Consider the following 62,243-nt stretch of genomic DNA (forward strand, 5'->3'; position numbering starts at 1 on the left):
TAAAGGCAGACAGGGAAAGCCACTTTAAACCACGAAAGTACATACTAACTGGAATCCATACTTGCACAAAATTAATAAGAAATTGAACAGACATTCCAAAAACACCGCTATCTCTTTCTTACAACCAAAACATCTCTAAATAAGCTAATAGGCTATTTTACACCATGTAAAAAAAAATATAAAAATGCACGTATCTTATAGATTTTGTAAAAAATAAAAGAAAAACATCGATCATTATTCATAAAAGTGCAATATGGATTTTATAATTCAATTTAAAAAATCCTCTTTTTTAATCTGTTCTTCAAAAGTCGAAAACGCTATCCGCCATGTTGGGTACTGACGTGACGTCATACTTTTAGTAAACAAATATCGAATCGAAAACATATTGATGATGTCAGGCTCTGTTTATTTTGAAATTTTAAAATTTCTATCACGTTTTTGGGTTTTTACTCTTTAATAATTTAATAGAATCATGGAAGACGGTTTTGTGAAAGCAGACAATATAAATCTACCGAGGATTAATACGTTGATGGTGGCGAAATTTTTTGCGTCCAATCCCGATTTCTGTTCTGCTGAGTTAAGAAATGTTAAAACAGCGATGTAAGTATTTATTGTATTAAACATTCTCTTACAATACACAATTATAATAGGTAAATTATTACACAACCAATCTAACATAACCTATTTTGGATCTCTTCTTGCTAATTTCAACCAAGTGTTTCTCATTTTAATATCACTTGGCAGTGGAATCCACAATTTTTCTGGTGTTTTTATACTTGTATTCTTGCATTCAGGAACAAGACACCAACAATATGTATTGTAATTCATTATTACAAAAATCTTTTTACTTTAGTCTTACGTAGAGCCGTATTGTTTACTAAAAGTATGACGTCACGAGTCAAAACAGCATGGCGGATGGCGTTTTCGCGCGAAAATACAAAATCATAAATAATAAAACGTTTTTAGAGCACTTTTCGGCTTCAAAAAATTTTAATAAAAATTCTATAGGTATAACACAGTCTCAGGATTGATTTAAAACAGTTTTCAAAAAAGAGTGTAATAGCCTATTAGAAAAAGATGGAGCGTAAAAATTGTCAATTGGATCATTCTGAATTTTTGAATAAGGAGTTTGGCTCCGAGATTTTATGTACTTTCATGATTTTACAGTATGTTTTGATTGGTCCAACAACGCACATAGGATTCACGACAGTTTCCGAATCGCACAAAAACACAGTCTTCAGAACACCCTTATTTCACCACAGATTAAAAATACACATTTCCAAAATTTTTATCCTCCGTGCTAGTATTTTTTTTTGCGCTTCATGAATGTTCTACATAAATCTGAATAATTATTCAAATTTCTGTCTTCAGTACCCAATGATTCTGTTTTTTATTGATTAGAATAATTAAATACCAAATTCCTTATAGTCATTATAGATATACGTATATTTGTCCCGTATATAATTATAGATGGTTTGGTCATGTGAGAAGATAAATGAAAGCAGGTTGACAAAGCAAATATACAAGGAGTGTGAAATCTAGGTGAACGTACCTTGATCAAATTAAGGACGTTCTGGCAAAAGGTCAGGTCAAGAGTACCCGAAATCGCTTAACTTGCATGAAAAGGGTTATGAATGTGGACGAAGCGAAAGAAGTACCTATGCATAGATCGTGGCAATTGGAAAGATGTAGGTAAATGTGCCTACCCCTCCGGGTAAAAGTCGTGTATGTATATATGTATATTTTTATAGAAAATATGTTACAAATTAGGCATTGTACTAGCAAACTGCTCTATTATTTACTGTTACTGTTTGTCTCGCTCATAGTAAGTAAATTAATTAAGCAATTACCAACGTATATTTTTAACCTGTGGCACCTCGATTCCCACAAAAGATAAAAAGGGATAAACATTTTAAACATAACAGAGTTAGGCCTATTTAATTGTAACGTAGCAGTTTTGCAATGAAATTCAACGAAATTACTTATTTCTGTTCCACGTATTAGAATATTAAGACAAAAAGATTCAATATTCTTATTATGTTATTAAAATTTATGAAAAATATAAACGTTCACGGTGCTATACTATTTATAAATAATAGAGGTATAGCGTTACGTGTGCATTTAATATCTGTTTTATTTATAAATAAAATTTATGGAATCCAACATGGACTAATTTATATCTAATAATAAATTAAAGATATAGAATTTAAGGTCTTCCATGTTGTTCCTAACCTGCTAAGATTAAGTTATTTTGTTGAATTTCATATAATAATATTTGAAGTTTTAAATGGAAATGTCAGAAGAATGCAAATGTTACAAACGTCATGAACAAACAGAGTCATGTCAACCATGACTCTGTTTATTGCATTTTTAGAACTTTGCATTCTGACTTTAATAATTAACAATAATAATTTTAATAAGTTATACACACAGAAATTTGAATAATACTTACTTACTATTCAGATTTCCGTGGTTATATGATTTCTTTACTTATTGTTTTTAAAATTACAGTACGGACACTCCACACCAACAAAATGATTTCGATATCTTAGTGACTCAAATCATCATATTGATATATTTAATGCAAAAGATCCATTATGCACACAAACTTTCGCATTTAATCATATCAATTAAATTAAGAACAATATGAGTTTCACTTTTAAATCCTACAATAATGTGTAACTTTTTTACTCTTGGTGCCCTTTTTTTATTTTCTGAGTATGTGAGCGTCTGTTCTGTAGGTATTTCAGTAGGTACTATTCATAATTCTGTATATTATAAAATAAATGAAAACTTAACAGAAATATTAACATATATTATTAGAATATTATACAATAAACTGCTACTAAATAGACCTTAGACAAATACAACTGAATATAAAAAAACAGCCATAGATCACAGGGTAAGGATAAGAAATTACATTATCTTATTAATTTAATATTACACAAAGAAAATTAGGAAATATACAAATAAAACACAGATGCGTCATAACAGATAATAATTATTAAAACTTATGTCCTTAAAAACACTGGTAACTGAAGCTTAAACTATTAAAAATACTTTTTTTTTTTCAAAATAAAACTTTCTCTAAAAAAAAATTTTTTTTTTTTACTTTATATCCATAAGGTAATCGAAAATTGTTGAGAATTCTCCAAATTATTGCAACGCACCTGTGTCTTTTTAAAAAACTTTTATTTTTAAGACTTTACCAGATTGAAATACATTAAGACGTTAATTCGACTTTTAAATATTATAATTCCTCAATATAATTACCAAATTTATTTGAATATTACATCGCTTTATCTTCGCTCTAGAGACAGTGGCAATATTTTGGAAGAGATTTTTAACATCGAATTCGGTTTAACAACTACTAGGTATGAACGTACCCTAATTATTACCACCTTTAAGTTTCATGCATCCAATGCAATAAATATACACACACGCTAAGAGGTTTTCCGTTACACATGTCCACACAAAAATTTGAAAATTATTTTAATAAAAATAAAGAAATTTTTTGTTAATAAAAAATATAACAGATAAAAATATATATAATGAAAAATAATAATATATTTATTTTTTATAATATAATTATAACGAAATAGTGAACATTATAAATGTCTTTTTAATTAACAATTTTTTAAAAAAATATCTAATAGCAAATTAAACCAAATACCTACAACTCAAAACATTTTCAAATTTATGTGTGCAGTGTAATTTAAGCAGACCTCTTTTCTACACCGTCCCTTACAACTATAATGTAACGTAATAAATATCTAAATAACTACATAAATTCATCTATCTATAACATTTCAAACTATTGCATTCATAAGACGTCCATAACTATTTATACAACTATTCGATCTGGGGGGATCTACCGAATAAATACATCCGAATGGGATGTCACGAAGTTTCATTGTTTTTTATTCATTGCACGTTGGCAGAATTTAATTTTACATTTTTGTTTTTTCATAAATCGACATTAATTTTCGAATCCCGGCCGGGGCATGATGAGAAACGAACTGTCTGGGATTAGCCTGGGTCTTGGATGTTTATCTATATAAGTATTTATTATTAAATATATGTATGTAGCATCGTTTAGTTAGTGTCTCGTTACTAAAGTTTCGAACTTACTTCGAGGCTAACTCAAACTGTATAGGTACTTATTTATTTAATTGATTTACTTCTTTCAGAATTGAATGAATAACTGATGTCATCATACCTTGATGTGAGCATCAAATTTTGATTTTGTATTCAAGTTACAATTTTTTCTACTGCTTATAAAAAAAACTACAATGAAATATGTAAAAAATAGTGTTTTTATATTTTCAGGAATTTGTGTCGATTTATGAAAAAAATATATAATACGAGTAACATTAGCTCCTTATTGTTTGCCAAACATCAGATATTTCTGGCCACTATCAGAGCAACAACGTCTCCACATATCTCCTTGTTTTCACTAACATGGAGATTTTTAAATAATCACTTGAAAACCACCTCGAAGGCACTAGAGTCCTAGTGAATTTAAAGAAAACACCACAAAATTAGGGACATGTGACGTCACATCCTCAATAAAAAATGAGCATAATCAAAAATCCGTTCCATTAGAAATTGCCAAAAATGTAAACAATCATTTAAATTAAATCCTAAGGAAATATTAAAAATTTCCTTGAGCTTCGTAATAATAATAAAACCTTATTACAATATAGTCGTATATTTATTTTGAATGAATTAAGTCAAATTATTACATCAATTTACACGATATTCTTTTTTATTTAAAACTACTTGTAATTTATTCTATTTTCGGAATAAAGAATAAAATATTTTGGAACTAGTAAAAAAAAAGATTCTCAGATTTAATAACAGTTTATAAGTTATTAGTCCTTATTCTTATTTTAAAATAATTCGTTTCGTACACTATATGAGTCCAATTTTCGAAAATGGAAAATCATTAGATTAATTTCAAACCAGCGAATTTTTTTGACAGTGAACATGAAAGTTTATATTCTTTAAGCACAATGTTTTGGAATTACTTCTTTTTGGAAATAAAACTATCTGCCTAATGGGACTTTAAACCTAATATTGTTTACAATTTCAGCCCTAACTAAGGGAAAAGGTACACATTATAATTTTGTTCCTAACAATATTAGATTATCTGCCTACTATTGATATGATTCGAATAACTATTGCCTATGAAGTGAATCCATTACTGTCTTTCCTAAAATGCCTCTCAAAATAGCATTTGGGCACAATTAAATTGTCTATAAATTTCTCTTTGTGTACCTAAAACATAGTTTCTTTTTAAGGTCAGTGACATATTTTAGTTTTATTTTATTTTCCTAAACATTCTTATAAATATAAGAAATAGACATAATAGTTGTGCCCAAAGAAACTCTTCCACATTACCTCTTAATACTGTTCCACTTTACAATACTGGAAATGACACCTACTGAACATTTTCAGTTCTAACACAATCTTAATTATATCAGAAGGCGTGGACAAGTAGTATTTCTAATGGAATATTTTAAAAAATAATTACTCGAAAACTGTTAAAATAATATTGATTTATTCATATAATCACGTCCATATCCCTTGCGGGGTAGCAGAGCCAGCAAAAACTGACAGGCCACGTTCAGCTGTTAGGCTTAATAATAGAATTGAGATGGAAAAAGTGACAGGTTGCTAGCTCATCGCCTATAAAAATAATCCCAAATGTATAAGCCTATCCCTTGAAGCTTTTTACAACATCCATGGGAAAGAGATGGAGTGGTCCTAAACTTTTGAACTGTTGCCGGGAACCACACGGCACTGCCGGGAACCATAAACAATATTTTTAATAAAAATCAGTACCACCACAAAAACATTATCATTACAAAAAGAAAATATCAGACTGTCAAATTATATGATATCTTTTGTGAAATTTCTACACCTCAAAACGAAATACAACTCGTCCACGCTTAGAAATTTGATTGTCTTGAATCTAGTTTACTGCTCCGTGGGGCTCAAACAGGACCATGCTCTGGCAACGAAGACTCCTAAGAAGATTATGTAGGAACTAAAATTTCTATTTTAGAAATAGTCAGAAATATTTCCACATTTAAATAATTCTTACAATCATTTTTATAAGACCTTTTGCAGAAAAATTAAATAACAATCATAATATTCACAGCGGAAATATAATTTATATTTCCACCATTTCTAAAAATAGAATTTATACACGACCAAATCCCGGAGTCTATCTATCCAAATACAAATCTGATATAGTTAGGCAGTATCATGTTAGACTTACAAGACATTTACACAGATATCCTAATAATTGTTGTTTTGTCACTGTGTCCGTTTTCACTAGACGTAGCTCTCGGATGTGGATGGACCCTAGAAAGAAGCTTCCACTAAATATGTCCCATCCATTGCAACACCAGTTTGGTTCCCTTGAACCGTGCTCCCAGCAGGAATGTATTTACCGCATGCTTGCTGTAAAATAAATACATATAATAATATTAATGTTTTCATTAAAATTAATTATTGGTACATATTATTAATATTGGTAATGTAATGATGATGATTACTTTCCTAGCTTCAGATATTTTATGTTTATATTTTAAAAGAATTTTTTAACATATTCCTATACTGAACTATTATTTACAAACTTTTAAATTTATACATGTATTAAAATAAACATGATTTTATTAACCGGTTTGTAACAGAATTCGTTATGTTTGTTTAATGTAATAATAATTACATTATGATGCTAGCAAGATGTAAACAAACGTTAGGAAATTTCTTTCATCGTTTCATATTATAATCGCAACCTTTGTACTCAAATTTGTTTATACAACTGTCAGCTCACATTAACAGCTCGCTATCAATTCTGAATTCTATCTTCGCACTCATTTCACACACTCATATAGGTACGTATACTGTATATACGTACGTATACATGCACATTCATTCATTCCTTTTTTATTTTGCGTTCATTTAGTCTGGTTTGCGTCCTTCCTGGGGAACAGCTTGGGGTCCACCTATGACCACAATTCATATATATGTATATATGCAACAAATGGATATTTTTTTTCACTATAGATACAAAAAATATATATATGTATCATTTAATATATGTATCATTTTTCAAAAAATATTTAAGGCGTTTTTTGTTACTTTTTTCGTTTAGGCATAACTTCATTCCAATTTCTTTCAATAAATATGTTTATCATATGGTTATTCCTTTATTTATATATTTTATATTTTATTAAACACATTTATAGCCATGATAATATTTTGACTACCAACATAATAAAACTAAGTACACATCTTGATTTGCAGCTTTACACCAAGAAGCAACGTCCGTAATCTTATTTTAATAAAATTTCTAACGCAATTTTCATAAAATATAAGTTCTGTTTTTTATATATTTAGTAAAACATGTATTCTATTAAATAAAATTTATATTTATGAAATACTCAAAACCTTCGAAATTACATTAATAAAAACTACTAATTATGAAATAATAATCCAGTGATTAAAACACAACTTATACTTATGAAATTCGCTTAGATATTTCAAAAACACTTATACAATAGACACGTAGACATGAAAGGAGAGGTTTAATACTTATACAAAGTTTAACGAAATGTGATAGCGGGTAGCAGTGTAGTGTATTTGATACGTGTGCTCGCATGCCAATTTTCAAAACAAAAACGTAGACCCATAAGTGTGTCATGTCAGTGTTAAAACCAAATTATATGTAAAACGTAATTAATTATCATTTCGGATGTCAAAATAATTTTATATAATTTGTATAATTCATGTTTCCATGTTCACGCCAACTTCACCTATGCTTATTAAATAGAAGAATTTGAATTTGCGTTTTTAATTATGAAATGTGTGCAGTGTGTTGGCAGTTTGTTGGAACAGTAGTCGTGTGTATGTTCCAACAACAAAAAGCTAACGGCGACATCCTTAAAAACAAAACAACACTCTTGGATCTACTACATCGCTTTAAATTCCATTTTTTTTTTCAGAGAAGCAATAGAAATACTTAATACAAAAATGGTGGTGCTGTACCTACCTACTTAAAACAAAAAAGTGCCGTGTGGTTTCCGGCACCAGTACAAAAAAGAATAGGACCACTCCATCTCTTTCCCATGGATGTCGTAAAAGGCGACTAAGGGATATGCTTACAAACTTGGGATTCGTTTTTTAGGCGATGGCCTAGCAACCTGTCGCTATTTGAATCTCAATTCTATCATTAAGCCAAATAGCTGAGCGTGACCTAGCCTTTTCAAGACTGTTGGCTCTGTCAACCCCACAAGGGCTATAAACGAGAGCCTTATGTATGTATGTATGTAAAAATGGCGATTTACCTCACAGTGACTAAATACTTTTTTATATTACAATAGCCATAGCGCAAGCTTACAATATACAATTATACGACATTTATTTATACTTAGAGGAAATTATATTTTTCAAGCAGCACCGATACAATATGCAGCCAACACCCTGCAGACATTTAAAGCTATTATCGTGTTTTACCACACAGCATATGCTTCACCTATTTTATCCCCATAAAAAAAAAACTTATAGCCTACAAAAAAAAAATATAAAATAGCCTACAGTTAAATAATTAATAGCGTACTTAATATTATTTTTTTAAAGGAGACGTTCTAAAATTAATAAAACAAGAAATAAAATCGTTCATTGCTATGATTGATAATTCGAAATTATAGATTATGAGTATTCATTGATGTTTTCGTTCATTATAATTACCAGAAATTTCAAATTATTTTTTTCTAAAAATTACAATCGGTCTGTTAATGCGTGTAATTTGAAATGACAACGTTATATCTAATAGAGCTTCGTTGCAGTCATGGTGAATTATTTATCAACTAGTTAAATTACGTAGTTTTTACCTAGATACAATAAAATGCATAGATCCTTTTAGTATTTTATTATACACTCCTATTTAACCTTTTTCATAAAAAAAAGTAAAAATACCAATATTTTCTTAAAAAAGAAATAAGATTCAAAATAAGTATATTTTTAACAAGAATTCAATTATTAAAATCAAACAACAAAGATCCCCCAAAACTAAAGCTGCCTATTGACGCCAAGACATCGCTGCGTGGTAACACGTGTACACATACGGGCAACGGATCTTCGCTCGGGGCGGCGGACACGGAAGTATCAGAGGGCCGAGAAGTCGCGGTGTACCGGCGGGCGCCCTTCATCCGTCCCTTTCTACTCGAATCTAAAAGCAGGACCTGTCAGCCAATTGAAGACTCAGCTTGTGTCTCATGAATTATTCTTTTTTCAAAATTTCTAAATAGTTTTGGAATTCTCTAAACTTTTTGGTATTAGCTTAATTTGTGTGTGCAATTGCTTGGATTATGATTTTGTGTAATGTGCAAGCAATTGCATCTACATGTCTGTGTTGTGTTGATGTAAAAATGATTATAACTAGCTTAATATGATGGAGGTTACCATGTTTATGAACCAAGAAACAATTTGTTACGACAATACTTTTTTTTCTTGAAAGAAAATGGTTCATCTACGTGGACTTGTGAAAAACACTTACCAGATTTAACTAGAAAAAATGTTGTTATTATAAAACGGTCATCATTTGATAACATAATCTAGCTTTGTTTGCTATAAAAATAGAATTAAAAAAATTACAAATACGAAACTCTAATGTCATATTTAGATTTCAGTTTAATTATACACAGGATATTTTAATATTATATATATAAATGTATATATAATATGGCAGGACAAACAAGCTTATATGTTTGAAGTACGGGTTTAGCGACGTTTATAGCTTATATTTTTATTAGCTTAACAATTTGCAGTCAAGCAACAATAAATAACCCTCAATTTCCATGGCCGTAATAAATATAAATGTTGGGATTTAGTGAATAAATATGGTTTCATATTTTTAAAGACAAGCAATTACTGCTTTACTTTACTATTACTGAAAAAAATTCATGAAAATTTACTCAAGTAAAACAAAAAAAAACAATTTTGCAAATTTATTACAATATGTCAAACCACAGTTAACCTGCTGCTTTGCATTGCAATAATGTGAAAAACAATCACAAATTTCTTGTTAAATAATACGTTTACATATTATTATTAATAAGGAGTATCATAAAATAATCGTTTCTTATTTTCTGGCATACAACTAAAAATAAATGAGTAGTATAAATTATATAGATACTATTTTTATAATAATTTAAAATTAACAAATTTGGCCATGGAAATAAGTGTCGGGTTTACAGTGAGAGTGCTGAGACTGGTCTCAGAAGTACCTCGCGTCTCGGACACCCGGCCAGGGGACTGATACAGCGGACTGATCGACGCCGCTTCTGTCCCCAAAATATCATTTAAATTTCAGAGAAGAAAAGTTGTAAATTAATTTGAAAGATAAAATTTGGGTTTCATGAACAAGGGTATTTTTTATATAAATGGATCATCCTGGTAGATTACCTACACATGAAAAAGAACCATCTTATGATCATCAAAATGACTTTTTTGGGCTAAAACCTACAAAACATTGCCTATCCTTAAAACTAAATATTTAACTTCTTTTCGGCGAATAATCATAATTCTAAATATTGTAAGCATCTTTACCCATTTTTGATAGTTATGAAAATCGCCCAAAAAAGGAACATAACCCCCAATACTACACAGTAAGTCTTTATCGTAAAATATAAAATTAATTTTCACCTGATATTTTTGCGGGCAGCAGCCGCACCTTGCGCAGCACGCCAGCAGCGCGGGCGCACGTCCCGAGTGCGCGGGCGACGCGAGCGGGGAGGGAGACCCTGGCCTCTTGGCCGCCCCGTTGTACGGATTCTCCATCTCCACGAATTCACGATCCTGGAGAAGAAAAAGATGTTTGGAACTTAATTCTGTAAATTATTAAACATATTTCTGTGAAATATAAAACATATTTCTGTGAAATATAAAACATATTTCTTTGAAATATAAAACATATTTCTGTCATATTTAAAACAAACATATTTCTGTTAAATTTTAATTATACTTATTTCTGTTAAATTTGGAACTTTTCTGTTGCTAGAAAAATTTATTTAATATAGTGGCGAGATCTACATTTACATAAATATAATATCCCCGATCGCATTATGATAGCGTCGGTGGTCGAGTAGTTAAAGTGGCTATGTCACTCGAAACCATACACGGTTCAAGGCACCCAGGTTCTAATAGGCTTTGTTTTTATAATAGAAATGTTCCGAAATGGTTAGTTGCAAGTGTGTTTAATAATAAAATTCATAAATATCTACCTATAATTTTATCATAAACCTAAAATCATAAATTCTCAAAAGTCTGTAAAAATTGTAGAATTTTCCTACACAATTTTATTTAATTTTATTAGTATTTGTCAAAGGTAATCTTCCTTTTTTTAATGATTGTATTTTATTTACATAATTATATTATACATTTCTATTAATAAGAGAAGTATCAGTTGCTTTTTAAGAATCTAAAATACAAGGAAGAATATATTATTATAATTATTTCGAAACATTACTAAGAACTTGTCACAATACAATATAGGTTAGTAAGGTCTTGGAATTGTTTTAATAATGAATAATACTTGGGATACTTGGTACTTCAGCACAAAAACTAAGCAGTTTTGGGTTATTTGAGCAAATTTTTAGGCATTTCGCTAATCAACTTAGTAAAGATTTTTAACCACTTTCAAAATGTCAAAATGGACACACATTCATTTTGTGATTTTATTAATTATTAGATAAACTTATTAAAATGTAGATAAAAAGACAAAAACAAAATTGTTCTTTTGGAACTCACGTATATGTCAAATTGTTTAACGAACTGAGTCGATTAAAAATATATAATAAAAATCTTTACTTAGCGAATTAAAACAAACATCCAGAATAATTCATTAACTTACTATATCCACGACTGCTTCGCGTGGGGACATCGGAAACTAGAAAATTACATTTTTGTACTAAAGTATTATAAAATTATATCATCCGCCTAGCCAATTAAATATTTAATGTAATTTATTATTCCTTAAATAGTTCAATGAAATTGTGTTAGAAATAATTACACACGATAGGATTTTTTATTTATAGTTCTTTACAAATAATGCATGAAAATTGGAGTATTTGTTTATACACTACAAACCAGGATTTGATTATTATGTAAATATTTGTCAATATTTTAGAATAGATAGTAGAAAAACAATAAAGTATAGTAGTTACAAGTACAAATATTATTATTTTTATTTATTTACTTTGTTTATTATTAATTATTTATTTATTATTAATAATATATATAGGTACAATTATTAACCCAATTACCAATATTTTTTATAAGTTTAATTAATTACAATATTAAAAAAAAATCAACTCACCGTGGTACGCTCCAAGCACCTCAGCAGATGGTGATGCTGCAACTCGAAAATATCCTCATCCCTGCCGGCGTCGTCAAGCTCCACGCCCGACTCCTGCGCAGCCAGACGCGCTTCGGCCGCTTTCTTTTTGGACACAAACGCTGCGCCGGATGAGGCTTTAGCGATACGGATGCGAGCGAGACGGGCTTTCTGGAAAGTTTATTGTATTATTATTAAAAAAGCGAAAATACCTAGACGTGCAAATAGGAAGTTAGCACAACACATGAAAATGTGCCTTAAAAATGTATACGCACAAATCACATAGAGCTAGCCCGTAATTCGATACTCGTTTTATGGGATAATGAATGAAAGAATGAAATTCCTTTAGTAAATAAAAAATAATAACAACTGTACCGATTCAGATGAAGCGTTAAAGACGGCCTTACCGCAATGTATGCAATCCTTCTAGGCAACCTAACTAGATAGAAGAAAAAAATAGAAAAAAAAAATCTGTGGTAGAAACTATTTATTTGGGACGCATTGAAATTTAAAATATGACGACTAAAAACATTCTCTTTATTTTGAAGCTATTTAAATTCAATTTCATTACTAATTAAAATTATTCACTTCAATATCACTTAATAAAAATATTTTGGTTTCACAACATTGGTTTATCGTCAAATAAATTACTTAAAACTAAGTCTACTGCCGCTTGCTAGCCCATCGCCTGCAAGACGAATTCCAACTTTATTAGCCATTCCCTTATTCGCCTTTTACGACATCCGTTTAATAAAATAAAAACTAATAATACTTTATATAGATGAATAACTCAAAAAGGGGAAGTCTTTTTCACATTGTGATCTAAGTAACTGGGATTTGAACACGCTAAATCAATTCTTATTTGCATACTAACGTTACGGTAGCTATATGTATCAAAACAACTGGAATAAACCTACGTTTAATGCCTATTATTCTGACATTTTATGACTCTTTTCAAGCAACAATGCACGTTATAACAGAGGCACATAAAATCTCATAATGTGTAAGAGAATCTCCAGTGTTTGTTTATATCGCAAAAGATAAATAAATATTTTTTTACATACATACATACATTCATATGTACGATCACGTCTTTATCCCTTATGGGGTAGACAGAGCCAACAGTCTTGAAAAGACTGATAGGCCACGTTCAGCTGTTTGGCTTAATGATAGAATTGAGATTTAAATAGTGACGGGTTGCTAGCCCATCGCCTAAAAGAAGAATCCCAAGTTTATAAGCATATCCCTTAGTCGCCTTTTACGACATCCATGGGAACGAAATTGTGCTAATCACGAGAAGAGTGGAAGGTCTTGTTACTAAATGAGCCTTAAATATAAAAGTGGAAGGTTTTAGACATAGGGGAAGGAAACGAGATGGATGGACAGCATAAAGGAAAGTATGAGTAGGAAAGGAGTGACGAGTAAGATGGCAAGTGACAGAAGCAATTGGAAAAAACTAACATACTGTGCTGACCCCACGCGAAGACTGAGAAAAGTTGACGACAAAGAAGGAGATGCTGCAAAATAAGTTCCGAGACCTGTCATCTTCCTTCTCTAGAGAGGAACCAGGCTTTTGCCATAATCATGGATTGGTTGAGTCAATTCACATGAAGTTACTCCCGTAAGACTTCAGGGGAATAACCTATTCAGGGGAACTTAAGACATATTGGGTCATGGCAAAATTTGCAGTAGATAAATTCAGTTGTATGGCTAAATGATGGAAGTGAGATTAAAATAGTGACAGGTTGCTAGCCCATCGCCTTAAAGAAGAATCCCAAGTTTATAAGCCAATTAGTAGCCCTTAGTCGCCTTTTACGACATCCATGGGAATGAGACGAAGTGGTCCTATTCTTTTTTTATTGGTGCCAGAAACCACACGGCACGTGTGTGTCGGTTTAAGTAAACCGACACACACGTGCCGTGTGGTTTCCAGTTTCGTCGCCAGTCGCCTTTTTCGACATCCGTAGGAAAGATGAATGGGGTCTATTCTACATTGCCAGGAACCATACGGCACTAAAAATGTAAGTACAATGGTATTGAATTGGCGAATCTACTTTGTCACCTGTATACATTTACCCTCAGCTGTGCATGAAAAATAATAATAATAAAACAAATATAAAATAAAAATAGGTAAATAAAATAAAACAATAATAGTATAAAATATATTTCTGAAAAAAATAAATATAACTTATATAAAAAAATAAGAATGTGACAATTAAAAATTGATTAAAATAAAAATAATAAAAAATAAGAAAATATTTATTGCCACCATTCAAGAGACAATATTCAGCTACACTAAACCGATAATGTACCTAAATTCATTCACCATTGAAAAGGTACATTATCTGCGGCTTTGAATGTACCACAGGCGAAACCTTGGCGGGTCACTAGTTACATTGAATACATACATACATATCATCACGTCTATATCCCTTGCGGGGTAGACAGAGCCAACAGTCTTGAAAAGACTGAAAGGCCACGTTCAGCTAGTTGGCTTAATGATAGAATTGAGATTCAAATATTGACAGGCTGCTAGCCTGTCGCCTAAAAAAGAATCCCAAGTTTGTAAGCCTATCCCTTAGTCGCCTTTTACAACATCCATGGGAACGAGATGGAGTGGTCCTATTCTTCTTTTTATTGGTGCCGGGAATCACACGGCACATTACATTGAATCTGTTAAACAAATAATGCTACTCACTCTTTGAGCCTTCCGCTTGTCCGCCCTCTGGTTCTGGTGGTAGATCCTGGAGAAGTTGGAGACGATGACCGGCACGGGCAGGGCGATCACCAACACCCCGGATAAGGAGCATACTCCCCCCACAATTTTACCAGCAATCGTCCCTGGGACCATGTCGCCGTAACTGTAACAAGAGAATTAGAAATATGAATTAAATATTACTTATTACTATAATTAACATGTGTATGTACATGCCGTGTGGTTCCCGGCGCCAATAAATAAAAAACAGAATAGGACCTCTCCATCTCGTTCCCATGGATGTTGTAAAAGGCGACTAAGGGATAGGCTTATAAACTAGGAATTCTTCTTTTGGGCGACTGAAACCACACGGCAAAATATTAATACAATATAATTCATTCATTCAATTTTTTCATATAATAATATACATTTCATGTTTCTTCTTGACAATTTTTTTTTTATTATTCTCTAGCTCACTCAGGATCTTAATAAGAAATGTAGCAATATTGGACCTCTGATAATATTTTTTTTATATTCATAATAATTGTCAAACATTAATGAAACTAAAACATGAAATTTCTATATACATACATACATACATACATAAACATATATAATACATACACGCCTCTTTCCCGGAGGGGTAGGCAGAGACTACCTCTTTTATATAAATTGTAATAAATTTACATTTAGGTCAAATTCAAATGTTTTTACGATCGCAATTTTACAAATCTTTGCGTAAACGCTTAGGAAACATGTCGTAAACTAAATGTTATGGTTGTTATTAAAATATAATAGTTTTATGACTTAAGGAAACGATGAATTTGTGGAAAACTTAAACGGAGATTCATACCTAATTCCATACATACATATAATCACGTCTATATACCTTGCGGGGTAAACAGAGTCAGCAGTCTTGAAAGACTGATAGGCCACGTTCAGCTGTTAGGCTTAATGATAGAATTGAGATTCAAATAGTGACAGGTAGCCAGCCCATCGCCTAAAATAAAAATCTCATGTTTTAAGGTTCTATCCCTTAGTCGCCTTTTACGAGATTCGTGGGGAAGAGATGAAGTAGTCCTTTTCTGTTTTCTACGGCACTAAATAATTAAAAAATTAAGTAAAGAACTCCACTACTTATAATATTTTTTTATTAGCCCAGCCCTAACATTAGATAATCATATAAATAAACACAACCTTTGATTTGTACTTGACCATGATCTGATATGAAGACATGCTGAAAGATACCTAACGGGTATGCTGTTAAGAAAAAATACCCTCTTCCTGTTACACGTGTAAACTCATTAAAATTCTTCAGAGATTAGTAGGAAGTTGGTCTGATAAACAATCCTTAAGGTACACTTCTTTAGTTGCGCGCAGACACGATTGAACAAAATACATACATACCATCACGCCATCATCGGGGTAAGCAGAGGCTATGGATTCCCACTTGCTACGATCCTTACAGACCTCTCCCGCTTCCTCTACAATTTAGATAGATAGATAGACTCTTTATTGCACCATAAGAAAAAGAAGAACAGAAAAAAGACACAGTTAATGAGATAGGTACAAAGGCGGACTTATCGCTAAAGCAATCTCTTCCAGTCAACCTTAGGGTGGGAGGAAATTAAAATAGAAAGGCGATTGGCGCAGTACGTTTTAAATAAAACGCAAAGCACAAATATACCTAAACCTAATATAAATACATACTACATTGAAATATACCTACATAAATAAATAACTTACATAATATATCTCTACAATATATCTACCTCTTAATTGTAAGATGTAAACAAAAATGTAAACATAAGTAGAATGTAAACAAAATTTGGAACGTCACTACGAGGTCTGCGTTCGAACGCGTAGTATAATCTATATTTTGTTTGCTTCTGTATGTTTGCGTGAGTTCTAAATATAAATTTAATTTACATAGTTAATTACTTATTTACACGCAGCACCACGTGGGTTTGTTAGCAATACATCCCAAACCCAACTAATAAATGCGAAAGTGAGTTTATTTGTTTGTTACTTCTTCACGGGTTATCTACTGAATTAATCTTCTTGATATATCACGTTTATATAATTAACAGTCTGGAGAAGGACATAGGGTACCTTCCATCTCAGAAAAACTATAATTGTCATGAGATTTGCAAAAAAAATATATTCTTTTGTAGGTAGCGCCAAAGTAGCTGTTTGTAAGTGGCGTTTAATTCGATGCATTATGTAAGTAATGCTAATTTCTTCACTTTAGTTGTGTTTTTTTTTTTGTTGTAGACGGCGTTAAATTTATATTATTTATAAGTATTTACAATCTTCTAACAAGCATTTCAATTAATAAAATAAAATTTAATATCCCAAATTATTAGTTACCAAATATGGAATAGGTACCCATATATGGAAAAAATAGACATAAACATAAATGAGAGTTAATCGAAGGTAAGGAAATATTTCAATTAAATTCTTTGGAAAAAAAATATAATTTATTACTCACAGAATTTAACTCTCACAGCAATGGAATTACAGTCATTAAAAACAGATGCTGTTGAGATTAATATTACAGCATTTTTAAATTTCAGGAGCTTATAGATATAAGATTGACGTGAGGATTTCACCTTGGCTGTTTGAAAATGTACATTTTGATGTACCTAAATGACATGACATCCCCGTATAGGTACATTTTTTGCAATGTCGACATAAAAAATTAAAATAAAAAACAAAAAAGCATCAATATTTTCATGCTAGGTCCCATTGGTTTAATGTACACTTACTTAATTATCTTGAAAATAATAAGGATAATATAGGTACAAAGCCCTACTGGCGATCTTGATATTGTGAAGTTGACGTTGTTGAAGAAAATGCTGCAGTGCAGTTTGTTACCGCTTCTTCTGCACTGACGCCTTGGAAGCGGCAGTAAACTTAGTTTTAAGTAATTTATTTGACGTCAACCAATGTTGTTAAACCATACGTTTTGACAATTATTAAGCGATATGAAGTATCCTATAATAATGAATAAAAATTTTGAAATTGAATTTGAATTTGAATATGAATCTAAAAACAAACAGGTCAACAGTTTCAGTTACCAATAAATTGACCAACTTTAACACAAAATCCGCGAACACAATTCAATTTACGCAATATCGCACTTCAAAGGTTTGTTGTAAACTGGTGAGATGTAAACATGTTTTGTTTACATCTGGTCAGAAAGCCGGCATTATCTTATTCGAGTTGTCGGTTTGAACAGATGATTGTGATGGTGATTCAACTGTCTTACATTCATACAGGTACACATTTCATTGATTTTACATACATCTAATCACGACTTTATCCCTTACGGAGTAGACAGAGCCAAGAGACTCATAAAGACTGAAAAGCCACGTTCTACTGGTTAACCTAAACATGGAATTGAGGTTCAGATAGTGACAGGTTACTAGCTCATTGCCTAAAAGTAGAATCCCAAGTTTATTAGCCTATACCTTAGTCGCCTTTTACGACTTTTATGGGAAATAGATGGAGTGGTCCTTTTCTAAACTGTCAGGAACCACACGACCCGTAAGTAGTTATATATTTAAAAAAAAACCTGCTTGATAGTCAGAAATAGCTCATTGTTAGCTTTTTCCCACGCAATACGTCATGCCGAGCTTATTTTTAAGCTTCGAATCATGAATTACGGCTTCCTGTATCTGGGAATGAGCTTTCTTATTTTATTTCATTATACATACATACATAATCATCGTATATATCTCTTGCGGGGTAAACAGAGGCAACAGTCTTGAAAAGACTGAAAAGCCACGTTCAGCTGTTTGGCTTAATGTTAGAATACACATACATACATACATATTGTCACGTCTATATCCCTTGCGGGGTAGACAGAGCCAACAGTCTTGAAAATATTGAATGGCCACGTTCAGCTATTTGGCTTTAAGATAGAATTGAGATTCAAATAGTGACAGGTTGCTAGCCCATCGCCTAAAAAAAAAGAATCCCAATTGTGTAAGCCTATCCCTTAGTCGCCTTTTACGACATCCATGGGAAAGAGATGGAGTGGTCCTATTCTTTTTTCATTGGTGCCGGGAACCACACGGCACCAATGTTAGAATTGAGATTCAAATAGTGACAGATTCCTAGCCCATCGCCTAAAAGAAGAACCCCAAGTTTGTAAGCCGATCCCTTAGTCGTCTTTTACGACATCCATGGGAAAGAGATGGAGTGGTCCTATTCTTTTTCCTGTTGGTGCCGGGAACCACACGGCACTCATTATGATTACACATTTCCAGTATGACGGTGAGAATGAGTCTTACTAAGAGTACTACTTTTATGTTCAAAGAAATTGAACGTGGCCTTTCAGTCTATTCAAGGCTCTGTCTACCCCCAAGGGATGTAGACGTGACTGTTTGTATGTGTTTAGATTTGCTTTAGCGATAAGTCCGTTCTCGAAAGCAAAGGGTCTGGCAAAGGGGCAGGTCAAGAGTACCCGAAACCGCCGAGGGGTAGGCAGAGACTGCATATTTCCACTTGCCACGATCCCCGCACACTTATTTCGCTTCATCCACAATCATAACTCTTATCATGCAAGCTCGGCGGTTGCGGGTACTACTGACCTGACCCTTTGCCAGGACGTCCTTAATTTAATCAAGATACGTTCGTCTAGGTCTTCCCACTCCGACCTTTCCCTCCACACTCTCCTTGTATATCTGCTTAGTCAACCTGCTTTCATTCATCCTCTCCACATTACCAAACCATCTTAACATACGCTTTTCTATGTATGTTTTTTATGTATGTATGTATGTATGTAATAAACATTTATTTACAGTATTTACGTAAGCAAACCCTAGTTATGATTAATTGAGATAGTCACATCGGATACAACTGTTAATGAGAGCGGCCTAGTTGGCAGAGAAACAGACAAGAAATTAAGTGACTATTAGTACCTATAAATACGATAGTAATACAAAAATAACTAATAATATAGTAATAATAAATTAAGGATTCTTTTAGGCGTAGGGCTAGCCGTGCCGTGTGGTTCCCGGCACCATTACAAAAAAGAATAGGACCACTCCGTCTCTTTCCCATGGATGTTGTAAAAGGCGACTAAGGGATAGGCTTGTATGTATAAAATTAACTTTAAATAATATATATATGTATAATAAAATTGGATAGCATGGTGATGGAATTCTCCCCGACGATTTTCTCCAGTGGGAATTTCCACAACAAAATACCTACTTTTGTTTTTTCTGAAGGTTTTTGCTGTCTCTGTGCGAAATTTCATTAAAATCGATCTCGTAATTTTTTTAGTATCTTCATTACAAAAAGAAGTACAAACTAATGCCAATAGTTTAAATGTTATTATCTTACATTAAATATGTATATCTATAATTTTGGAATAAGCAAAATTAAAACTAAAACTACTTATAAGATGATTACAAACTTAAATTAAATTAACAAATTGTACAGCATTGCATAGCATCAACTTGGGGGAGTGTGCCCAGAAGGCTGACAGCATTGCCATTTAGAATGGCAATGGCAATGGCAATTTATACATACTACTTACTTATATTATAAATACGAAAGTTTGTGAGTATGTCTGGATGTCAGTATGGATTTTTGTTACTCTTTCACGCAAAAACTACTAAACCGATTACGATGAAATTTGGTATGTAGGTAGCTGAAGACCCAGAATAACATAAAGGCTATTTTTATCCCGGAGTTCCCGCGGGATTGATAGGATTTCCATGCGGACGAAGTCGCGGGCGGTCTCTAGTAGGTGTATAATGGCAAGCGCAGGTGCGGCAAGTAAATTGATCTTTACCTATATTTATTGTGCAAACAGACAGACAGACTAGCAAAACAAACGATTTGTGCTAACTAATTTATTCTCTTTGGTGCTTGTATGACTCAGTAATGCTATATTTAAAAAACACTGCATTTAAAATAGGTCCACTCCATCTTCAACAGAATGAAGGTCGTGTAAGTCAATAGTTTTAGAACTGAAGACGTAGAAGAAGTGAGAAGAGAGAAGTAGAAAAACGAACCTCAGGCCTCAAGGCTTAATATCAGAGGGTGCAACTGGGAACGCCCAGGATGAGAGAGAGTAGATAAGTTATGTATCTATATTTTTTCTTCTTACCCCTATATGACCCTGCATCGTATCAGATTTTTCAGAACCTAGTCATTCATAATCCAGTTTATCTGAATTTGTGTTTCCTTACATAACATAAACATGACATAAAATCACGTCCACATCCCCTGCGCGGCAGACAGAGCCAACAGTCATCAAAAGACTGAAAGTTAGAAAGCTTAATGATTGAATTGACATTCAAATACTGTTTCCTTACAATAGAAATAGATTTATTTTCTAAATTGGAAACAACATATCGCGAAGTTACGTAAGCATAAGTCTTAATACATCTACTACCACTCCAGAGCGTTTGTGTAAAAGAAGCGGCGGAACAAACTACACTACATCACATAAAAAATTTGTGAATTTGTATAGGTAAAATTAATGCTTTTTATACAAAGTTTATGTTTACATATCACCGTGAGGCGTCCATTAGCAATTAAAGTACGTAATGTTTACAACAAACAAAAGAAGTGTCTGGTGTCTGGTATAGGATCGTAGTTACAAAAAGACCCGGGTTCTACTCCGGTAAAGTGAGACTACCGCCACAATGATAAAAAAAAACCTTCTAAAAATCCCATAGAGAACATCGCGCGGGAATACACGAGTTACAAAAACTAGAACGCCAAAAAACACCATTAAACAAAAAAAAAAAAGTAAAAACAATCCACCATAAACAACTGCCAACATTGAAAAAACAATCAAAAGTCACGGGACGAGAAAAACGGCTCGGCAACGACAATGTTTTTCGCGAAGTGGATGGTTTTATACGAAAGTAAACTACATTGTTTATTATTACACGATTTATATCGTATTTACGACCGCACTAACCGTATGAGGTCGGCCATGTTTAATTTTGCCCGCCGAACGTCAGTCGGCCGATTTCGTTTTTGACGGTTGGTAAACAATGCTTGTTCGAGGAACCTCTCTATAGCCTCTTACTTATTTAGTAGAGATCGGATTTTATAGTTTTGCTAGCAACATACATATATACATATAATCACGTCTATATCCCTTGCGGAGTAGACAGAGCCAACAGTCTTGAATATACTGATAGGCCACGTTCAGCTATTAGGCTTTAAGATAGAATTGAGATTCAAATAGTGACAGGTTGCTAGCCGATCGCCTAAAAGAAGAATCCCAAGTTTATAAGCCTACCCCTTAGTCGCCTTTTACGACATCCATGGGAAAGAGATGGAGTGGTCCTTTTCTTTTTTGTATTGGTGCTGGGAACCACACAGCAGCTAGCAATTATCTCCGTTTTCGCCGTTATTCCAAAAAAAAAAAAATCGAGTAAGTATCCCAGAAGAGAAAGATATTGATAGCAATAATAAGCGTATAATGAGTTTAAACAGTGTTAACTTGGAGATAACAAGACAATTGAGAATTTGAAATTTTTAGTATCTGCCTACCCCCATGAGAAACAGGCATGACAAATATTGGAGTATATCTATGCAAATGTCCTATAAATGGACTAGGTCCAACCCGTCAGTTCATAAGTGTAATCTATACTAATATTATAAAGATGAAGAGTTTGTTTGTTTGTTTGAACGCGCTAATCTCAGGAACTACTGGTTCGAATTGAAAAATTATTTAGGCTTTAGGCTATATAACATCACGCTGCAACTATTAGGAACGAAGAAATAATGGAAAATGTGAAAAAAATCGGGGTAAATAATTCATCCTTGAGGGCTTCAATGATGCCTAAAATAACTATTCCACGCGGAAGAAGTCGCGGGCACAGCTAGTCGCCAATAAAGTTAGTACAAATTTAATCGCGCCGTTAGTCTGTCAACGCCCTAAACGCATAACGCGTGTTTATCAACGAATATAACAAAACACAGTGTGTACAGAACAGTACATACATATGGTCACGACTATATCCCTTACGAAGTAGACAGAGCCAACAGTCTCGAAAAGACTGATACACGTTCAGCTGTTTGGCTTAAAGAAAGAATTGAGATTCAAATAGCGGCAGGTTGCCAGTCCGTCGCATAAAAGAGAAATCCTAACTTTATTCTATCACTAGCTGTGCCCGCGACTTCGTCCGCGTTGAATAGTTATTTTGGGCATCATTGAAGCTTTCAAGGATGAATAATTTTCCCCGTTTTTTTCACATTTTCCATTATTTCTTAGCTCCTTATAGTTGCAGCGTGATGCTATATAGCCTTAAGCCTTCCTCGATAAATGGTCTATTCAACACAAAAAGAATTTTTCAATTCGAACCAGTAGTTCCTGAGATTGGCGCGTTCAAACAAACAAACTCTTCAGCTTTATAAAATCAGTATAGACTAGTATAGATAACGCCAGAAAGATGAACGTGGCCATTCAGTGTTTTGAAGACTGTTGGCTCTGTCTACCCCGCAAATTATAGATACTTGATTATATGATATTTTATGATCATCATGATAAACCATTCGTCAAAATTAACGAAAGCAATGAATTAATTAATCACCGATCCGTGAACGCGGCCATTAGCGGACGGCGCGAGAATAAATTCAAATTTCGAACTCCCGCTTTGACGTCATAGGCTGTGTGACATAAACAAATGACTCGTGCGCATGTGCAACTCTATTGCAGAGTACTAACATATGTTTGGCATGAGCCTATCTAGTAGTGATAAACACAAAACATAGCTCAGTGCAGAAGTCAATCACATAATACATGCATACATATGATCACGTCTATATACCTTGCGGGGTAGACAGAGCCAACAGTCTTGAAAAGACTGATAGGCCACGTTCAGCTGGTTGGCTTAATGATAGAATTGAGATTCATATAGCGACTGGTTGCTAGCCCATCGCCTAAAAGACGAATCCCAAGTTTGTAAGCCTTTCCCTTAGTCGCCTTTAACGACATCCATGGGAAAGAGATGGAGTGGTCCCATTCTTTTTTCTATTGGTGCCGGCAACCACACGGCTATTATACGAGTATGTATATATGTGTTCTATTACGCAGATTGAGTTCTGTACACACTGTGTTTTGTTATATTCGTTGATAAACACGCGTTATGCGTTTAGGGCGTTGACAGACTAACGGCGCGATTAAATCTGTACTAACTTTATTGGCGACTAGCTGTGCCCGCGACTTCTTCCGCGTGGAATAGTTATTTTAGGCATCATTGAAGCCCTCAAGGATGAATAATTTACCCCGTTTTTTTTTAATTTTCCATTATTTCTTCGCTCTTAATAGTTGCAGCGTGATGTTATATAGCCTAAAGCCTAAATAATTTTTCAATTCGAACCAGTAGTTCCTGAGATTAGCGCGTTCAAACAAACAAACAAACTCTTCATCTTTATAATATTAGTATAGATTACTTTTAGATCACTGTGAAATCAAGATATATGTCACCCTGCTGCGAGGTTTTAAAGCCGACTAAGGCATGCCGTAGGCGATGAGCTAGCAAACTGTCACTATATGAATCTCAATTCCATCATAGAGCACGTGGCCTTTCAGTGTTTTCAAGACTATTGGTTCTATCTACCACGCAAGGGAGGGGTACTAGGTATTATCTAAAAGAATGGCCTCCGATCGATATCTTCCTTTTTTTCAGTCGGTTAAATTTGTAAACTTTTTCCTAAGCTTAACTTTCCTAAAAACCGCATCTAAATCGTTTCAGCGAAACGTGACATTAGGTCTTTTAGGTATTGGCTCTGTGTATTCCGTAATTTATAAAGACGTATCATATAAACGGTTAAAAATACCTGTACCCTTGCTTTTTACTCAATGAAACTGCCTGCGTAAACACTGGAAATTTTGATATGTATGTATATTTATAACGTTTAAACGTTGCAATAAACTATTTCTGAACGCGGAATGAAACGAGCGATGCAGACGCACTGGCATCAAACGCTATGTAAATTACAGATAGTATACATACATACATACATATAATCACGTCTATATCCCTTGCGGGGTAGACAGAGCCAACAGAGGCCACGTTCAGCTATTTGGCTTTAAGATAGAATTGAGATTCAAATAGTGACAGGTTGCTTGCCCATCGTCTTCCCATATCCTTTCCCTTAGTCGCCTTTTACGACATCCATGGGAAAGAGATGGAGTGGTCCCATTCTTTTTGGTATTGGTGCCGGGAACCACACGGCACATATACATACATACACACATAAAATCAGCCCCTTTCCCGGAGGGGTAGGCAGAGACTACCTCTTTCCACTTGCCACGATCTCTGCACACTTCCTTCGCTTCATCCACATTCATAACTCTCTTCATGCAAGCTTGGCGGTTTCGGGACGACTGAAGTGGGAAAGCTTTAACGAGCAAGTAACTGGATTAAATCAGGAACGTCCTGGCAAAAGGTCAGGTCAAGAGTACACTAAATTGACGAGTTAGCATGAAGAGAGTTGAATCAAGTTTTTACAGCAAGCAACACCCGTCTGACCTCCGCAACCTTTGCAGGGGCACCTAACCCGTATTGGAATAAATGGTAACATGTTATAATTACCTGCTATCCATAAAAAATATCGTCCTGGTAAAGGGTCAGGTCAAAAGTACCCGAAACCGCCGAGCTTGCATGAAGAGAGTTATGAATGTGGATGAAGCGAAGGAAGTATGCAGAGATCGTGGCAAGTGGAAAGAGGTAGTCTCTGCCTACCCCTCCGGGAAAGAGGCGTGATTTTTATGTATGTATGTTTATGTTTATTTTTTACTAGAGGCCGCCCGCGACTTCGTCCGCGTGGAATCAATACCGCCTGAACTCCGGGATAAAAAGTAGCCTATATGTTATTCTGGGTCTACATACCAAATTTCATCGTAATCGGTTCAGTAGTTTTTGCGTGAAAGTGTAGTCAACATCCATACTGACATACTCACAAACTCTCGCATTTATAATATTAGTAGGATGTTGTTGATCAATCAGTCAATATTAGAGTGACTTACTTAAAAACTTGGGAAAAGCTCTTCTTTTAGGCGATGGGCTAGCGATCTGTCTGTCTGCGGCAACCGTTACGCAAAAATAATCCTTATAGCATGATTCAGTATTTACGCGCGATAGCTTGTTAGCCTATTTTATACATACATATCATCACGTCTATATCCCTTACGGGGTAGACAGAGCCAACAGTCTTGAAAAGACTGAAATGCCACGTTCAGCTATTTGGCTTAATGATAGAATTGAGATTCAAATAGTGACAGGTTGCTAGCCTGTCGCCTAAAAGAGAATCCCAAGTTTGTAAGCCTATCCCTTAGTCGCCTTTTACGACATCCATGGGAAAGAGATGAAGTGGTCCTATTCTTTTTGTATTGGTGCAGGGAACCACACGGTACCAACCAACCACACGCCTATTTTATTTCATGTATAAGTTTGGTGTTTCTATATAGATTTCGATGATTCTTTTTTTATTGAATTGGTACTTATATTTATTTTTAGGAATTATGAATGATTGTGGGTGTTATTGGTATTATAAACGTCAGTGTAAAGAAATATAATCAGAAATCTCCGAACTGCTAAGCTATGAGGAATTACACTTGTTATTGTGAGTCAACCATAAAAGATAGACTTATGCTGTCTTGGGATATTTTTTTAATAATTTTATGTAGAATATTTCCGTTATACATGGTTTCGCTGTAGCTTTAACCATTAAGGCTGCACACGCGACGGAAGCTTAAAAAATCAAGTAACTTCTCCCGCTTTCCCAACTTTTCCTTTCACTGCTCTGCTCCTACTGATTGTAGCTTAATGAAAACTATACTATAACCTGCTCAGGAGTATGAAGAATAACTGTACCAAGTTTCGTTAAAATCCGTTAAGTAGTTTTTGTTTCTATAAAGAACATACAGACAGACAGACAGACAGACAGACAGACAGACAGACAGACAGACAGACAAAAATTTTACTGATTGCATTTTTGGCATCAGTATCGATCACTAATCACCCCCTGCTAGTTATTTTGAAAATATATTCCATGTACAGAATTGACCTCTCTACAGATTTATTATAAGTATAGATTTAGATATTATTAAAATCTCATATAAATAAATTAATCTGAACAATGTATTCTTTCGTCCACATTTTTATTCTGAGTTTGGATAGTTGTGAAATTGACGTTGTTGAAGAAAATGCTGCAGTGCAGCTTGTTACCGCTTTTTGCACAATTTATTTGACGTCAACCAATGTTGTGAAACCAAAAGATTTGACAATTATTAAGCGATATGAAGTATACTATAATAATCAATAAAAAATTTGAATATTGCTGTTTTAATTATTAGTTACATACATACATATAGTCACGTCTATATCCCTTACGGGGTAGACAGAGCCAATAGTCCCGAAAAGACTGAATGGCCACGTTCAGCTGCTCGGCTTACTGATGGAATTGAGATCCAAATAGTGACAGGTTGCTAGCCCATCGCCTAAAAAAAAGGATTGCAATTTTATAAGCCTATCCATTAGTCGCCTTTTAGGACATCCATGGGAAAGAGATGGAGTGGTCTTATTCTTTTTTGTTTTGTATTTGTGCCGGGAACCACACGGCACTGTGCCTTAATTATTAGTTGGATGTGGTTCCCGGCACCAATAAAAAGAAAAGAATAAGACCACTCCATCCCGTTCCCATGGATGTCGTAAAAGGCGACTAAGGGATAGGCTTATAAACATAGGATTCTTCTTTTAGGCGATGGGCTAGCAACCTGTCACTATTTGAATCTCAATTCCATCATAAAGCCAAACAGCTGAACGTGGCCTATCAGTCTTTTCAAGACTGTTGGCTCTGTCTACCCCGCAAGGGATATAGACGTGATTATATGTATGTATGAGTTAAATTCAGTTTGCCAGCAGTTAATTGCGTAGTCAGGCGTGAGCAGTTAATCAAATTGACTAACTGACTGACCCCTTTGGCGCGGTCACAAAGTTATTGCCTATATCATGACGTCCATGGTTCGATTCGTGATCAGGTCATAGATTGGATGTTTACAAATATGTATGTATGTATGTATGTTTCAGTCAGGTCAAGAATACCCTAAACCGACCAGCTTGCATGAAGAGAGTAACGCATATTGATAGATAAAGCTAAATAAATTTTAATACGTTATTTTTTATTTCAAAGAGCGAATATAAAAGACGCGGTACGGTATAAACTACACTGTAGCGTATAAAAATGCATACTGATAAAGCTAAATAAATTTTAATACGTTATTTTTTATTTCAAAGAGCGAATATAAATAAAAGACGCGGTACGGTATAAACTACACTGCAGCGTATAAAAATTAAAATAAATCAAACATCAAGTGAATTCCGTGAAAAAGTTAGTCGTACCTATCATAAATTGAAACATAACAATCAAAATCGGATCGAAACCGTGCGGAGGTTTGCCGGTTTTATTACGGTTATGAGAACCGTTCGTGTGAGAAAACGCGTCCAGGTCACGCCATGTCAATGATTTGTTTGTATAACGTGTTTTAAGTAGCTTATATTAAGTGCCGTGTGGTTCCCGGCACCAATACAAAAATAGGACCAATCCATCTCTTTCCCATGGATGTCGTTAAAGGCAACTAAGGGATAGGCTTATGAACTAGGGATTGTTCTTTTAGGCGATGGGCTAGCAACCTGTCACTATTTGAATCTCGATTCTATTATTAACCGTAACAGCTGAACGTGGCCGGTCAGTCTTTTCGAGACTGTTGGCTTTGTGTGCCCCGCAAGGGATATAGACGTGATTATATATATATGAATGTATGGAATGGTTACATACGAAATAATTTTGCATGAATGTGAATCGTAAACGGATGCGCGAAACGCGTTATAACACAACACGCGCATAACCGCGCAAACGGCCCACGCCATCTTAAGAATTTTCGAATAACTCTCAATAGTCTGTTAAAGTTTTCACTTAAACAAATAAACAAATATATACACGGGACAAATTACACAGATTGAGCTTGCCTCGAAGTAATTTCAAGACTTGTGTTACGTGATACTAACTCAACGATACTATATTTTATAATAAATAGATAGATAAATATCCAAAACCCAGGCCAATCAGAAAAAGTTCATTTCTCATCATGCCCTGGCCGGGATTCGAACCCGGGACCTCAGGTGTCACAGACAAGCGTACTACCGCTGCGCCGCACAGGCCATCAGTCAGTCACTTCAAAATACATATAATAAAATACTAACTAGATGGACATAATCATACCTAATTAACAGAGCCAAAAACCTTCATTTCCCACCGGAGCGAAACCCCACGCAAGAGATAGTATGCTAATAAAATATTGTAACACAAAACAAACAACAAAATAACCAACCTATTAACGGAACGTAATAATCTCTTCTAGTGTCTCACTAAAAATATTCTCGGCGAGTGATCGCATTTAAAAATAGAACCCAATACATTCATCTGTCGAACGCTGTAACCGCACCATAAAATATGCGTTCGATTCGAATTTGGAAGCGTCGATAAATGCCGCGCGAATCGCTGTTCGATTTTGTGGATGGACCAGACCAATCAAAACAAAATTTACGAGTTGCCAGATGTAATTAAAAAATAAATCGTGTTTTTCCACTTTTTGAACATTTCTTTGTGGCCAGTTAGTGAGGAGTAATATTTCATTTGTCCAGTTACAACACAAATCATTTATAAACGGAATCCGAATATATACTGGAGGCCGCCCGCGACTAAGTACGCATGGAACACATATCAATCCCGCGGGAACTCTGGGATAAAAAGTAGCCTATACGTTATTCTGGGTCTTCAGCTACCTACATACCAAATTTCATCGCAATCGGTTCAGTAGTTTTTGCGTGAAAGTGTAAAAAACATCCATACTGACATCCTGACATACAAACTTTCGCATTTATAATATTAGTAAGATTTCCATGAATTCCCAAGCACTTATTGTTGTCAACTTTGAAAGTTTAAGGCCTAAGACATCCATGGAATGAGATATATGTAGGTATATATATATATATATATATATACATATAAATATCCTTTTTTGTTTTCGTTGTACGTATGTCCGTGGTGCCTACCCGGGCACCCCCGGTAGATCAGCGCTGGCCGTGTAGCATATTGTTTACAGCCAGCATTATGCTGAGGGGGTAATTGTACTATTTTTGTACATATTCTTGTTTGTTTCTTTTTTTTTTGTCATTTTTTTGTGTATGTTTGGTGTTTTACGAATAAATAGAAGAGATGGAAAGAAAAAGGTCAATCTAGGTAAATTTTTGTTCTAAGTAAATTTTCCCGACTGGTTTATACATATATTTCTATAGAATATGACCTAGTTCCCTGTCTGTTGAACCTCTGACGTCAATTGCTGCCCGATATTCTTTCAGATAAGTTATTTTATGATACTGCATTGCCTTATTGGCTCATAAGTTTAGTTTTACAGTTTAAATCTCAATTCCAACATAAAAAAAAAACAAAAAAGAATAGGACCACTCCATCTCTTTCCCATGGATGTCGTTAAAGGCGACTAAGGGATAGGCTTACAAACTTGGGATTCTTTTTTAGGCGATGGACTAGCAACCTGTCACTATTTGAATCTCAATTCTATCATTAACCCAAACAGCTTAATTGGCTCTGTCTACCCCGCAAGGGATATAGACGTGACCATATGTATGTATTCCAACATAAAGTTAGGCATACAGTTGAACGCACCGGTTGAATTTTACCTTTGCAGGTTGAATGTGACTATTGGCTCAGTCTACCCCGCAAAAAATATAGACGTGATTATATGTATGTCTATGAACAAGAACGTTGATAGGAGAAAAAAAAATAAGTTCCTCAAAGAACTGATATCCATAACCGTAAAAAGTATAAATCTTTTACATTTAAAAAGTTTGAGATTTAGATTCGCGCTTAAATCGACATGAAATCAACTAAGGAATTTTTAAACATAATGCTGTCTCTGATATTGCGTCGCTTACAATTTATTGACGCCATAAAATTCACATATTCACGTTTGTTATGCTGAAAATTTAACCAAATGCGTGTTTTGGGATTTCCACAAAAACTTGTAATGGCAACACTGTGTTCTGTAGTTTGGCGCGGCCAATGTCAGATGGCGCTGTATTGTTTTAGATTCATCTAATAGTTCTACATTCATTCATATTTTTTAATGTAGACAATGTGCATTCGTCCATGATTTAGATTTAAGAGATTTATATTTGTATATTGACGTCCGATGAAAAAGCTGCAGTGAAGTTTGTTCCGCCGCTTCTTCTACACATGCGCTTTGGAAGCGGTAGTATGTATGTATGCATGTGTGCATGTATGCATGTATGTATGTATCTTTGTTCACGTTCCGTTCCTACCAGACGAAGGCTACGTCAACCAAATATCATATCATTATAATATCATTCCACCATTCATTCTGACATAATAGAATTTGAAACACGACGCGCGCAAATACGTGTATTTCCATTATGACAAAGAACCGGGTACAATACCATTATTTGATATAGGTTTGTATGAAGGTCTATGAATAGGGCTGGGTACAGTTAACTGCACATCAAGTTAGCATGCAATATCCTAATCCTACTACTATTATAAAGGCGAAAGTTTGTATGGATGTTTGTTACTCTTTCACGCAAAAACTACTGAACCGATTACCATGAAATTTGGTATGTAGGTAGCTGAAGACCCAGAATAACACATAGGCTACTTTTTATCCCAGAGTTCCCGCGGGATTGATAGGGTTTCCATGCGGACGAAGTCGCGGGCGGCCTCTAGTAATATTATAAATGCGAAAGTTTTAAGTCAGGATGTCAGTATGGATGTTTGTTACTCTTTAACACAAAAAGTACAGAACCGATTACGATGAAATTTGGTATGTAGGTAGCTGATGTCCCAGAATAACATATAGGCTACTTTCTATCCCGGAGTTCCCGCGGGATCGATTGTTATGTTATGATAAGGGTTCTATGCGGACGTAGACGTGGGCGGCCTCTAGTTTAGTAATAGAGGCGAATTCCCAGTGAATTTGGGTAGGTTGATGTGTTGTTGTCTGTACCGCCTTTTGACAACTGATTATAATGCTTTCGCCTGAACTCGCTTAAGTGGGAATTTTCAATAAGTCATGGCATTTAGTAGTTATCGTGATATATGTATATAAACTTACTAAGCGAGTTAATTGGCAGTTTAACACTTCAAAAGGTAAAGAATTTATTTTATGAGAGTGTTTTTTTTAGATTAATGATTTCCAGTAGTCCTTTACCCCTTACCTTTAACCCTTACCTACAATGAAAGATATTCACGACGTTTATAAAGCAGTATGTGTATTTTATGACCCCGCATAAAATAATGAGTTATCGTCCTTGGGATACAAGTAAACCAGCTATACACCACATATGCATGAGGTTAGAAAAATACAAATTAATATTAATAAAAAAAATGACGTTTAAATATGTTAAAATGGCTGTTGAAACCTCGCGAACACAAAATTTTTACAAAATTATGATAAACCCACGAAAATAACTTAAGAGCCATTTCACATTTTTAAATACATACATACATATGGTCACGTCTATATCCCTTGCGGGGAAGACAGAGCCAACAGTCCTGAAAAGACTGAATGGCCACGTTCAGCTATTTGGCTTAATGATAGAATTGAGATTCAAATAGTGACAAGTTGTTAACCCATCGCCTAAAAGAAGAATCCCAAGTTTGTAAGCCTATCCCTTAGTCGCCTTTTACGACATCCATGGGAAAGAGATGGAGTGGTCCTATTCTTTTTTGAATTGGTGCCGGGAACCACACGACATTTATCTGAATAGCTAGTCAACCTTAAAGTTTCTTTGAATGAAAACTGTCCTTTGATTTTATTTTTCGATCTATAAGACACCGAATTCGCACACATAAATAATTAAAAGTGTTGTATGAACACGATCCACGTTTCCCCAATTTCAGTGTCCCATCTAAAAAGGCAACAGAATTTCGGATACAGCATAATTAACGAACGTGAAGACTATAATTAATTACCGTGTGAAACGGAACGTAAGCCTCGCTCAGCGGTTATATTCAAAGGGGAATTTTGAAAATGGAACTGGATATTTTCGGCCAGTTATTTGAAATTATGAAAATTCGTTTCGAAGTTTAATTTAAAAATTAAATATGTACGTCTCCTTCTTTCTTCTTGCGTTAGACCCGTTCTTTGGAGAGGCGCCTTAAATGGGCCTGTGATAACAACTTTTATGAGGTTATCACTTGTAGCGGGGGAACCTAACCCACCATGGATTATGTCTTACCTATTAGATCATAATTACAAATCCAGTTGCTTGAATAGGCATGTCGCTCGCTATAATATCATCGGTCACCAATGTAACAAATGTGCATAACTTAGAAAAGGGTTAATGGTACGTAAATGTCCACTGTCGGATTTGAACCTGTGCCTTCCTTGTGCATCAGGTTCTTGTATTCAGGCACACCGTTCGACCAACGAACCTAACCGTAACGTTCGTAAAAAAAAACAAACTGAGCTATGTTATACCATATGTACCATATACGAGGTGTGTTCAAAAAGTATCGCGAATTTTGAATTTTCGCGGGTTACGTATATTCGAATTTCGATTTTTTTGTGGCGTTATGTTGGTACTCATGTCTCTCACTTATGCCGACAAGCTCGGCCATTTTGAATGTTCACTTAATTGTTGACAGCTGCTTTGCTTGCACGTGTTTTGGATCGTCTTCGATTTTTACCTATTCAAAAAAATGGATCAAAGAACCTGTATCAAATTTTGGGTGAAAAACGAAATTAAGTGCGCGGATGCACTTCGAATGTTGACTGTGGCATACGGAGAAGCTACCTTAGACCGAAGCAACGTTTATCGGTGGTACAAAATGTTCTCAGAAGGCCGAGAAGATGTGAACGACGAAGAGCGTGCCGGACGCCCGAGCACTTCAACAACAGACGAAAAAATTAATGAAAAATGGAGAAAATGGTATTGGCCAATCGTCGAATCACCGTTAGAGAAGTTGCTAAGGACAATAAGGAATATTACCTGCAAGTTATGCGCAATTTGCGCGAAGCAATCCGCCAGAAACGCCCGGATTTGTGGAAGAACAAAAATTGGCTTTTGCACCACGATAACGCCCCTGCTCACACATCGTTGCTTGTGCGCGACTTTTTGGCCAAAAACAACACACTAATGATGCCGCAGCCACCGTATTCCCCAGATCTGGCCCCCTGTGACTTTTTCTTGTTCCCTAAACTGAAGAGGCCCATGAAAGGACGACGTTACGCTACGCTTGACGAGATAAAGACGGCATCGAAGGAGGAGCTGAACAAGATAAAAAAAAATGATTTTCTGAAGTGCTTCGAAGATTGGAAAAACCGTTGGCACAAGTGTATAATATCTCATGGGGATTACTTTGAAGGGGACAAAATAAATATTCATGAATAAATAAATAATTTTTGAAAAAACACAAAATTCGCGATACTTTTTGAACACACCTCGTACATATATAATACTATTCACCCATCGTTGAATATTGAAAATTGAACTGATATTCAAATTTCGAACTCCAGTTTGAAATATCAAATATCTTTTGAAAAAGAACGTTGTTCAAATTTCATACGTTACCAGTGTTTATGTTTTCCCTAACTATAGGGGAACTTTTAATAATTTGATGTCATGTCAACCTAGTTTCATCAGATAGATATGACAAAAACTTTTTGAGTTATTATCCCGACTTGTGAGACGAACTTTCGTGGAAAGTTATACATTTTTGAGACAATGCGGAAGTCCGAAGGGTGAAGTGTCTACCTACTGAATGATTTATGACCGTGGAGGTATTTTGCGAAATAACAAGCGATATGCCTGACTTTGCACGATTTTCAATATCATACATACATACATACATAAAATCACGCCTCTTTCCCGGAGGGGTAGGCAGAGACTACATCTTTCCACTTGCCACGATCTCTGCATACTTCCTTCGCTTCATCCACATTCATAACTCTCTTCATACAAGCTCGGCAGTTTCGGGTACTTTTGACCTGACCCTTTACCAGGACGTCCTTTATTTAATTCCTTTTCAATATCAATTGAATATATATATGTTCACTTCACGACCATTGAAGTGAACATATCTATATCCTAACTCAAGTTGGCATAAGAATAGAGAGTATGAAGCCACGGTAACAATTACCTACTCGTAATAGTTTTTTAAAGTGCTATCAGGAGAGACATTTTGAGGAAAATATAATCTCAACGTATCGTTTTTGATTTGTACAAAAGATAAATCACAAACTTTTATATTGATCTACATATTTGACGGCCTCTGTGGCGCAACGGTAGTACGCTTGTCTGTGATACCGGAGGTCCCGGGTTCGAATCCCGGACAGGGCATGATGAGAAAATAACGTTTTCTGATTGGCCTGGGTCTTGGATGTTTATCTATATAAGTATTTATTATAAAATATCGTATTGTTCAGTTAGTATCTCGCAACACAAGTCTCGAACTTACTTCGAGGCTAACTCAATCAGTGTAATTTGTCCCGTATCTTTATTTATATTTATATGTAGATTAAGAAAGCATTTATCAAGATCATATCAATACATGGCAATATTTTGTTTTGTGAGATAAGTTATTCAACCTTGGTAGAAAATTCTAAAACCCGCCCAATCGAGCAATCTCATTATAATTCACAATACAACCCCATCGATTATGGTTATAACATATTTGGAAAAGAAAACAGTGATCTGGCAACACATCACTCATTGTGAAATATTGCAAATATGGCGTCTGTTACACAGCCGTTTTTTCGCGCCATATTTATATCCTGTCCCGAAAAAATTGGCACCGAGGGATACATTCTTGTGATGTTTATGAGAAATTATAATGTTCTTAATAATACATTTTCAATATAAAACCTTTTTGTATAATGAACTTCCGCCAAGCACATTAACTTACTATGGTAAAACCAGGTAACGATTCAGTTATGAACTTGAATGTAAGGAATAAAAATATCCGAATTCAAACAAATGAAAAATTGGGAATATCAGTTTAAAATGCTCATATACGATGGTTAAATATAAATTAAAAAAGCAGAGTAATGTAACATACCTACATATAATCACGTCTATTTCCCTTGCGGAGAAGACAGAGCCAACAGTTCCGAAAAGACTGATAGGCCATGTTCAGCTGTTTGACTTAATGATAACATTTAGATTCAGACAGTGGCAGGTTGTTAGCCCATCACCAAAATGAAGAATCCCAAGTTTATAAGCCTTTCCCTTAATTGGCTCTTACGAACCTAACAACCTTACGACACCAGAAGCAGCTGGCTCTATGCTATCATTTTAAAAGATGCTGTTATTTCCATTCTTAAAAAATATTTAAATTTTTAAACAAAATTTACCTCTTACTTATTAACAGGTCAATCAGCCCATTGATTTTTAACATCCAGTTGCTTGAGTGTAAGAGAATCAGTTAGCATTTAAACTAATGTATGTGACTCAGTAAAAGAAAGCCGAACGCGATATTTCAGTTTTCCGAGACTGTTGTTTCGGTCTAACCCGCATAAAGACGTGATAACATGTGCTAAGGTATGAATGTTTGTACGAAATCAAACCCAGTAACTCTTATTCACCAATCAGCCTTAATATATAACCACCGTTGCTGGTCTTTATTTGCATATAATTATAGATTACTATGTTGATGAAAACAATAACATAATAGCACCCTTTTTTAGTAAACTTAACACAGTCGAAAGCAAATAAATAAACTCTATTCCACCCTCTTCAATATTTGGAGGCTTAAAAGAATATTTCATAATATAACAAATTCCCAGACTAAAATATCTTGTAGCAGATGCTATAAAGACATTTCCGAAACGGATCAGCATAATGTACTGAATAAAACATCGATATTTTCATCTCTCTCACCCGTTTTTGCTCAGCGACGGCCATCATTTATTCAAGATACACGAAGATACATTACCCTATCGGTACCACAGAGTAGAAAACGTCTTTTTTTTTTGCTTTGTGATCGATCTCGAAGTCTTTATATATAATACATATGATGTATGCCTCTTTCCGGGTAAGACAGAGACTACATCTTTCCAGTTGCAACGATACCTGCATACTTCTAACCCTTCATTCACTTTCTTCATCACTATCACCCTTTTCATACAAAGAAAAAAAATTCTCTTTATTTTAAGTTTTATTCATATTTTCCTTGATGTACATTAATATATAAATAAATTCCAAGGTCCAGAGCAAAAGTATATAATATAATATTCGGCGCCACTTTTGTCACAGACAAACCACCAGCTCCTCTGACCCACGAAGACCGCAATTTTCCATTTCCCAAATAATATTATTTAATTCAAAATTTCGCCATGATGACAATAATATACCAACAGTATTTCAGGCCACGTTGTTAAAATTAAATGACTTGTCGCTTACCCGACGCACATCGAATGTGCCTTATAATAGACATTCATTGCTTAATTGATTCTAAAATAGTTTCTAAGTGACCATTTGACAATTGAATTTATAATGCCCACCGTCACCGTGTGTAAACCATATAGAGCGGTTGTTACATGGATCAATCAAATTCTATATTTGACTAGCTATGCCCGCGACTTCGTCCGCGTGGAATAGTTATTTTGGGCATCATTGTAGCCGATCGCCAAAAAGAAGAATCCCAAGTTTATAAGCCTATCCCTTAGTCACCTTTTACGACATTCATGAGAATGAAACGGCCACTCCGTTTCTCGTCCTATTCTTTTTTTTTTATTTGGTGCCGGGAACCATACGGCACTCTTAATGATATAGGTATACATATACGTGATATTTCAAGAAAAGTACAAGTCGCTATTTTAGTCTGTTTGTCTGTATGCTTAAATCTTTAAAATTAAGCAACGGATTTTGATGCGGTTTTTAGTAACAGGTAGAGTGATTCAAGAGGAAGGTTTTTATGTATAATTTTTTCCGAATTTTGCACCCTTGCGAAGCCGGGGCGGGTCGCTAGTAGATAATAAATTGAACTTTTAATACCGGAACAGTCTCGTGCGATCTCTCAATATATTTTAAAACTAGCTGTGCCCGCAACTTCGTCCGCGTGGAATAGTTATTTCGGGCATCATTGAAGCCCTCAAGGATGAATAATTTTCCCCGTTCATTTTTCACATTTTCCATTATTTCCTTGCTCATTGTAGTTGCAACGTGACGTTATATAGCCTAAAGCCTTCCTCGATAAATGGTCTATTCAACGCAAAAATAATTTTTCAATTCGAACCAGTAGTTCCTGAGATTTTTTTTTTTTTGGGAAAATTACACAGATTGTGTTAGCCTCGTAGTAAGTTTGACACTTGTGTTACGAGATACTAACTCAACGATACTATATATTATAATAAATACTTATATAACATAGATAAACATCCAAGACCCAGGCCAATCAGAGAAAGTTCGTTTCTCATCATGCCCTGGCCGGGATTCGAACCCGGGACCTCCGGTGTCACAGACAAGCGCACTACCGCTGCGCCACAGAGGCCGTCCTATTCTTTAGATTATCGCGTTCAAAGAAACAAACAAACAAACTTTACAGCTTTATAATATTAGTATGTATAGATAATTGTTAGCTTGGCAAAAAGCCACGCCGCCCGCCGCGAGCACATGTCCGACCAAGTCGTTAAAAATGCATAACTCTGTAACATCATTTTGCACTCTTTTTTTATTTGACTGTTCTTTCAGTTTTTCCTGGTCTTGTGTTTATGATACATACATACATACATATGGTCACGTCTATATCCCTTGCGGCGTAGACAGAGCCAACAGTCTTGAGAAGACTGAATGGCCACGTTCAGCTATTTGGCTTAATGATAGAATTGAGATTTAATTAGTGACAGGTTGCTAACCCATCGCCTAAAAAATAAATCCCAAGTTTGTAAGCCTATCCCTCAGTCGCTTTTTACGACATACATGGGAAAGAGATGGAGTGGTCCTATTATTTTTTGTATTGATGCCGGGAACTACACGGCACCATGTGTTTATGATGATTGAGAAAATAGAGTGAATAATTTACTGAATGGTTTGTTGTATTTTTACTTAACGGAGGTCAGACGGGAGTCGCTTTGTGTAAAACCTGACTTACTTACCCAATTTTCGAAATAATATAACGGGCTCATTTCTAAAGAGGTGTTTATTATTTAACATACATACATATGGTCACGTCTATATCCCTTACGGGGTAGACAGAGCCAACACTCTCGAAAAGACGGATAGGCCACGTTCAGCTGTTTGACTTTATGATAGAATTGAGATTCAAATAGTGACAGGTTGCTAGGTTGTCGCTTATAAGAAGTATCCCAAGTTTATTAGCCTATCTCTAAGTCGCCTTTTACGATATCTATGGAAATAAGTTAGAGAGGTCCCATTCTTCTTCTATTAGTGCCGGGAACCGCACGGCACTTAAAACTGTGCTAACAAGCGCGTCCTTAAAACTACCTTGAATTTTGTAACGAATTGCATACAAGGTATCACTTATTGACGTCACATCACTTAAATCTAATTAAAACTAGTACCGCTTCCAAAGCGCATGTGTAGAAGAAGCGGCGGAACAAACTACACTGCAGCATTATATTCATAATGAAGGTATATTAAACCCGTGCGAAGCCTGGGTCGCTAATCTTACTAATATTATAAATGCGAAAGTTTGTGAGCATGTCAGTATGGATGTTTGTTACTCTTTCACGCAAAAACTACTGAACCGATTATGCTGAAATTTGGTATGTATGTAGCTGAACACCCAGAATAACATATAGGCTCATATAGACTTTTTATCCCGGAGTTCCCTTGGGATTGATTCCACGCGGACGAAGTCGCGGGCGGCCTCTAGTATTAACATAACAGTCCTATGAAACCCGATATTTACATCAATATAAGCTAATCACCACTCAGTGAAGAGCTTTATGCATACAATGATCCACCACATACGTAACCTAAACCTAATGACGGACAGACAAACAAGCCAATGATTTATTACATACCACATCCATAGTAAATTACAATGAACACTTATAGCGGACAGATGAGAATGAGAAAAATTTAAAGTGTTTTTTCCGTAAGTGTAGGTACTTTTTTTCTACTTAGTGCCGTGTGGTTCCCGGTATCAATAAAGAAAAGAAAAGGACCACTCCATCTCTTTCCCATGGATGTAGGAAAAGGCGACTAAGGGATAGGCTTACAAACTTGTGATTCTTTTTTAGGCGATGTGCTAGCAACCTGTCACTATTTGAATCTTAATTCTATCATTAAGCCAAATAGTTGAACGTGGCCATTCAGTGTTTTCAACTTTGAAAATAGTAATTTATACATGGCCGAGGTGGGATTCGAACCTGTGCCTTTATGCGCCACACGCATTTTAACCTGGCACCTTACCGATTTGACCACCGACGAAAAACGTGATTATATGTATGTATGTATGTAAATTAATTTCCCATGAATCTGTACAAAAGCTAGTGATAAAAGAAATTGAAACAAAGAATATACATACATAGATACGTACATAAAATCAGGCCTTTTCTCCGGAGAGGTAGGCAAAGCCTCTCTGCATACTTCCTTCGCTTTATCCACATTCATAACTCTCTTCATTTATACAAATTCAAAATTTTTATTCATTATTATATAATAGGATACTATATATCGCTGAATAATTGTCAAATCTTTTGGTTTCACAACATTGGTTGACGTCAAATAAATAAATAAATAAATTTAAACAAAGAATTCAATCTAAATTAACTTTTCTTTGAAATTAAAACGTAAATGGTAGTTGTCATAAACTGTTCTCTCAGCGTTGGTATGAGGGGGCTCCCGTGAAGGGCTCTCGGGCCATTATAGGGCGCTGACAAAGCGGTTTCATAATGAGAACAGCGACAATAGACTTCAAAATTCATTGGCTATGGTCGAGGGAAAATTAAATCATTATCATCATTTGACGGCCTCAGTGGCGCAGCGGTAGTACGCTTGTCTGTGACACCGGAGGTCCCGGGTTCGAATCCCGGCCAGGGCATGATGAGAAAAGAACTTTTTCTGATTGGCCTGAGTCTTGGATGTTTATCTATATAAGAATTTATTATAAAATATTGTATCGTTGGGTTAGAATCTCGTGACACAAGTCTCGAACTTACCTACTTCGAGGCTAACTCAATCTGTGTAATTTGTCCCGTATATATTAATTACATTATTTGATTTCTATATTACATTTATTATATCGTTGGCCTATGCAAACGAAAGGTATGGGACCAAATTCTGGGAGGGGCATAGTTTTCTTTAAAAAAAGATTTTTTTTCATCCTGGCTTTAGTCCCGGTAGATCTTACCTTTCTGGAGTAAGCCTTTGACCATGGATCCTAGATTGGGTGAGTCAGGTTTTTACACGAATCGACTCCCATCCGTCCTCCGCAACCTTTGCAGGGGAACCTAACCCGTATTGGATCATGTTTACTCATCCAGTTTCTCAACTGTACTGGTTTCCTCATCATGTTTTCCTTCACCGTTGAAAACTTTATATACCTATATGTATATATTTAGTGTCATATGATGTACTACTAAAAAATTGTTATGTACAATGAACTATTTACTCTCTTTCCAAAATTCTGATAGGAAGAAAATCTGTTAACAACTTTCCAAGATTAGCGCATATGTAAAGATAAAGAAAAAAAGGGGACTTTATAATATATCCTCTTGAGATTAAGTACACATATGTCACTTACATGTTTTATTCAAGTCCAGATCTTAAGAGGATATAGTGATATACTAAGCCTTTAAGCTAATAGATTTCTTTAGCAGTCAGCCTAAAATCACAAACAGTTATTCAATTTAATTTTTTACTGAAGTAACTAAGAATTGACTGAAATAACAAGAATTTATATTAATAACAATACATCAACTTTTATGATTGACTAGCTATGCCCGCGACTTCGTCCGCGTGGTATGAACTATACCATAACTATACCCACATATTTTGTTTTTTTCACGTTTTCCATTATTTATTCGCTCCTAATAGTTGCAGAGTAATGTTATATAGCCTAAAGCCTTCCTCGTTAAATGGTCTGTTCAACACAAAAATATTTATTTAATTCGAACCAGTAGTTCCTGAGATTGGCGCGTTCAAACAAACAAACAAACTCTTCAGCTTTATAATATTAGTATAGATACTATATGGTAACTACTCGATTCAAAAAGTTAAAATTTAATACCAATGTGTAGTGCAAACTACACTCCTCTTTTAGCGACAGTGGATAAGAAAATAAAGTCTAAGATTTATTCTGAAACGTGTAATGCAGCCATTTAAGTAGGAAACCTTAGAAATATAAATATGAGACGGTGTAACAAATCCTGTTATTTGCTAGTGACTCGACACGCGATACCTGTTACGAGTCACTGGTATCAGTAACAAGTAAGTAAATACTTTATTGTTCACTAAAGGAGTACATTAAACATATAAAATAGTAGTACCTGAGTCACTGGTATCAGTACGAGTAACAAGTAAGTAAGTAAATACTTTATTGTTCACTAAAGGAGTATATTACAAATTTAAAACAGTAGTACAGTGTGCCGTGTGGTTCCCGGCACTTATACAAAAAAGAATAGGACCACTCCATATCTTTCCCATGGATGTCGTAAAAGGCGCAAAAGGTCCACACGGCACTATGAAATATAGAAAGGCACTAAATTTAAACATATCCCAATAAGGTCAAAACGACATTATTTATTTGTATTCTGATTTGAATTCTCAGCACAATTCTCTTCGGATATTGGTGACCTACATTTGCAAGTACAATATTCGGAAGTAAGGATAAAAATAATGAGATCATAGAAGTGACACAAGACTGTATTACCGCTATTGAGAAGAAGATGAATGATTGAGTTCTTGTACTTTGCCTTGTGCCTTTTTTGTCAAATCGAATATTTTAGTGCCGGGAATCACACGGCACTAATATATTCAAAATTCAAAATTCAAAAATTCAAAATTCATTTATTCCTTAAAAATATGTGTACATAGAGGTGGTCAATAAAATATGGTGTCAAACATACTTTGCCATCTGAGGCGTAGGAAATAACATTATGTCAAATATAAATTAATAGATTTAGTTCACACATTGTCAATTAATAATATTTTGTACAGTTGGCCTATAGAAACTCCTTAACACTATAATAACATTCCTTCAGTAAATATTCATGAACTGCATTTTTGAATCTTCGGTATGGCAAACATTTTATTCGAGAAAGAAAGAAGAATAGGGTCACTCCATTTCTTTCCCATGGATGTCGTAAAAGGCGACTAAGATATGGGCTTATGAACTTGAGATTCTTTTAGACGATAGACTAGCAACCTGTCACTATTTGAATCTCAATTCTATCATTAAGTCTAAGCTGAACGTGGCTTTTCAGTCCTTCAAGACTGCTGGCTCTGTCTGCCCCGCGAGGGATATAGACGTGATTATATGTATGTTCTAAGAGGTTAAAAGAATTTTTGTATTCATTTATAGTACTTATTTTGTTTGTGTTGTATGTACCTATTATGCACCACCAACTTAAAGTTTTACAAATAATAAAAGTTCACATTCACCTGCATTGCTTAACGATGGAATTGAGTTGCAAATAGTGACAGGTTTCTAGTGCATCGCCTAAATGAAGAATCCCTATCCCAATTATTATCCTATCCCTTAGTCGCATTTCACGACACCCATGGGAAACAGATAGAATGGTCCTATTCTAAAGTACTAGGAACCACACGGCCCTTAGAAAATCTCCTAATCTTTCACTATTCTTTTAAAGAGTACACACTCGTATAGTCTTTTCTTAGGACGCCATCTGTCGGGATATCGATTTTTCATTCGGGTTTTACGACCCGATGCGATAGCTTTGACACTTGTAGTCCTTGATTTTACGACTGTACAGTATTTTTATAGCTTAATAATAAAACTAACGTTAAAATGTTGTTAGTAAATCACGTGTATATCTATACTTATATTATAAAGCTGAAGAGTTTGTTTGTTTGTTTGAACGCGCTAATCTCAGGAACTACTGGTTCGAATTGAAAAATTCTTTTTGCGTTGAATAGACCATTTATCGAGGAAGGCTTCAGGCTATATTACATCACGCTGCAACTATTAGGAGCAAATAAATAATGGAAAATGTGAAAAAAAGGGGAAAATTATTCACCCTTGAGGGCTTTGCCTTGCTTTCTTGGGTAAAAACTCACACAGTTTTTAAGCACACTAGCTGTGCCCGCGACTCCGTTCGCGTGAAATAGTTACTTTGGGCATCACGGAACGGTTCTTGATAGAGATGCCTTAAGAATTGGGCTTCAATGATGCCCAAAATAACTATTCCACGCGAACGGAGTCGCGGGCACAGCTGGTGTGTTTATAAACGGTTACATTAGCGTGATATGGGGTTAAGTTATAAACAATTTAATTTATCTTCATAAGGAATGATATTTGAACATATCATTCGTCACCATCATTTTTCATGATAATCATTAATTAGGTCACTTCCATCAACCATCAAATCACAGAGACATTTTCTCCCATAATGTTTTCTTTTCATAAATCATGCATTTAATTTGATTATTCATTCATATATCAACCTGTATTATAAATATATCATATCTTATATATCAAAATATAGATAGTTTTTGTTATATATGATAAATATATATCCTAGCTGTAGTCCCGGTTTCATCCTCACCTCTCTGAAGAGGACCATGGATCCTGGATTGGATGAGTCAGGTTTTTACACGAAGCGACTCCCGTCTGACCTCCGCAACCTTTGCAGGTAAACTCAACCCGTATTGGATCCATGGCTACACATCCAGTTGCCTGAATGTTATATTAAGTGTCCTTAAGTCTGCACCCTTCCTTGCTTATGGAGGGGGGAAGGAGGGGAGGTTACGGTAATTAATTACACCCACGTCGCCGGCAACTGTTCCCGAATAATATTTTCGGGAAACGGGAATGGTAAACTATTTCGTGGAATATTATATTGTAATATAATATTGTGAAGTTGACGTTGTTGAAGAAAATGCAGTGCAGTTTGTTACCGCTTCTTCTGCACTGACGCCTTGGAAGCGGCAGTAAACTTAGTTTTTAAGTAATTTATTTGACGTCAACCAATGTTGTTAAACCATACGTTTTGACAATTATTAAGCGATATAATAGTATCCTATAGTAATGAATAAAAATTTTGAATTTTGAATTTGAAAGTGTCTTTGTTCCTTCTCGTGAAAAATCAGGTCACGAGCACCCTAAGTAGTCTCTGTCTGCACCTCAGAGAATTAAGGGTGTGTATGTGTAGTGGAAAGTTTTAGTCTCTGCCTACCCCTCCGGGAAAGAGGCGTGATTTTGTTTGTATATCTCTAAAAGAGAGGGCCTAGACGCATATAATGATGTCTGGGATGTCCTAGCGAAAGGTCAGGTCAAGAGTACCTTAAACCTACGAGCTTGCATGCTGCGAAAGAAGTATGCAGGGATCATGAAGTGGAAAGATGTAGTCTCTACGCCTACCCGTACGGTAAATAGACGTGTGTGTTTTTTATATCTTTGTAAACGCCTTCATAAATGGATGTACCATGTAATTGAAATGTAATAATGATAATTTAATAAATTCATATACAAACATGTCCGTTACGAGTTAAAGATACATACAAATAATCAGGTCTGTATCCTTTGTAGGGTAGACAGAGTCAACAGTTTTAAAAAGACTGATTCAATCATTAAGCCAAACAGCTGAACGTGGCCTACGTTCAGCTGTTTGGCTTAATGATTGAATCCAAATAGTGACAGGTGACAGCCCATCGCCTAAAAGAAGAACTCCAAGTTTTTAAGCTTATCCTTTAGTCGCCTTTTGCGATATCCATGGGTAAGAGATGGTCCTATTCTTTTTCCTATTGGTCCCTGGATCAACAAGAAAATGAATAAATAAAATTAAAAAAAAAAACCAAGGAGTATTCAGCACCTAGTTACAGTGCCTAAATTTATATGTGAATTCCCCAGATCACAGCCCACTTCCGCAAAGCGAGGGTGCTGTAAACGGCGACCTAGATGCAAAGTTAATTGGAGGGTTGCCTGTTAGTTCAACTATTTTTATTGCGTCGGTTGGAGTTTAATTTAGTACGGTTCGTGAATGTTTTTCTTTAATAACCGACGGTAAATAATGGAGTTTAATTTTAATAGGTAATAGATTTATCTATACTTATATTATAAAGCTGAAGAGTTTGTTTGTTTGTTCGAGATAGACTTTAGGCTATTTGTCATCACGCTGCAACTATTAGGAGCGAAGAAAATGTGGAAAATGTGAAAAAAAAGGGAAAATTATTCCTCCTTGAGGGCTTCAATGATGCCCAAAATAGAAGGTTTGAAGCTGGAGCGGGTTGCTAGTATTTAATAAAATGTCAGATAATCTAATCTCTCCGTAGGAGCATCAGTTAGTATTCAAACTAATGTACATAACTACTAAATAATGTCATTTGTACATGGTCGAGATGGGATTCGAACCTGTGCCTTTCTGCGCAATACGTATTTTAATCGGGCACCTTACAGATTCGCCCACCGCCGCGGACATTCGCCGGCTCTGTCTATCCCGCAAGCGATATATGTATGTATATCAGAGAATCTACTCTTGACTTGACTACTCTTGACGTCCGATGAAAATACTGCAGTGTAGTTTGTTCCGCCGCTTCTTCTACACATGCGCTTTGGAAGCGGCAGTAGTTATATGTAATTAGATTTAAGTTATGTGACGTTATTGACGTCAGTGATACCTTGTATCCAATTTAGAAAATAAATCTATTCTATTCTATGAATCTCAATTCTATCAGTAAGCCAAACAGCTGAACGTAGCCTGTCAGTATTTACAAGACTGTTGGCTCTGTTTACCCCGTAAGCGATATATGTATGTCAGAGAATCTACAGCAGGTTATTGTATATATGCATGCATACGTATTACATACAATACGCCCGAACAATTTGTATCGTAATAATTATCTAGTAACAAAATAGCGTTGGCACCGTCTACAGGCCGACTGTTTACGATTTTGCGTTGCGTGTGTATGTATGTGATTCATTTCTGTTTACATACACGAAATTGAATGTTTCGTATGTTGCGTATTTGTAAAGATCCTTTTGTCGCCTTCTACAACAATTACGAGCGAAGAAAATAGTTTGTATCGTGCATGCAATCTTGCAGATTAAAAAAATTTCAATCAAGGAAAAAGTGTTAATGGGCTATGAAGAATGTCTTATTTTAAACGACGTGCTAGCAACCTGTCACTATTTGAATCTCAATACCATCTTTTAGCGATACAGCTTAACGTGGCCCTTCAATCTTTTTAAGACTGTTGGCTCTGTCTACCCCGTAAGTGATAAAAAAGTGATTTTTAAATGTATCTATTTATTATATTTTTAACGGCCTCTGTGGCGCAGCGGTAGTACGCTTGTCAGTGACACCGGAGGTCCCGGGTTCGAATCCCAGCGGAGATCTCCGAATGAGAAAAGAACTTATTCTAATTATCCTGGAGTGTTAGACGTTTATCTATAAAGTATTTATTATAAAATATAGTACCGTTGAGTTAATGTCTCATAACACAAGTCTCGAACTGACTTCGAGGCTAACTCAATCTGTATATATGTATATTATATTATAGCAAGCTCAGTGAGTATTACAAATACGGTAATTTTTACCGTTGTTGGTACGGTATAAAATGCATATAGACAAAACAAAAACTATAATATCATTCACGGCCGGATCTTCTCTGGCATAACTCCAAAACATTACGATCAAATACGCACTAACTAAGGGCCTTGTGACATACAAACATATAATTACGTCTATGTCGTAAAAGGCGACTAGGGGATGGGCTTATTAACTTGGGATTCTTCTTTTTAGACGATAAGCTGGCAAACTGAAAAAAAAAATTAGCTAAACGTGACCTTTCAGACTTTTTAAGAATGTTAACTCTCAAACAAACAAAGTTACTTTTGCGTTTATTATATTAGTTGGGATTAATATATAATATAGCCGTGTGGTTCCCGGCACCAATACAAAAAAGAATAGGACCACTCCATCTCTTTCCCATGGATGTCGTAAAAGGCGACCGAGGGATAGGCTTATAAACTTGGGATTCTTTTTTTAGGTGATATGCTAGAAACCACTATTTGAATGTCAATTCTATTATTAAACCAAACAGCTGAACGTGGCCTATCAGTCATTTCAGGACTGTTGGCTCTGTCTACCGCCTACCCACATGGGATAGGATATAAGGCGTGAGTACATGTGTGTAATAATATCTATAGACAAACATCTCAGGTCAAAAAAAAATATCACGTATCTACATATATCTATCTAAAACATAGATACATATAAACACGTCAATATCTCTTGCGACAGGTTGCTAGCCCATCGACTAAAAGGAGAATCCCAACTTTATAAACTTATCCCTTAGTCGCCTTTTACGACATCCACGGGCAAATGATGGGAGTGGTCCTATTCTTTTTTCATATTAATGCCGGGAACCACACGGCACATCTATATAAAATTGAGTCAATATGATTATGATAAATACACAAAAGTCAAAACTAAAGGGCCCTTGTCAGTGTGAATGATTAGTCCAGCTGATATATAGGTCAATGCCTCACCCGAGGGTCGTACCCAAATACCTGCGTCGACTATTTTCTATTCAGATATTTTCGATGACATTTCGAAATCAGCTACAGTTGTATCTATCAATACTAATAATATAAATACTGTATGTCTGTCTGTAACGCTTTCACGGCTTAACTCTGGACAATGAAAATGAAAATTCCTGCAGGAATGGGAAAAACGGGAATTTTTAAATTAAACGAAGGCAAAAACTAAACCATATTAATATTATAAATGTGAAAGTGTGTATGTGTTTGTTCGTCCGTCTTTCACGTCAAATCCACTAAACCGATCTTCATGAAATTGTGTGGTACGGTGATGGGCTTAAAAAAGGGACATCCTTCAGAGTAGACAGAAGCTAGTGTTTTTAATAAGAGGTATCATACCTGATTTAAATTATAATAATTATGGGTCAGGTCAAGAGTACCCAAAACCGCCGAGCTTGCATGAAGAGAGTTATGAATGTGGACGAAGCGAAGGGAAGTTTGCAGAGATCGTGGTAAATGAAAAGATGTAGTCTCTGCCTACCCCTCCGAGTGAGAGGCGTGATCGTATGTATGTATGTATGAAGAAAATACATACTTATATAGATAAACATCCAAGACCCAGACCAATCAGAAAAAGTTCTTTTCTCATCATGCCCTGGCCGGGATTCGAACCCGGGACCTCTGGTGTCACAGACAAGCGTACTACCGCTGCGCCAAAGAGACCGTCAAAATAACAGTATAACCAGTATAACAGTTTATATATATATATATAGATGTATTGACCAGACTTTTTTGTATCTCAAGTGGTCAGCGTACGTAACAGCCAGACAAACACACCCACAGCTGATATTAAATAACTTCTTAATGTATTGATAACTAGCTGTGCCCGAGACTGCGTCCGCGTGGAATAGTTATTTCGGGCATCATTGAAGCCCTCAAGTATGAATAATTTTCCCCGTTTTTTTTTTCACATATTCCATTATTTCTTTGCTCCTTATAGTTGCAGCGTGATTTTATAGCCTAAAGCCTTCCTCGATAGATGGTCTATTCAACGCAAAAATATTTTTTCAATTCGATCCAGTAGTTCTTGAGATTAGCGCGTTCAAACAAACAAACTCTTCAGCTTTATAATATTAGTATAGATGTTGTCTAGTTTATGATAAAAACAGTATGAGTTTGGCCGAGCAAAATATAACTGAAGTGCATTTTTGCTTGACCACCAAGGTCAGTTAGAACTATGAAAGTTATACGTCAGCTTTTTGGTATTTTTTTCATTGGTCTTCATCTTCCTGCATACAAACATACGTCACGTTTATATCCCTGGCGGGGTAGATAGAGCCAACAGTCTTGGAAAGTCGTGAAAGGCCACGTTCAGCTTTATAATGGAATTAAGATTCAAATAGTGAAAGATTGTTACCCCACCGTTCACAAGAGGTATCTCAAGTTTATAAGCTTATCCCTTAGTCGCCTTTTACGACATCTATATCAAAAGAATGTGTAGAAGAAGCGGCGGAACAAACCACGCTGCAGCATTTTCATCGGACGTCAATTTACAAATATAGATCTGTTAAAATTACATCGTAGACGAATCCACATTGTCTACATTAAAAAACATGAATGAATGTGGAACTATGTATCAATACGAATATTTCGTCAAATACTAATATAATCATACTGTGAAGAAGGTGTGGATAGTAATTTTATGCTTGTTTTCACGATGATAACATCCCAGCACTCAATGTCAAACAGCTCTGGAAGTAATCTTTATAACGTTGAAGTAGAAAGTTTGTGTCATTAAAAGTTTCATATTACTTGAATTTTCAACAATATTGGACATACAAGTTGTACACATACATATAGTCACATCTTTATGCCTTAAGGGGTAGACAGAGGCAACAGTCTTGTAAAACTGGAAGGTCACGTTCGGCTGTTTGGCTTAACGTTAGAATTGAGATTCAAATAGTGACAGGATGGACTAGCCCATCGCCTAAATGAGGAATCCCAAATTTATAAGCCTCTTACGACATCCACGGGAAAGAGATGGAGTAGTCTCTAGCTGTATACTCTAATTCTTATAAATATGCTCACGGTACAACTAAATTATTGTTTTTCATACCGAAGTACTGGTAATTAAAAATAACCTTAAAAAACCCCAAAAACAGGATCCAATTGGGTCCCATAAAGTTTTAAATGTCTAATGAGAAGACTGCGGACAGTCGTTATGTGAAATTATGATTCTGCCAATAAAAATTGGTCTAAAAATTACGCTTTTAAATTTGATGGTAATCAATAATGACCCCTAAAAACGTGCTGATGCGTTAAAATTAATTTTATTACAAGAATATCATAGCAAAAAGTAATAGTAATCTGTACTAATGTTATAAAGCTGAAGAGTTTGTTCGTTTGAACGCACTCATCTCAGGAACTACTGGTTCGAATTGAAAAATTCTTTTGTGTTGAATAGACCATTTATCGAGGAAGGCTTTAGGGTATATAACATTACGCTGCAACTATAAGGAGCAAAGAAATAATGGAAAATGTGAAAAAGTAACGGGGTATATTATTCATCCTTGAGGGCTTCAAGGATGCCCAAAATAACTATTCCACGTGGACGAAGTCGCGGGCACAGCTAGTTTAATATAAGAGATACCAACACAAAACAAATAAATGTATCTACATTTTCATTCAAGCCTTAAAAACATGGTCTAAGTGTTCATAATTTAATAAACTCGAGCAAAGTTTTGAAAACACAAGCGACCTTAATTCGGAGAAAGGACAATTTTTACAATACAAGGATTCTTTTGGATGAAACAAATTTAACTAGTCGTTCAAAATAAACTTAGACCTCGCGATTACTTTTATATTTTTACATGCATTCATTTCATCAAGTATATATTATTCTTTCTTTATCTTACTATACCTTGCGGGGTAGACAGAGCCAGCAGTCTCGAAGGAATGACAGGCCACGTTCAGCTATTTGGCTTAATGATAGAATTGAGATTCAAATAGTGACAGGTTGCTAGCCCACCGCCTAAAAGAAGAATACCAACTTTGTAAGCCTATCCCTTAGTAGCCTTTCACGAAATCCATGGGAAAGAGATGGAGTGGTCCTATTCTTTTTTAAATTGGTGCCGAAATTGTGAATATCTTAGAAATGACAGCCGATTATGTTGACTAACGATGTTAAAAATTCTTTTGACAGAACCTTACCTACGTTTATTTAAAATTTCATCGAAATTAAGACCCAAAAAGATATTTTTAAGATCAATACAACTTAGATAACTTAAAAAAAATTAAAGTTTTTTCCTGTTAGAAACACAAAGATACACTTATAATCATAACTCTCTCATACATTGAAGCAGAAACTACGAGTACATCTTGCCGTTAACCATCATGATCGTTGCATAACTTATTTTGCTTCATCTCCTTTTATCAATATTGTTCTCAATTTCCACCAAAATATCTCGGATTTGTTTAAGGCGATATAATATATTTGTATAATGGAGTAGGTGTCTAAGAAAGGATTCTTTGAAATTTTACAACCACAAAAAAAAACATTTATTTGGGCAAAGGCGCAATAGATGTCTATGGTGGGATAATCTTCAGAACACAAAATTTTAGCACTCATCAAAAAACAATATTAATATAGTAACTCGTTGCTCCAAACGCCAGATTAAACCGGGCAGAGATTACCCAGACAATTTAGTTAGTAGTAAGTTAGTTAGTTAGTCTGGAGGAGCAGATAAGCCGCTTAACTAACCCGAAGGCTTGCAACCACGGATTTATGTACGACTAAATATACATAGTTCATCAAGTTTCGCTGTTTTTTATACTAGATCGCAAAATGGTCATAACACAAATTTGATCATATTAAATGGACATACATTAAATTATGTAAATTTCTGGGTAGGATAGGCAGAAACTACAATTTTCCACATGAAAAGAGCCAAAGATTGGTTTACGATACCTTTTGGTTGAAATACAAATCATTGTTTACATTGATGATGTATTAATTTGTGTGTTGATGTTGTGAAATCACGAGACTTTTATCCTGCTGTTTGGGTTAGCATTTAGACGATAATTAGAAATTAAACAAACAAAGCGAAGAAATTAGACATACATGAGAATATAGACATTTTTGACAATTAGAAATCAAAAACGTACTTGACTGTGTTTGATTTTGGTTAGAGAAATCAAGCAACCCTTTTCAATGGTGATAAGAGTATCTGTACGAGGTATTCCGATAATTTACAGTAGAGCTACTAATTCAGGCTACGATTTCTCAACCAATCGGTGAAATGGCCGTTGTAAAAGCTTTTTTACATATACAACAAAGAAATGGCTGTTATCATCTCAATAAAAAGAAATCTGATTTGACCTACTGCCACAGGCATAAAACGCTATGGCACCGTCCTCGCCACGCCTGCCGGGCCGGCCAATTTACGCTCAAATGGTTTTACGAGCCCACTCATGCTCACACGACATTTCACAAATGAAAACGAAATTAAAACCACGTAGCCACATCAATATTTCAACGCTTAAACCTTTTATGGAGGGAAATCAGCGACGCCATGACAGTTTATTTTCCCGCGTTAATTTTTAATGGCGGCGACAGGTGTCAGATCAGATGTGCGCGAATGATTATTACGATTTTTGAACGTTTTTGCGCAGTTTGATTGTTATTACTTTGCTGAATTTGTGTGTAAAGATGTGATTTTAAAGTTAGGTAAATTTGTTTCATAAATTTACTTCCATAACGAACATTACCAAAATTGCGCAGTTTCATTTCACATCATCGATGATGGTTGATATAAATTTATAGGCACTTTAACATTAAATACTTACCCCAGGGTCGTCATGGTCACGATGGTGTACCAAAAGGCAGCAGGAATGGATGTGAAGTTTGTGTCTTGCTCATTCTTCTCCGCGTAGAACATGACAGTCGCGAAGATGATGATCGCCATGGCGAGGGAGAACACTAGGAAACCCAGCTCACTGGCGCACGATTTGAGGGTATATCCGAGGATCCTCAGTCCCTGGGAGTGACGGGAGAACTTGAAGATGCGGAACACACGAAACACTCGCAAGGTGACGAACGCTCCTGACACATCATCGTTATCAGTGATACCCAATCCGATGTAATACGGAAGGATTGCGACCACATCAATGATGGACATGACGGAGCGGACGAACTTGCAGCGGTCCGGCGCCGCGAACAGCCGAAGTAGGTATTCAGCCGTGAAGATCATCACACAAGCTGTATCTAAGCAGAAGAAGACTATTTTGTACCGCTCCCCACAAGGCAAGGTCCCCGCTCGGCCCGGCCTGTGTCCGCAAGGAACCGTCTCCACAACGTTTGCCATCACCGAGACGGCAATGAAAAATCCAGTCACATAGTAAAATACTAAGGCGGCAGTCGACGTGTGAGGGTTTTCGAACGCTCGCCACATCTTCTGCCGCAGATCCGTGAGCTGCGGGAGACTCTGGTCCCCCGCTTCACTGAGCTTATCGTCCATGAGCCGTTCGGCATTTTCCCTCTTGCGATCCCTATAATCCTCGTAACAACAGTCACCGATCACATCAGGAAGGATACCGAAGAACGCTAACTCTTCATCGTAGCCCGTCAAGCATTCGTGTTTAGGGTAATGGAGTTTCCCAGTTCTGTAATAGTTGAGGATGTGCCTGAAGATGTCAGGGTCCCTGTCGAAGAAGTACTCTCTGCTGTCTTCGTCATAGAAGAATTCTCTCTCAGAGGAGCCAAGGAGCGAGTCGGGGTACTTTTCGAGGGTGTTCCTCCAAGTTTCGAATCGCCGTCCGGAGACGTTGATGAGGAGTTTCTCGTCTTCAGCTCGGCGCCTGTCCTTGGGCACGGGGGGTGGGGGGAGAGGGTGCGTGGCGATGGGTACCCAGCCGATGGCCGCGGCGCGGGCGAAGGGGAGCCACGCGGCGACGGACGCCATAGCGTAGTGTACGCGCCGCCGTCGCCGCCGCTACTGGATCGTGCCTCTATTTCGGTCCGCCCAGATGCGCCCGGTGTTGCCAGCAGCGCGACTAATTGTCCCACGCCGGTTGATACGTGTATGCAACTGCAATTGACCTAGATTGGGTTTCAGGTGTCAGATGACGTCAATTTGGTTTTCGTATGTTTTTTGATTTTTTTTTTATCTAGTTTTGGTAAAAATTTTGTTATTGGAATGGTATACTGATGACATTTATATTGATACATCGCGATAATATCATTAATATCATGAGGGATACAGATTATAATCTCCTTCTCTGTAATTTTTTATTAGATAAAGTACTTTACACACGTGAGAGTACAAGTTCTGTTTTTTTATTGCTGGGTAAATATATAACTAACTATATAAATTATTAAAATTGAAACTGTAATTAAAAGGATACTGTAATTAAATTGTGATAAAAGCCTAAATATAAAATAATTTATATACACACTTTATTATTACAAGCCTCACAGCACTGAACTGACATATTACAACCATTTTGTAAATGTCCTATTTTCCCCGATTTCAGGGAGAAAATTTCCCGACCAGCCATCAGCTCCCGGGAGCGCAGGTACTACGCAGGCGCGCTCCGTGACGTCACCGCCTAATAAATTGATTTTCATCTGTGCATCTCGCTCGTACACACAGCAACCCCTAACAATCCATCCTTGTCTTGCGCTTATAAGCTTTACTGACCTTTTGTATATTTTCAATGCTTTTGCGAGATATTATAAACAAAAGTAGCAGAAATGTGACCATTGGGAGGGGTGGAAATATAACAATACCTTGAAATATATTTTTAATACAAACATACATATATAATCACATCTACATCCCTTGCGGGTTAGACAGAGCCAACAGTCTTAATGCTGATAGACCACGTTCAGATATAGTAATTTAGATGCAGGTACCCATCACCGCTAATCTTCCGACAATTAAATTTAGAAGACTTATCATATCTATTTCTTTTGCCCACAAAACACACTTGCAGAAAAAAAAGTATATGTATAGATAGAAGGAGGGATAAAGACGTGATTATATGTATGTGAGATTTTCTTATTTAAGGCGATGGACTAGCAACCTGTCACTATTTGAATCTCAATTCTTTCATAAAGCTAAACAGCTGAACGTGGCAGTCAGTCTTTTCAAGACTGTTGGCTCCGCAAGGGATGTTAACCTGATAATGTGTATGTATGTATGTGTAATAAGTTATTAACATGTCATTTTAAAAAATATTTTAATTTTTAAACAAATAGATCGACTGCCCCCAGATACATACATACAATCACATCTTTATCCCTCGCGGGGTATGTTTACCCCGCGAGCCAATATTCATGAAGAGACTGATAAGCCACGTTCAGCTGTTTAGCTTTACGATAGAATTGAGATTCAAATAGTGACAGGTTGCTAGCCCGTCACCTTAAATAAGAAAAACTCACATACATACATATAATCACGTCTTTATCCCTTACAGGGTAGACAGAGCCAAGAAAGCATATATTTTCTATTATAACTGGTTATGTAAGTATAATTTACCAAAGTGAACGATGGGCCGCCAAAATATAATATGACGAATAACGTATCCGCTTTTAAGCCGCTTCCAAAGCTTTTTTGAAAGCCTTTTGTCTCCGAAGTGAAAGCTTGAATACTGCCCGCGGCCTCACTTACTTTCAAAGCTCGTTTCAAATAGGTCATCCCCTCTAATGGCATTAGTATTCTGAAGATTTTTTGTAAACTCAGTAAAAAAAAAACTAGGTCCGCCTAAGAACTAAGTAGATTTTCAAATCAGCGGCCATATTTTTAGTAAGTACTTACAAGCTGTGCCCGTGACTTCGTCCGTGTAGAATAGTTATTTTGGTTATCATTGAAGCCCTCAAGGATGAATATAGTATCGTCGAGTTAGTATCTCGTAACACAAGTTTTGAACTTACTTTAGAATAGAATAGAATAGAATATATTTATTTTCAAAATTGGATACAAGGTATCACTTATTGACGTCACATAACTTAAATCTAATTATAACTACTACCGCTACCAAAGCGCATGTGTAGAAGTAGCGGCGGAACAAACTACACTGCAGCATTTTCATCGGACGTCAAGACTTCGAGACTAACTCAATCTGTGTAATAAGTACCGTATATATTTATTTATTTATTTGTTGCATCGTTATAAAGATTTACTTTACATTTCGTACAAAAAAGTTCTTCTTAAATATAAAAAGTAACTCTTATGTCGGTAGAGTTAAGTGAAGCGTATCTACTCCATTCATCTCTTTTCTCTGTTATTTTTTTTATTTGTTTTTAACGTTACAAATTAAGGACGCCTTGGTAAAGGGTCAGGTCAAGAGTACCCGAAACCGCAGAGCTTGCATGAAGAGATTTATGAATGTGGATGAAGCGAAGGAAGTATGCAGAGATCGTGGCAAGTGGAAAGATGTAGTCTCTGCCTACCCCTCCGGGAAAGAGGCGTGATTTTATGTAAGTATGTATGTATGTTACAACATTAGTCAGAATACCTAAAATCGGCTTAGCAGGGTTTATAAAAGGATAGCTACCGAAATTATCCCGTGTATTACAAGGGATTAGAACCCCGCATTTGCATTCGGAGACAAGTTAACCTTCTCTTGGGGTCACGGTATTAATTATGTTAATGGGTTTCATTAAGCCTCCTATATAGTCACAATTTTTAATTCAAAAACTTAAACATAGATAAGAAGTCACGTTGTCATCCCTTGCGGGGTAGTCAGAGCCGACAGTCTTGGAAGAACTGAAAGGCAACCTGCAGCTTTATAGCTTAATGATGGAATTGAGATTCAAATAGTGACAGGTTGCTAGCCTTGAAGAAGAATCCAAAGTTTACGAGCCTATCCGTTAGTCGCCTTTTAAGTCATCCAAGGAGTGGTCCTATTCATTTTACTATTGGTAACGGGAACCACTCATCGCAAGCTTTTTCACCAATTTTTGGGGGGGAATGTTTTTTTTTTGGGGGGTGAGTGCGCAATCGGGACTAACACCAGCCTCCGCAGCATGAAGCGCGACTTCGTTTTCATCGCGCGAAAAACGCCGTTTCACTTTTTATTTAAACGGAATAACAGAACCTCCCTTTTCGCAGTTGGTCAAAGACATCCGCTGGCATTCCATTGGCGGGTTAGATTTAGATGGCCATTTTTGAAACCTCCATTTGTGATGTAGTTCAAGGAATCACCACGAGATGGCGCTGATAGTTTCATTTTACACAGCATTTCAGCAGACAAAGACTGGCAAGTAATCTATACTAATATTATAAAGCTGAAGAGTTTGTTTGTTTGTTTGAACGCGCTAATCTCAGGAACTACTGGTTTTTCTTTTTGTGTTGAATAGACCATTTATCGAGGAAGGCTTTAGGCTATATAACATCACGCTGCAACTATTAGGAGCGAAGAAATAATGGAAAATGGGGAAAAAACGGGGAAAATTAATCATCCTTCAGGGATTTTTATCCATTACAGTGTGGACAGAGGTTATAGACACGGCAAGTTAATGGTGAAATTGAGATAAGCGTGTAGCGGGAGCGATGATTCGGCTCGACCGCCACCAAAGGGAAGATCTTCTGCCAGGCTAGGTGTTATGCCTGGACCGCAGCTCCGATGATGTTGAGATCATAAAATTTTAATATCGCGATTTAGCATACGCGCTGTGATAGGCCGTGTGGCGATGTGGACATAGGCTGTCCGCTGCTATTGGCTTAATCTCGCTGTGATTGGTCAATGAGGTTTGTAAGTAAATCGCCACAATAATAATATTCCCCTGAAAAGGGTTTAAAAAATTGCATAAAAACATAATAATAATCACCACAATTATACTGCTTTACCAAACTGAGCTATCAATAATATCGATGATTTTCGAGGTAAATTATCGATAGTTATGCAACACTAGACCTCTGACTCTTCCGCAAAGAGGTGAAGACGTAACCGGGACTGAAATAAAAGAATGAAAGCGCAACAATGAAACAAGCAAATCTTTGTAAAATTTACATTTAATCTTACATTTTTAATCACGTTGGTACTATGTACATTTCAAAGCGCACTATACACACAAAAATATTGTATTTTGTCGTCCTACAAACTGTTGAGCTCCGGTCTTAGTAATAGCGGATTTTAAACGAAGTAAAAAAAACAACCTGTCAATAATTAATGTCAATTCTAACATTAAGCGAAACAGCTGAACGTGGCCTATCAGTCATTTCAATACTGTTGGCTCTGTCTACCCCGCAAGGGATATAGACGTGTTTATATGTATGTATGTATGTAAAAAATATATTTATTTTCTCCAAACAGAACGTGGTCAAAAGTGTCACCATTTAACTGCCTTATGGTTTTTCATTAACCTTGTTAAGGCATATGTCTTATTATCTTTCTCTTTCTGCCTTATAGTTAGTGTGAGAGAAAGATAACACATATTCCTTCTCAATGGCAGAGAACCAGCTCGCTGTGGTTTAAATTCATCAAATATTTTATTTTAAAAATAAAAGATGGAATGTTTAAATAATTGTGTTAAGTAGGTATCATTTAGACTTATGTAGAAATTTTTGTAATGTTCATCTTATTTTTATACGTAATATAATTTATGTAGTGCTGAAATTATTTACAGACACACAGAAGTGGCTGAATGATGACAGAAAATATTGAAATCAAATCCATGTGAGATTAATTTTCTTCGGAATTTTTGTCTACCTCACCTCAAAGTCTATGCGTCCGCTATTACCAAAACCACAGCCTTACACCAAACTGAAGAAGAAGCTGATTTGGTAAATATTTCAGTTGACTAATAAATTGTTTTCTAAAAAAGAAATTTACATTTTTATTGTGCGCAATTATCAATTATTTTACACTTTTTTTTTACTAAAATATTTCTGGCGTTAATTCAAACATGTCAAAAATAAGAGATGGATTGCAGGGGGGCCTATTCTCGAACGCTTTCAAGTTGTATGTTTTATCTTCCCTCTCGTTTTTCCTAAAGGTTAACCCCTGAGACAGAAAGAGAGGTTAAGTATATATTTTTAACGTTCGTGAATAGACTTGTAGGAAAAACTTTATACCTATATTTTTATTATCCTACCGTCAACAGGACTTTTTACATTTTATTTATTATCAGCTATCATATGAAACAATTGCATTCACTATATAGTGTTTTCAGGGTATATTGCTACGTTTTATACAATTAAAAAAAGCATTTTTCATATATTTTCTCCTATTTATCAAATTAACTATGAAAATATACATTTTAAAATTGCACGTTCTCATCTTTGGTTGTAACAGTACGAAACGACTAGCTTATTTGAATAAATAACTTAATATTAACTTAACTAAATAAATATTACGACAGAAATTAAGTACAATGACTAAAGCTTTTAAAGATTTTTTTTTCTTTGACAAGATTCAGCAGTACATAACACCAAAAATGATGCACTCATAAAATGCATTTAGCAATCTTGATATAGGTCTATATTAAATTATCTACTTTTGCACATTTCAGACTAGACTTTCACAATTTCCCTTAGAATTTAAACAAAGCTGTCTTAAATAATACTAATATATATTAATTCAAGTAATATCACGCACAAATTTGCTTTCATTTACAATCTTATTTTGTCATGGAATGTTTCATAATAAAAAAAAATATTGGAAACCACATTTAATTTAAAAGCAAAAATCTTTAATTAATATTTAAACTATTGTTTTTTTTTTTAATTAGTTATCTTTTGTTCAATTATCTTTATGGAATGTGTAATAAAATTTACAAAACGAACTTTTTTTTAATAAAATAATATTGATTTTAAAAAAAGATTTTGTACAAATTTATCATGATTTCTATCGCTGACATTTCTTAATTAGTACGTCAATAACACACTTATTTGAGAATTGCTCCATTCTAACGACATTCGATTTAATCGAATACTTTTTCTAAAAAAAAATTCTTTCCTACATTGACTAGCAACAAAACTAGTTAGAATTTGCATCCCTGCTCATAAAGTAACTTGAAGTACTTAAAAAAATTAAAAGCCACTGTTAAATTTTTTTTTTTTGAGAACGTGATTGTTTTTCTCGAATTATCTTTATTCGACGATGTAGTAATTCAATATTTTTATCATTTTCAAAAAAATATGTAATTTTTTCTTAAAAATAATATTATATTACAAATCAAATCAACCGGCTTATTGTTTGTTACAATACATACTATTAAGTAACAGTTTCACACTTTAAAAAAATATTGAAATAAAATAATAAACAAATATATTTGCTTAAATAATGACTGATGATTCACTTAAATTACGTACTAACTACAAATTTGTTGTCTGACTAGAGGTTATGGAGATCATCTTTTATTATTTATCAGACGATTAAGAGTCACCACAGATCGCTATAACAAATTCTGAATACATACAGGGCCCTCGTGAGACAAACATTGTTCCTTCGCTTTTTCCATACAATTATGGGTCAAGTTTCCCTTTAGGCGACCGTACATAATATTGTCACAGAAAATGATGCCTAAAAATCTGTGCAGTCCTCGCAACACGACACGCGCGAAGCCGTTTTTATCGCGAAGAACTATCGCTGTCCCTTTTCTCATCGTAATATGAAGCGAAACAGTGATAGTTTTTTGCTGTATGTCATACAAAAAGACATTCAAACTTATTACTCCTCTTTCTTAGATTTCTTTTAGTGTACGCAAGAACAAAACATTTGACAAACGTTAATTGTGGCTGCGTCATTTCCATGTAACCATTTACTTCTATAGAAGTAGTTTAAACACATTTATATTGCAAAAAAAAATGTAATAAGACTAGTAATAACTCTTATAAAATCACTTTCTTCGCGGAATGTTATAGAATAAGCAATATAAGTCTTTTCTAATGCATTGCTTATGATCAGTTCGAGGTTGGAGGCAAAACGATTCATGAATACGTGAGTGATAATGAAAAAAATGATACAGCAGTGAATCTTGAAAATCATTAAGAATTGGACATCACCAAATATGAAAATTAACTATTTACTGTATATAATAAAACGCTCTTTACGTTTCAATACTACCAGTGTTGAAATTAAAAATAAAGTTCGTCATTAAACTTAACAAAATGAGACTCCTGTAGAACAATGTGTCAGATGAAATTTTAAAAATGCAGATGTTAAAAACACAGTTGATTATAAATGATGGAATGATGACAAATTCTGCAGATTCCCTGAAATACATAGCAATTTCGACATCAACCTTTCTCACGCACCAACTTAACTGATAACATTATTATTACGCATTATAAATAACTGTACATTATTAGCCTGAGTTGTCGTTCAGATCCTCGAATGTTTTAATCATATTTTGAGTAATATCATTGACTTGTTAAAACTTTAAACACATGCTTTTCTTTTTGATATCAAAACTAATGTTTGATC

The 62,243-nt window shown here is 35.3% G+C and overlaps 1 protein-coding gene across 4 annotated transcripts; it reads right to left on the bottom strand.

The window, feature by feature from the left end:
• Window positions 1-690: 690 nt before the first annotated feature.
• Window positions 691-54,790, bottom strand: LOC106136514 (potassium voltage-gated channel protein Shal). Of its 4 annotated transcripts, XM_060951623.1 has the most exons (7): window positions 53,658-54,790; window positions 15,108-15,270; window positions 12,392-12,580; window positions 11,927-11,962; window positions 10,720-10,872; window positions 9,141-9,257; window positions 691-6,471 (listed from the first exon to the last, which is right to left on the bottom strand). In XM_060951623.1, exons 1-7 carry the CDS (start codon window positions 54,770-54,772, stop codon window positions 6,373-6,375), a joined length of 1,872 nt encoding a protein of 623 aa, XP_060807606.1. In that variant the 5' UTR covers window positions 54,773-54,790; the 3' UTR covers window positions 691-6,372. The 4 variants fall into 4 exon arrangements, with proteins under 4 accessions (XP_060807606.1, XP_013192538.1, XP_013192535.1 ...); XM_013337084.2 differs by lacking the exon at window positions 11,927-11,962; XM_013337081.2 differs by lacking the exon at window positions 9,141-9,257.
• Window positions 54,791-62,243: the final 7,453 nt, after the last annotated feature.

The sequence above is a fragment of the Amyelois transitella genome, chromosome 25, assembly GCF_032362555.1.
Source record: "Amyelois transitella isolate CPQ chromosome 25, ilAmyTran1.1, whole genome shotgun sequence".
Lineage (NCBI taxonomy): Eukaryota > Metazoa > Arthropoda > Insecta > Lepidoptera > Pyralidae > Amyelois > Amyelois transitella.

What these genes read in the sequence shown, in the direction of transcription:
- LOC106136514 (XM_060951623.1), bottom strand. Translation starts at nt 54,772, where the DNA reads ATGGCGTCCGTCGCCGCGTGGCTCCCCTTCGCCCGCGCCGCGGCCATC. An exon ending in GTGACCATGACGACCCTGGG is followed by an intron (nt 15,271 to 53,657) that starts GTAAGTATTTAA and finishes CTCTTGTTACAG; the next exon opens with TTACGGCGACATGGTCCCAG. An exon ending in ACAAGCGGAAGGCTCAAAGA is followed by an intron (nt 12,581 to 15,107) that starts GTGAGTAGCATT and finishes TAAACTTTCCAG; the next exon opens with AAAGCCCGTCTCGCTCGCAT.